The sequence below is a fragment of the Seriola aureovittata genome, chromosome 11, assembly GCF_021018895.1.
Source record: "Seriola aureovittata isolate HTS-2021-v1 ecotype China chromosome 11, ASM2101889v1, whole genome shotgun sequence".
NCBI lineage: Eukaryota > Metazoa > Chordata > Actinopteri > Carangiformes > Carangidae > Seriola > Seriola aureovittata.
In genome coordinates this window covers 261,635-333,723 of record NC_079374.1, presented here as the reverse complement: position 1 = coordinate 333,723, position 72,089 = coordinate 261,635, and the positions used below count along the sequence as shown (strand labels likewise).

The 72,089-nt window shown below is 44.3% G+C and overlaps 2 protein-coding genes and 1 long non-coding RNA gene across 6 annotated transcripts in view; 1 reads left to right on the top strand and 2 right to left on the bottom strand.

Moving 5' to 3' along the window:
- gtdc1 (glycosyltransferase-like domain containing 1) overlaps positions 1–10,876 on the bottom strand; it is a 33,312-nt gene extending 22,436 nt beyond the window's left edge. For both annotated transcript variants that reach the window (XR_008829076.1, XM_056389835.1), the window contains exons 1-4: positions 10,554–10,876; positions 4,407–4,597; positions 3,474–3,641; positions 1,859–2,032 (exon numbers count right to left, since the gene is read on the bottom strand). Coding sequence is in view for 1 of the 2 variants with exons in the window: in XM_056389835.1 (XP_056245810.1) it covers positions 1,859–2,032; positions 3,474–3,641; positions 4,407–4,597; positions 10,554–10,610 (590 nt within the window). In the remaining variant the exon portion in view is untranslated. The remainder of the gene's footprint in view (positions 1–1,858; positions 2,033–3,473; positions 3,642–4,406; positions 4,598–10,553) is intronic.
- Positions 10,877–13,138: 2,262 nt separating this feature from the next.
- On the bottom strand, positions 13,139–70,002 carry zeb2a (zinc finger E-box binding homeobox 2a). Of its 3 annotated transcripts, none has more exons than XM_056389832.1 (10): positions 69,745–70,002; positions 68,562–68,697; positions 32,209–32,505; positions 30,483–30,551; positions 29,738–29,932; positions 28,414–28,628; positions 26,463–26,571; positions 23,935–25,856; positions 21,151–21,331; positions 13,139–16,205 (listed from the first exon to the last, which is right to left on the bottom strand). In XM_056389832.1, the coding sequence occupies exons 2-10, from the start codon at positions 68,632–68,634 to the stop codon at positions 15,565–15,567; spliced, it is 3,702 nt and encodes a 1,233-aa protein (XP_056245807.1). In that variant the 5' UTR covers positions 68,635–68,697; positions 69,745–70,002; the 3' UTR covers positions 13,139–15,564. The 3 variants fall into 3 exon arrangements, with proteins under 3 accessions (XP_056245807.1, XP_056245808.1, XP_056245809.1); XM_056389833.1 differs by lacking the exon at positions 69,745–70,002 and adding an exon at positions 69,348–69,460; XM_056389834.1 differs by lacking the exon at positions 69,745–70,002 and having other exon boundaries at positions 21,229–21,331; positions 68,562–68,904.
- Positions 63,613–67,661, top strand: LOC130177852 (uncharacterized). The gene is made up of 3 exons (XR_008829077.1): positions 63,613–65,282; positions 65,496–65,643; positions 67,021–67,661. It is a non-coding gene; the product is annotated as an uncharacterized LOC130177852 (long non-coding RNA).
- Positions 70,003–72,089: the final 2,087 nt, after the last annotated feature.

The following is a 72,089-nucleotide window of genomic DNA, read 5'->3' as shown; positions in this document are numbered from 1 at the left end:
TTCATAAGGACGGAAAACTGTGACATCAGGAGGATTATTCTCAGACCAGAGAAGAAGAAGAGTCTGGTCCTGATCAGGATTAACAATGACCAATCAATAAAGATTTGAATCACATCTCTAAACTCCAGAGACACCAACACATGCAGCTCAGGAAACAGTCAGACAGACCCAGCAGCTGTCCAGAGGCTAACGTTAGCTTCTTCAGGCTAACAACATTAGCCTCTTTAGGCTAACATTGACTTGTTAGGCTAATGTTAGCTTGTTATGGCTAAAATAGCTTGTTAAGGCTTTTTTTTAAACAAGCTAGCTTAACAAGCTACCATTAGCTGGTCCCATATTAGCTTGTTAAGCTAATACCATGAATAACCAGTCTTCACAGAGACCCAAATAAGGGGCCCAAGACACTCTATGTCAGAACCAAGACCTGGTCCTACACAGACCCATGATGATAGGATGACCAGATCCTGACCAGTGGATAATTAGACCTGATCCTGAGGCGACCTGAAGAAACTTTAATGTCTAATCTACAGACTTAAGACCTGCTGCAACAGAGCTGGACCCACCTGGATCCAAAACACCCACGGAGACCTCAAACAAACAAAACCAGAATGGAGCAGACGGAGAGGAGATCCATCATCATCAGACTGGATCAGATCCCGGTCTACGGCAAACCAGCAGAGTCCGACAGCTGCACAAAGACCAAACAGCCTGAGCAGAAAAGAAGAAAAGGCTGAGTCTGACTCAGACACCTGCTGGTCACGTGAGTCCACATCGATGTGGTCTCGGACTGAAGTCAGCGTCGGCCTGATGGATGGGATGTCTTTGTGTCCCGCTGCAGGTCTCTGCCGGCTCGGGTCAATCACTATTAGATTACAAAAGTCCACCAGTCAAAGGCAGATTGATAGATGGAGACAACAAACACCCAGAACACAAAGAGAGGGGTGGGGGGGTTCAGCATTCACACACCAGACCCCCCCACAAAGACACCATTTTGTTCCATGTCTTTTCTTCTTCTGCTGAACATTTTTATTCACTTCACTGTGACTCACAGGACTGAACTGGAGGAGGTCCTCCTCAGACCTCCTCTGATGCAGATCCTTCAGTTTCCTCTTTACATTCAGTCCCTGGGATGAACTGTTTAGAACATGGCAACACTCAGTTACAGTCAGTGTAACATAGTAACTGTTACCATGACAGCATGGTGTACGTTACATGTTTAAATGTTCTACATGAGAGGGGCGTCAAGTGGCTCAGTGGTCTGAGCAGGCGCCCCATGTGTAGAGGCTACAGTCCTCGGTTCGAGTCCTGCATCAGAGAAGCCCTTTGCTGCATGTCATCCCCCCCCCCCCTGCCTCCCCGTCTCCTCTCTCTCTACTGTGCCGTCCAATAAAGGCACAAAAGGGGGGCGTCGTGTGGCTCAGTGGTCTGAGCAGGCGCCCCATGTGTAGAGGCTACAGTCGGCCTCGGCTCGAATCCCGCATCGGACGGCCTTTCGCTGCATGTCATTCCCCCTCTCTCTGCCTCCCCGTTTCCTGTCTCTCTCCACTACACTGTCCAATAAAGGCATAAAAAGCCCAAAAAAATATACTTAAAAAAAAATATGTTCTACATGAGAAGGAAGCTCTCTCACACTCATACAGACCTGGACCAGGTCTGCTGGTGGGCTCCCAGTCTAACCAGTGATCCCTGATCTGGGTCACTTTGATGTGAACCAACAGCTGCTGTTCATTTGAACTAACAGAGACCAGACCTGCAGATCAGGACCAGAACCAGGATCAAGGTCAGAACCACTGAGCTGATCTCAGACCTGCAGATCAGGATGTAATCACTGTCTGGGGAGGAGGAGCCTCACACTCACCTGCTGACATCAGGGAACTGGACTGGGTAGTTGAGGACCACACACTTAGGACGGATCAGCTGGTCCAGGCCTGAGGGTCTGTGGTCCGGGATCTTCTTGATGAAGGAGGAGATGGAGGACAGGAAGGAGTCCATGTTGAAGAGAGAGTTAAAGACCACCACATCTGACACCAGGCTGAGGACACAGAGACAGTCTGAGACATTCATGTTGTGTCTTATCTCTTAGCTAACGGCTAACAGCACTAGCACGCTCGCTACCTGTAGGAAAAAGTTTGTGTGCTTTAAAGAGAAAAGAGAAAGGAGTGGAGACGGTTCACAGACTTCCTCATGTCATGTCGGCCATTTTGTTTTCATGTTGTCCGTCTGTACATGAACACAACATGTCAGTAACTCCTTGAAGGAGCTTCCTCAAATTTTACAAAATCGTTCACCTGGACTTAATGAACTGATTAGATTTGGGTGGTCAAAGGTCAAAGGTCAAAATCAGTGTGACCTCACAAAGTACTTTTTAGCCATTACTAAAGACTTCACATTAAGTATGACAAACTTTCCGCAGATGGTTCATATTTAATATTTTCTATGACTCTGGATAAACAGGAAGTGACCTGGAACTTAAAGAACTCTCCTTCAGTATCACAGTCTGAACATCATGATACACACAGCTGATCACAGCTGTGATCAGCCACTGTTAATGGGACAGAGACCAAGACCTAGTACCTGTGGGACCTGGTCTAAAGTCCTTATTGTTTAGACCTGATCTGACAGGGACTGAGCGGTTCTGGTTCTCAACAGGATTTGATGATTGATCTGTTGAGATCAGAACAAATGAAACAGGGAACATGAGAGAACTGAAGTGTTAACATGTTATTATTTACACTGAAGCTCTCTGTATCAATACCTGTTTCATCTTTGTTTATATTTCTTCTTCTTTGGTTAGGGTTATGAACAAAAACAAATTCTCTGATTGGTCCACTTCTGTTTCTGTGTGAACCTCTCACCTCACAGAAGAAAATCTGATGTTTTGATTGTGAAGTAGTTTATCATAATTTTTCACTCGATCGACTAATTGATTATCTTGGTGGTTTGTTGTTACCCATCACTCCTCTGGTCGTCTGCAGGGCCGGGAATCAAACAGCAGCAGCTCAGGCCGAGTCTCTGAGCTTCATTATAATTCACATTAGTAAAGTAATCTGGCCTCAGTCCAGTCACAGTCTTAATGATCAGTCTTAACGAGGTTAGGGGGAGGGGGGGTTATTGACATGCTGCTGTGCAGATCAACAACAATCAGTATCTGTTAGAGCTGTGAGATCGCATGACTCACTGCAGCACGTCAGCTCGTTAACCAATCATGTCAGCCCAGCTCGTTAACCCATCCCCTGACAGGCTAATTGAAACAAACAGTTACGGTGACAATTTAATTTTTATTTTGTTGGTCTATTAAAAATCAACTCTTTATTAATACTAATTAATGACTGTAACCATGGAAACACACTGTGATGTTTGATGACATCACAGCTATGTCATCACTTCATGGTGATGTAGACCAGTACAGAGTCAGACCAGTACAGACCACCTGTAGTAAAGGACACAAAGAGGAGCAGGACTCTGGAGTTTACCATGACAGGATTTGGTTGTATCCATACTGGAAGTCTCGGTCCTGGTCTTTGCGGACCGGGTAAACCAACTGGTTCTCGTGGAAGTACAGGACCTTCTTCAGACGGGCCAGATCTGGTCTGAGAGCCACCAGCTCACACAGGTTCAGGACCGAGCTGCTGAACAGGACTCTGCAGAGAAAGACCAGTACAGATTCAGTGGACCCATCATAACTGGTGAGAGAGTCATGTTTCAGTACGATCCTGCTCCTAGACTCAGACCAGGACCAGGAGCTCAGAGCTGCAGTAAGAAACCAGAACTGAGGATCATGCTGATCCACTGGACACAGAAACAGCCTGTTAGACCACGAGTCCTGATCCACAGGAAGTCCTCTCTCCTCTGAGGACAGGACTCATCTGGTTTGAGTCAGACCTGTTCTACAGACCAGGTCCAGGACGCCAGTCTAATCCAGATCTGGGTGTCAGTGAGAGACCACATCAAAGTCCTACATCTCACACACACACTCACACACACACACACACACACACACACACACACACACACACACACACACACACACACACACACACACACACACACACACACACAATCTTCTCTGAGTGACTGAGTTATCAGACACAGCTAAAGCATCAGGGTCTGGTCTTTAGTCTCTGGTCTGTTCACACAGACCAGGACACCTTTGTTAAGGAGACCCTTTGTTGAGCCTGATCTCAGATATTTAGAGAACATGTGGATCAGGATCCAGGTCTGATCTGGATCAGTTTCTGTGTCTGTCCCTCCATGTCGCTCAAACCAGGTCCGGCTCTGTGACCACCTCCACTGATCCACAATGAGGCTGTGGAGAAGGGGGTCCACTAAGACCTGCAGCCAGACTCTCCTCACTGCTCCACATCCTGTGATGTCACTGACTCACCTGTGTGATGTCACTGACTCACCTGTATGACGTAGAGGCGGGGACGTTCTGGCTGAAGTACAGAGCCGAGGTTCTCGCCCTCCAGTGCCATTTCTTGGCGGGAAGAGTGAAGACCGAGCAGCCGTCGATGTTCTCCTTCAGCAGGTCAATCAGCTGTTTGTGAGATCCTCCGTAAAACGCTTCCAGCAGCAGGATGCTGGGGGAGGGGGGGGGCTAACAGAGAGGGGGGGGCATGTTATTGATTAACAAATTAATCAACAACTATTTTAGTAAATCAATGAGTTTAAACCAATAATCTTCTGGTTCATCGTCATGTGACCATTTCCTGGTTGTTGACACGTCACTGACTAAGACAAAGTCTCAGGATCAATAACAAACTCTTAACGAGCTAATGATTATTGATTTATCAGAACTGGAACTGCGTGATCTAATAAATAATCTCAAACAGGAAACAGATCTGGGTCCACTTCCTGTCAGAGACTCAGGACGATCCTGGTCGCTCATCAGGTGGATGATTAAATCTGTTCCACGTTGTTGCTGTAGAACTGATCACAGTTGATCAGGAAACTGATTGATCTATTTACTATACAATACACATATAATAATAATAATAATAATAAAAACAATAATAATAATAACAATAATAAGTTAAAACCCTGAGACAGGACACAGAGGTCGTGACCTCAGTGAGTCGACTCATTTCAATGTGAGACGAGCTGCAGCCTGATGGAGGCGACGTAGTCGTGAACCAGGAGCTGATCTCCCTGAACGTTCCCTCCTTTCAGCCACTAAATGAAAAACTATTGTTGCTGCACAAAGTGAACTGAGCAGTAACCAACCACAATGAGCAGGAAGACACTCTGTGTGCGACGTGTCCTGATAGAGCAGCTCCGGCTCCATTATGATGCCAGGAGGTTTACGCTGCCGGCAGCAGGAAGTGGAGGACTTACAGTCCCCGAGCTTTCTGTCCTTCCACTGAATCCCCTCCCAGTGATTTCCAGTCCGCCCTCCATTTAGCTGCCCACAATGGGAGCTAATGCAGCGGCAGCAGCACTCAGCTCGCCCACAGACTGCTCAATCAGTCCATATCTGCTCCTGTAGCTCGTAATGCCACTCATATCTGGAGAAGGAAATGAGCTGTGCAATCTGCTCTGCGCTCGTCTCTGTCTCCGTCTCCGTCAGTCCCCGGCTCAGCACAGGTTAAATGCAAATGCCTCAAAATAAGAATCTGATTGGAAACACTGGCGTAATGTCCTCTATTGTGCTGAAAGGGTCCAATCTATTTCCTGAATGCTGTCAAAATAATGTGAAATATGAAAATGTGAACGTGGCGGGGGTGGGGGTGGGGCACAGATGGTCTGATTAACACGGTGGATCGTGACCTTTTGAAAATGAAAAATGTGGACTGAGTTCAGGTTCAGGCCTCGGTCTGGACCAGATCAGCCACTTCTAGGGCTCAGTGTCTCACTGTGAAGATCCACACAGCACTGAAGAGTCCGTCACTACACAAAGACAAATCATTCATCATCATCATAATAATCATAATAATAATAATAATAATAATGAGTCTGTGACCCTCAGAGTCCTGAGTCTGGTCAAGACTGGAAAACAACAATTTAATTAAAAAAACTAAACAAAAAAGGAAAATAATCCAAAGTTGAAGTTTTTCTGTTGCATTATATTTCTATTTGTCAGTGATGTTGTTTTGATAGTCGACAGAAAAACATAATCTGTTTCCTAAAAAACATTTCTAATGAAGTTCAATGGAAAAATAAATGTTGGAACAATAACTACAAACAAATCAAATGACTGACAAAACAATTATCTCAACTAACAAAAATTAAAGTGGAAAAATTGAATAAAATGAAAAATGTCAATGGAAATAAAAAATGATACAGCATGATAAAAAAGGCAAATGGAACAAAGTCAGTCGACAAGTGAAGAAATGAAAGTTAGAGAAAAATAGATTCAAGTCTTTTAAACACTGACGCAAAAAACAAGAGTAAACAAAGACAAATTGAAAGGTCAAAAACAACAATGATAAAAAAACTATTAATTGATTAATTAAAAAATAAAGGTGAGAAAATGGACAGATGAAAATGAGGACAGAGGAGAGAAGGCTGTAAGGAGGGTAGGTAGGAAGGACAAAGGAATGAGGAAGAGAAGGAAGGGTAGAAACTGAGAAAGTAAATAAAAGCGTATGTGCCGCCCACGTCCAGCCTGACCGTCCTGACAGGAAGTTTGCTAGTAAATGTGAGAGATCTCCTCATTCCACCTTAAACAACAACAGTCCCCACAAACCACAGCGGGGGTGGGGGGGATTCCAGCTCGCAGACTCATCTCACCTAGACACCTTTCCTGCTCAGAGCTGCCGACACACATGAAACAAAGGGTTAATGTCATCCATTTCCCCCGGCGGGGACTCCCCCCCCCCCCCCCCAGCGAGCAGCGAAGGGTTAATAAGAGCCGAGACCCGAGGCTGAGTCAGAGGCGGGAAACTACAGTCAGTCAGTGGAACCAGGCTGGAAATGTTTCTGCTGATGTCTGTGATCAATCTGTGGGCTGCAGGACTGCTTCATCCTCATGACGTCATCATCATCATCATCATCATCCTCCTCAGTGACTCTGCAGCTCTCATTAGCTCTGATAAACCACCCACATGTGATCCAGCGTCAGACCTGATTCACCGGACTGAAACGTCACTCTGTTAATTATGATATAATCAATTTAATTAATGTGACCAGAGGCAGGTAGAGCTGTAGTACCAGACCACCTGAGAACCAGGTCTGAGTCTTCTTGTGGACTCTGGTGGACCCATCAGCTGATCCTCTGATGGATCAATGCCTGGATTGTTAGCACCAACACAGGCTGTGAAGACCAGTACGACACTTCAAACCCTGAGGAGGGAAACTGTCCCTGGTCTGTTGTACAGCTGGAAGAACACGTGTAACTTCCACATCACAGGTTTGATAAGAAGGTGAAATGTGTGACAACAGATCATAAAGGAAGCGTTGCTACAGAGACGACACGTCATGTCCTCCACACGTCTCTGGGACGACACCAACAAAAATCATCTTTTATCCAGTGAAAATCAAACAGACTCACCGCTCCCTCGATAATCATGACTCAGTGTTTGTGTACGGTGCAGCTGTAGTGTGACCACGTGTCTGAGTTACAACCTGCACTACAGTCAGTGCAGACCCATTCACTCCCACTGTGCTGACCACAGTCAAACTCCACCTATAACTGATCACTGTTCATACTCTCAGTGGACCAAGCATTAAAGGTTCATTCACTCCCACTGTATTTATAACAGCATCCACATCGGAATTTTATATTTATACACACAAACATTAAATAATCCAACAGATACAGATATGACACATTAAAACATTAAAGGCCCTTTGACTGTTTTTATATCTGTCAATATAGAAACATGTGAATATGAAAAAGCTCAGTATTACCCATCAGCCCCGTGTGAGCTCATGACGACGTATTGATCAGATCTATAATGAACTGAAGCCAATGGAGACTCACTCACTTTTATCAGACTGTCAATCAGTGTCAGACTCCGTTCAGGAAATACTTCTGTAGGTCTGATCAGTCTGGGACCTCAGCTCAGACCTGATCCACATCAGACCTGATCCACAGTGTTGGACAGTAAGTAAGACAGTAAGAGTTGTTGATGTTTATTCTCTCTCAGTAACAGATGGTAAGAGTTGGAGGTCTAACGGGGTCTCAGGGACATGAGACTGTTCTTCCTGGACAGTGTGACAATTATATATACATAAATATGTGTATGTGTGTATATACATATATACAATATCAAAATCCCTTTTTATATTTGTCTCGATTCTCCTCATCACTGCACTGAGAGACTCAGACCAGATCCAGATCCAGGACTGAGTCTGAGCAGCTTTGATCTGCCATCAGAGAACAGCTCCCTCTCTAACGATCACACACTTAATCAATAATGACAGTTGAAAGCTGCAGAACAAATAGTGATTGTTTTGCCACAGACCTGGAAACAGCTGCAGTGATTGGTTGATTTATCTATTAATCAGAAACCACTTTGATAATCAATCAATAGTTACAGAATCTTTTACAGCATAAATATCGAACATTTGATGTTCCAGGTTTTCAGATGCGAGTGTTATAGTTTGATAAATTAATTACACTAAACTGTATTTTGGATATTTTGAATTTTTAGCTGTTAACTAATGTTTAATCAATCAAACTGATCAATCAATAATGAAAATAATTATTAGTTTCAGCTTTAATATCCAAATAAAACAATAATGTTGCAATAATACAAAGTTTGTTGGTAATTTAATAAATAAATATATTTAGAGTAGTGTGACAAATTAATATTGATTATTTACTTTACGTTTATTCTTGACGTCTCTGGGACACAGAAACTCAGCTGTTGATCAATAAATGATCTTGAACCACACGCTTCATATTTCTAATTAAAATGAACTGAACTCTCAGGACATCATGGATCTGAGCTGCCGTGATTATGAGACATGAGCCATGGAAACCTTGAAATCTGCTTCATATTGTGTTTGAGTACTTTCAATTTAAAACATGAGTCATGTTCTGTGATCCTGTTCTGAATGTGGATTCTCAGCATCAGTGAGCTGCACACTCACCTCAGTCTCCGATCTGAGTATTAAACACTCACATTCAATTACTGAGCTTTAGTTTGACCAATTCTTTTCTTTATTTCATTGTAGTTAGTTTCATATTTGTTTGGTTTTTTGTATTTTGTTTCACATCTTTTGGTTTTTCACTTTATGGATTTTTTACCTTTGGGATAAAAAATAAAATAAAAAAACCCCAAAAAACTATGAATACATTCACTCAAATACTTTTCTTAAGTATTTATTAGTACCTTGAATATTTCTGTTACTTCATATTTCTACTTACTACTACTATACTTCTAAATATTTTACTTTTTACTGCTCTACATGTATCTGACAGCTGCAGTCACTGGTTACTTTACAGTTTTTTTTGTTTGTTTTTATGTATTTATTGTTACAGATTCTTCTTCATGACATAATGGTTAAATAGCACATTACCACCACCAACTAGTGTCAAATGTGGACTGGGATTATATTATTATATACTGATAATATAATAATTAATCATGATAAAGAAAACACAAATCTCACACCCTCCAAGTTAGAGCTGCACGATGTGCAAAAAATATAAACCATATTGTGATTTCAGTGTAAATGGTCGTTTCTTTCATTCTCACTGAATAAAATATAAAAATGATGAAACAAACATGTTCCTTTACGTCTGGAGAATTTTATTTATAGGCCGGGGCGTCTCTTTAGCTCCACTACACTGATGGTGCTAACAATGAACAATATCATCATCATGTTACACTGCAGCCTCTGTGATTTGGATTATACACTTGGCCATAGTGAAATTTAGATTATTAGCTCTAATATAAATCTCATTTGGACTGACATACTGAAAGAGTCTCCTGAACATCTCTGAAAATATCTCCCTTCAATTATGACCCATGTTCCTCAGCTATTAGTTGTTACTAGTAACAACTAACTGTTCGTCGTACTAGTTCGTAACTACTAGTTAGTCTTCACATCTGACAGATAACATGAAGTTAACTGGAGCCCTGACTGTTTTTGAAGTTACTGAATTAATGACTGACTGCAGTCACCTGCTGAGTGCTACAGTAAACGACAAAAAACTGCAGTAAATTAACTTAATTACTTTCCATCACTGAAGTTTTCTTCAGTTTGATGTCGTGTCTTTAACAACTATCAGATGATTTACGACATGTATTGATGTTCATTTTGAGGTGTCATCACAATAAACTGGGTTCAGTGTTGTAACGCTTCACGTGGCTCTGAAGAGACTCAAAGGTCTGCTGTGTGTTAGCTCCGTTAGCTCTGTAAGCAAAACACACCGCAGGACTCTGCTAGCAGCAAGCGGCTACCAGCTAACTAGCACTCCTCACGGTAAAAAAAAAACGTTCTTCCCCCTCCGCCGTCACCACAGGTAAAAGCCTGTCGGACTAACGGAGCATCGTCCCGGCTGTTTCCAGCGGGGACACGGTTATAAATCCCTCACACGAGCACCGACAACGACATGAGCTCATTCACACAGACGGTTCACTCAACGACAGCGGGACACTCACCTCTGACTGCATCTGCCCGGCGCCAACTGACAGCTCACGCACGGCCCGCAACGTCATCACGTCGTTTTTAAAGCCGAGCCTGCCGAGATACCCTATTCCCGCCTCCTTCTCTGTACCTTAAAAATAGAAGTATTAGCAATAGTATTAGCATGTAGCTGGAACCTTATTAGTATTAGTATGAACCTTAGGAGTAGCAGGAACATTAGCAGTAGCAGTATTAGAAGGAACATTAGCTGTAGCAGAACATTAGCAGTAGCAGTATTAATCGAGGTAGCAGGAACATTTGCTGTAGCAGAACATTAGCAGTAGCCGTATTAGTAGGAGCATTAGTAGTAGCAGCAATAGTCGTATTAGAAGGAACATTAGCTGTAGCAGAACATTAGCAGTAGCAGTATTAGTAGGAGCATTAGTAGTAGCAGCAATAGTCGTATTAGAAGGAACATTGGCTGTAACAGAACATTAGCAGTAGCAGTATTAGTAGGAACATTAGTAGTAGCAAAACAGCAGTAGCAGTATTAGCAGGAACATTAGCAGTAGCCGTATTAGCAGGAGATTAGTAGTAGCAGAGTAGTTGTATTAGAAGGAACATTAGCAGTTGCAGTATTAGCAGGAACATTAGTAGTAGCAGCAATAGTTGTATTAGCAGGAACATTAGCAGTAGCAGTAGTAGTTGTAATAGCAGGAACATTAGCAGTAGCAGTATTAGCTGTATTAGAAGTAACCTTAGCAGTAGCAGTAGTACGAACCATAGTAATAGCAGCAATAGTCATATTAGCAGGAACATTAGCAGTAGCAGTATTAGCAGGGACATTAGCAAGAACAGTATTAGCAGGAACATTAGCAGTAGCAGCAGTAGTTGTATTAGCAAGAAAATTAGCCGTAGCAGAACATTAGCAATAGCAGTATTAGCAGGAACATTAGCAGTAGCAGCGGTAGTTGTATTAGAAGGAACGTTAGCTGTAGCAGAACATTAGCAGTAGCAGTATTAGTAGGAACATTAGTAGTAGCAGTAATGGTCGTATTAGCAGGAACATTAGCAGTAGCAGTATTAGCAGGAGATTAGTAGTAGCAGCAGTAGTTGTATTAGCAGGAACATTAGCTGTAGCAGAACAGTAGCAGTATTAGCAGGAACATTAGTAGTAGCAGCAATAGTCATATTAGCAGGGACATTAGCAGTAGCAGTATTAGCAGGAACATTAGCAGTAGCAGCAGTAGTTGTATTAGCAGGAACATTAGCTGTAGCAGAACATTAGCAGTAGCAGTATTAGCAGGAACATTAGTAGTAGCCGCAATAGTCGTATTAGCAGGAACATTAGAAGTAGCAGCAGTAGGCGTATTAGCAGGAACATTAGCTGTAGCAGAACATTAGCAGTAGCAGTATTAGCAGAAACATTAGCAGTAGCAGCAGTAGTTGTATTAGCAGGAACATTAGCTGTAGCAGAACATTAGCAGTAGCAGTATTAGCAGGAACATTAGAAGTAGCAGCAGTAGGCGTATTAGCAGGAACATTTGCAGTAGCAGTAGTAGTTGTATTAGCAAGAACATTAGCAGTGGCAGGAGCATTAGCAGCACTAGCACTATTAGCAGGGACCTTATCAGTTGTATTTCTGTTGGTGAGACAAACACAGGGACATTGTGTCTATTGTTGGAATGATTTTCAGAGGAGTAAATACGAACTGTAAGTGTTATCCTGAGGGGTACTCTCAGGCGGAGTGGTAATTCAGCGAGCTGACTGTAAAGTCAGTGCGTTCAGGAGGATAATCTGTGAATACAGTGTATTTCTGTCCCTCTGTTTTTAAACTAGTGTAAACTTTTCACCTGTTTATATTAGCATTCATTAATGGAGTGAACAGAGAGAGGACACTGTTTCTCCAGTTCACCGACAGTTTGTGTCTCTGCTGCAGTTTTTATTTAATACTTCAAAGAGTTTTAAATGAATTAATCAATCCATGAGAGTGGCTCTGAGAGCAGAAACTACATCAGGTCACAAACACTCCAAGGACTGAGACTCTGCTGTGGAGCCAAGGTTTGTCCAAGAAGTCGCTAAATTTGTCGCTAGGTGATTTTCTTTTTTTTAAGGCGGTAAATGGGTCTCAAACTCTAAATTTAGCGTCAAAGTCCCTACGTCGGTGACGCTGGCTAAGATACTGAACTCATGTCTTGTCTGTCTGACACAGCAGAAACAAAAAAATAACCCAAATTACAACAGCCCACTCAAAAGAGTTTTTCCTCCATTAAAGTAAAAGTGAATCCTCCCATTCTGCCTACACTGGTTCCAGAATATCTGCTATATGACTGAGCCTTTTCCTTTCATCCCTGATGTTTCATATTTCAGAGCAGGTTTAATATCACTGAGTTACTAGAATACATTTTTAACATTAGAAATCAGGTGAAATCAGGTGTTTCATGTCTTCATATAAGAGTGTCTGTGCTCAGTGTTGTTGTGTTTGTCTTCGTCCTAATGTGATCAAACTGACTGATGATGTGAGTGAACAGAAATGTGACAGTAACATGAGGACGCTAAAAACAGACTTTGTCATCATCATCACGAAGCGTCGGCTCATGAATCAAACACAGCTGCAGAGTACAAGAAGAATAACACAGCTTTATTAAAATTTAATTTGGCTACATTTATTCGAGCATGGTCATTTCCAAGAGAAATTAAAAATTCAATAATAATACTTCAGACATTTCAGGAATTCCTTCATCATCATCATCATCATCATCAGTCCTCCATCACCTCTTCAGTGGGATGAATAAAGTGGATTTTTTTTCTTACTTCAAAAATACAGTGTTTTCACAATAATCATCGTATCAAAAGTTCCCCAAATTTAGAATTTCCAGTAGTTTAAAAGGAAATAAAACAAAAAATCAAATAACAAACAAAAAAAAACAATGAAAAATTGAAATTTTCCAAATACCATAAACGCTCTATTCATATTTTTGCTCCAAGTCAATGACAGAATCATCATTTTACTAAAATATATCTATTTGTGAGGAACTCTAATACTGTACACTACAGTATGAAATAAATAAAATTAGGTAATATAAAATGAGTCACATAAATAAAATGGTAAATTAAAAAAACAAACAAAAACAAATTTGTGTTGGAAAATTCAACAAAAACAAAAAAAGTAATACTGACAAAAATACTGTCATGGAACAAAAACAAACGAAAATACAGAAATTGCACAAACATATGTAAACTATCAAACTGCAGTCTATCTATGCTAATACTGACGAATCAAAAACAGGATGAAATATTTATTTAATACTGAAGCAGAGCAGGACACAGGTGATGTACACTGTACAGGGATGGCACTTTGCAGAAACGCACAGGTGAGAAGGTTTGCATATAAGGCTTTCTCTGGAGAAAAACACACTGAAAGGCTCTGTCCTTTTTTGTTCTCTTCTTTTAAACTGAGCCCTTCATATTCCCGCTTCTCTCTCCTTTTTAAGACTCACATTGACATTTTATTTTGAAAATCACACAGGTTTAAATGTTCCTTCATATATATAAAAAAAATCAGGAGGCCCAAAATCGTGTGGTTAGTTGGCAAAAGTAATAAAACAGGATAAAAATAAAAAAGTCACAGTAAATAAAACAAGACAAAATACAACAATAACACTGACAGGATGTGACCACGTATTCGAGGCTCTTTTCCCTCTTTTTTTTTTCTTTTTTTTTTTCATGAATTTTTTTATTTTGTAGTGATTCGGGGAGTTGAGTGCAATTTCCTGAAGTGGGGTTTCGAACACAACAAGACACAGGAAGTTAAGAACATTATAGCACCACACAGCTTTTAGGCCTTTATAATACTGTACATTAAAACAGCTTCACTTCATTTTAATGATCATCATTATTACTTCTTCTTCTTCTTCTTTTAATTTATTTCATTTATTTTTTTGCATAATGTGGATTTTTAAACAATCCCACCCAGCTTCATGACGTGGACATTGGCGGTCATCATCTCTGGCTAGAGACTGAACAAAAATCACTGAGGGCTCAGAGCCTCCCCCCGCAGTGGTATTAGTATTCTCTTAGGATCGCCCCCTTTTTACGAGACTGTAGGAAACAGAACTGATCCTGTTTGTGACGTAAACACAGTGTAATGTCACAGATCAGTAGAACAGTGATGTTGAACATCTGTGACCTTTGAACTCTTAGGTTCAGTCTGTGATCTCTAAGGTTTTCAGATATCGAGCATCAACATTTTCACATCCTACAGAGAAACACTGACATAATAAAGTACAGCTGCAGTGATTATTGTTTAATTAAATAAACAGAAAGGAAATCATTTTTAATCAAAAATTCAAAGATTTGTTGAAAGAGTTTCACATTGGTGCAACTGAAAACTCTGTTCTGTCCGAGACTTTGATCAGACTGTTTAATGACAGAATCTGTGAATTAATAACTGAAGGTAAAAGTTTAGTTTCATCCCACAGACACTGGACGTTAACGGTCGTTAAATTATGGTTGGAAATTAAAAAACTAACTGACACTGTGACGTTTAGTAGAAGTTGGGTTTTACTCATGACCAGAAAGTCTGAATTTTATATGTTTATATGTCGTTACTTCAGACACTTTTTCATTTCTGAGTTATTAATTACAGTAATTTTCACCAGCTCATGTTAGCATCAGCTGTGACTAGCATGTTAGCTAACGTTAAAATCAGCTTTTCACTTTAAATGATATTTTAAAAAGATTTTTTTTTTTAAACGTGACATTGAGCGACATGAGTTTGAACTTTCTCCACGAAAGAATGAACATTAATGTTGATGTGAACATGAAACCTGATGAGGTCAAAGGTCACAGATTCTTCACAGTTTTCTGTTGACTAACTGAGTAAATTAATAATGTATAAAACTGGGGTAAGATAAGTTAACCCCCCCCCGATAATTTCTGTCCAGCCCCTTCAAAATAAAAGCTCTTCCCTGTGAACCAGGAGAAGCTGAATCGCGCCAACAGGACAAATGTTCAAAGCGTTTTTTTTGTTTTTTTTGTACATGATCAGTCCTTCTGGTCCGACTTGCCGTCTGTCTTCCCTTCTCGTGAACTCTCGTCCATCAGCTGCGTTGTGTCTTTGCCCTCTTTGTCCCTCACCGCGTCCATCTGGCTCCTGCTGTCGCCTTCCTCCTCTTCCTCTTCCTCCTCTCCTTCCCTGAAACTTGCCTCCTGTCTGTCTGTCACCTCCTCGTACGTCTTGTTATCCACTTCTCTCTCCTCCCGTCCTCCTCCTCCCTCGCTGACGTCCCTCAGGATCGTACCACCGCCGCCGCCGTCCTCCTGCTGGTCCTCAGGGTCTGAGTATCCGAGCGGCCCCAGCCCCTGCAGGTAGGCCCTCCTCATCAACAGCTCGGTGGGCTCCAGACCTCCCATCACCACGCCTCCTCCTCCTCCTCCTCCTCCTCCTCCTCCTCCTCCCTTGTCCCGGGCCTCCCTCTCGGCCGCCTCCCGCTCCTCGGCCTCCCTCTTGCAGTAGGAGTAGCGGTGGTTCATGTGCTGTGAGTACGAGCCCGAGTGCGAGAAGCGTTTGCCGCACTTGTCGCACTGGTACGGCTTCTCTCCGGAGTGGAGGCGGGAGTGTTCGATCAGGTGGTGTTTGTGTTTGAAGGCCTTCTTACAGATCTGACACTGGTGAGGACGTTTACCTGCATGGGTGGGGGTGGGGGTGGGGGTGGGGGTGGGGGGGCACAGAGCTTCAGTTAAAACAAAGTCAGAGCTTCATCTGTTTGTCTTCTCATGCTTCACTTCCTGTATTGATGAGCAGAGATTCATGCAACCTCTCACAGAGGAGCATTTATCAGTTATATTTACCAAGCTATTGATCCGTTGATCAATCAATAGGATTTAAATTCTTCTCTTTCCCTGTAAGTTTCTTCAAATTAAAAGACGCTTGTACTTTTATTTCTCATCATTAGAAGATTTCTGTTTCACATCTCATTAATTATGAGTAATTACAACATCTGGTTTGTTATAATCACATTATCATGTTACATTTACAACGTCTGTCAGTCAAAATCATGAGAGGTGATGTCATCGATGTCACTTAGACTGTAATATATAATAGTTATGTATGGTGGCCCTGAGGCTCAAACACTGTAACTTCACAAACATCCTCATCAGTTTGACACGATCTGCAGAAACTCACAACACAACAGACGTGTTTCCAGGGGACACTAAAAAGTGACGGACCCGGCTTGGGCTCCTTGTTACCTTTGTTGGAAAGAGCTAAAGGTGAGTTACTTTTTGTTTATTATAACGTCAACATCACATGATTCAGATATTATTGCAAAAATGTGCTGCTAGCTGTTAGCTTAGCCTTCAGGTCCGTCACTTTTTAGTGTCCCCTGGAAACACTTGTGTTGTGAGTATCTGCAGGTCATGTGTCAAACTGATGGTGCTTCTTCAGTTGTTTGTGTTTTGAGCTTCAGGGCCACCGTAGTTGTGACTTCTCTTCATGACAATAACTGTTTCATCGATCAATGGAAACACATATTCACACTCACTGCTAACAGCTGACAGGTGAGTGTCATCACAGACTGACTGTGAACGACTCTGAACTTTCAACAGGTAAAGTTTCTACAGACAAACACCTGTAGACTCCGCCCCCACATCAGCATCAGGTCACACACAGTTCCTGTCTGTATCTGATGAGTTTAGTTCTTCATCTGTCTGTGATGGATGATAGCTCTCCTGATGCACATCATCTCTGTGTGTACTGATATGTGACTGTATATATGTTTATATCAATGTATTATTCATGTATTATTATTATCTATATTATATATGTTTTATCTACTATATATTTTATATGTATTATATATATTGTATACCGTATGAGTGTTATGTTGTTTGGTGAAATACAATAGTACAAATCTAAACTTTTTAAACCTGTCGTCTTAGAGAGAATGTTATCTCCAAAATAAGACTCCTGGTTGCTCTGTGTGTCCGTCTGTTACCGTGACGACAGTGAAGTGAGACAAGATGCCTGAGACGCTGCAAGGCAATGTCAACCTGCGACAGGCTGCGATGACATCACAGTACCAGATTTAAACCTGAGGAGGAGCAGGAATCCTTCACAGTCGTAACACCCCCCCCCCCCCCCCCCCCCCCCCCCCCCCACCACCACCACCACCACACACACACACACACACACACACACACTAACACACACACACACACTGCTGGATTTACTACGACTCCGTACGAGCAGAAATTTCTTCCATCTGACTGAACAGGATGCTTCAGTCTGCTGCCAACCGACAGGCTGAATACCATCCAAACACACGTCCTACGCACACATGGACCAGAAACACAGCTCCACCACAACCATGCCAACACACACACACACACACACACACACACACACACACACACACACCTCCTCACAGACACACATGCAGGCAGATCACAGCCACAAATAGACCTGGAACGCCTGTGACATCCACCATAGCTGGCATAGTTCACTGTAACACACACACACACACACACACACAAACACACACACAGTTCAGCAAAAATAACCAAGACGGCGGATTCCTGCTTGGGGGGGGGGGGGGGGGGTGATGATGCAACAGAGTGAAAGAGAGGGAGGTGGAGCAGGTCCTGTGGAGAGGACGGTCCTCAGGTGAGATCAGCAGGTTGTTTTATGTCCTGATGAAGTTTCAGTCTGTTTTATTTAATGAGGCTGTTTCACATCATGTTTCTATGAAGCACTGGATGTAACATCTGATGTTCTGAAGAACAGGACTGTGGTTTGTGATTTACACTTAACGTCATAGAAAAACACAGTCTTTAGTTTGTGCCTCTTGTTTCAGTGTGGAGATGGAGCAGAACAGAAAATTGACGTTGACTCGAAACCACAACTTTATTCAATGTTTTGATTCATCCTCAGATTAAATTTGAATTCTACTTTCTGAAATGTTTGTTCACTCTGGATCTCTGTGGTTCAGATGCCGACTGCACATTATGAATATACAGTGCATCCGGAAAGTATTCACACCCCTTGTCTTTCCCCACATTTTGTTATGTTACAGCCTTATTCCAAAATGGATTAAATTCCTTTTTTCTCATCAATCTACACACAATTAACCCATAACGACAAAGCAAAGAAGGTTTTTTAGAAATTCTTGCAAATTTATTAAAAATAAAAAACTGAAATATCGCATGTACATAAGTATTCACACCCTTTGCTGTGACACTCAAAAGGGAGCTCAGGTGCATCCCGTTTCCACTGATCATCCTTGAGATGTTTCTACAACTTGATTGGAGTCTACCTGTAGTAAATTCAACTGATTGGACATGATTTGGAAACACACACCTGTCTATATAAGGTCCCACTGTTGACAGTGCATGTCAGAGCAGAAACCAAGCCATGAAGTCAAAGGAATTGTCTGTAGACCTCAGAGACAGGATTGTATCGAGGCACAGATCTGGGGAAGGGTACAAAAACATTTCTGCAGCATTGAAGGTCCCGAAGAGCACAGTGGTCTCCATCATTCGTAAATGAAAGAAGTTTGGAACCACCTGGACTCTTCCTAGAGCTGGTCGCCCAGCCAAACTGAGTAATCAGGGGAGAAGGACTTTGGTCAGGGAGGTGACCAAGAACCAGATGGTCACTTTGACAGAGCTCCAGCGTTCCTCTGTGGAGATGGGAGAAACTTCCAGAAGGACAACCGTCTCTGCAGCACTCCACCAATCAAGCCTTTATGGTCGAGTGGCCAGACGGAAGCCTCTACTCAGTAAAAGGCACATGACACCCCGCTTGGAGTTTACCAGAAGGCACCTAAAGGACTCTCAGACCATGAGAAACAAGATTCTCTGGTCTGATGAAACCAAGATTGAACTCTTTGTCCTGAATGCCAAGCGTCACATCTGCAGGAAACCAGGCACCTCCCATCACCTGGCTAATACCATCTCTACGGTGAAGCATGGTGGTGGCAACATCATGCTGTTGGGATGTTTTTCAGCAGCAGGAACTGGGAGACTAGTCAGGATCGAGGGAAAGATGAACGGAGCAAAGTACAGAGATATCCTTGATGCCCCAGAGCGCTCATTAGTCCCCAGTATGAGGACCTCAGACTGGGGCAAAGGTTTATCTTCCAACAGAACAACAACCCTAAGCACTCAGCCAAGACAACGAAGGAGTGGCTTCGGGACAAGTCTGTGAATGTCCTTCAGTGGCCCGGCCAGAACCCAGACTTGAACCTGTTTGAACATCTCTGGAAAGACCTGAAAATAACTGTGCAGTGACGCTCCCCATCCAACCTGACAGAGCTTGAGAGGATCTGCAGAGGAGAAAGGGAAAAATACCCCAAATACAGATGTGCCAAGCTTGTAGCTTCATATCCAAGAAGACTTGAGGCTGTAATCGCTGCCAAAGGTGCCTCAACAAAGTACTGAGTAAAGGGTGTGAATACTTATGTACATGCGATATTTCAGTTTTTTATTTTTAATAAATTTGCAAAAATTTCTAAAAAACCTTTATTGCTTTGTCGTTATGGGGTATTGTGTGTAGATTGATGAGAAAAAAAAGGAATTTAATCCATTTTGGAATAAGGCTGTAACATAACAAAATGTGGGGAAAGACAAGGGGTGTGAATACTTTCCGGATGCACTGTATGTATATATATATAATAGAATTGGGTCAAACCGCACAACCTTAATTTTTTATTTTTATATTGCACATGTACAGAACTGCCTAAATTGCATTGTATATTATTATTGTAAATAGTGTTTTTATTTTAATTTATTTATATTAGATTCTGTTTCTATTCTTATTTATTTCTTATTAAAATTTTCCGCTCGTGCTGCTGTGTCAAATTTACATTTCCTCTCCAGGGAACAAAAAAGATTCATCTCATCTTATATGAACATGGAGACATCAGAGGGTTTAAATGTAGATAGACAGATAGTTGGATAGTTGGCTGCTCATCACACTCATACAGAAACATAAATATCAGACATGGTGTCTTCGGTCGACACCTAAAGTTAGAATATAAACGTATAGGTTGTCCATCAGCTGTCTGTTAGTGCGTGTGATGTGTTGATGTGTGTGTGCTGCAGATGGAGGCTGACAGGCGCTTCACCTCTCAGTATTTACTCCTGTGTTTGTATCACAAACTGTTTGTTTCCAGTTTAAAAATGGAAGAAATGGACCATCTCTCTGCTGTAATTAATATTTCCTTTTGATCTTCCGTACAGTCAGAGTACACACACATGCACAAACAGCATCACATGCAAACATGCACACCTCCTCCCCCTCCTCCATCTCTCTCTACACAAACACATCACAGTATGAATGAGATGCCGGAGAAAATGTTGCTTATATTTGGGGCGCTGAATGTTTATGTAATCCTCTCCATATTAAATGATCCCTACCCCCTGCTGAAAAGAAAGGAACATGTTAAAGGCCATGGTTTACAGAGAACAAAACAGAAAGAACAGAAGAGAAAGAAAAACTACGAGTGGGGAGCCGTGTGACTAAAAAAACAAAGAGAATGAAAGAAAATCTGAAGACATAAGATATGAAGGGTAGGGGCACAAAAGCATCGGGGGTGGGGTAAAAAAGAAGTGTGCAAATGTGATATATACCTGTGTGCTCATATTTGTGTCTTAGGAGGGAACTGGTCTTCTGGAATGTTTTGTCGCACAAGTCACACGCGTACATACCACTTTCAGTCTTCTTAATCTTCTTCCTGGAGAGCAGCGAATCGCTGTCTGTCAGGTCGTCCAGGCCTGACAGATAGTCCGCCGTCCCGTCCAGCAGCTCCCCCTGAGACACAAACACACTGTTTCAATACGACTGATAATCCCACACCTGTCGGCTTCACACCCAGAGACACCTTCTGCTGCGACCCCCCCACTGCCTCCATGATCCCACGTCTGGACAGAGCTTAAAGGCCCAACCTGGGTAAGTCCCTTTCATCCAGGAGACACTTAAAAAGGGGGAAACATATGGGACAGGGAGGTTTTGAACTAGATGTTCAGATTGTGTTTCCAGATAAAAACATACATACAACAGGTGAACAAAACTGCTTTTTCATACTGAATTCTGACCATTTCTCCAAGAACAGGATGGAAAAGTGCCATCACCAGAGAAACTACCTGAATTCGCTAAAAACAACCTGACAACAAGATGCAGTGTTTCCTCTACATTCATTTAGCAGTGGCGGCCCGCCACTGCTAAATCATAGCCGCCACGCCTCCAAATTTCTTTTATTTTTTTTTTTATTTTTTTTTTATTGTCGCAAATGCACCACCGCCACATCTCTCCACCTTCACAGCCTGTGTGATGATGAGCGCAACAGCGGGGGGAGGGGAGGGAGTGGGGGGGTGGTTGGAGGATCCTATTGGAGTTAATTACTCGCGAGAGCGCGGCCTTGAAAGTGACGTCACGTCAGGCACCAGGTGAGAGTCAGAGAAGTGTAGTCGTGAGGAATAAGGCAGCGAATTACCGGAGAAAAGGTAGATTTATTAGCCAACTCAGTGACGCTAACTTGGGTAAACTAATTGATAGCATTAAGCTAATATCTACACGTCATTATGTTTTACCTGCTGACTGCATTTTCAGATGAGCTTGTTCAGATACTTCTCTAAGAAGAGGAAGACAACAGATGAAGAAGACGCTAGTCAGGTAGCCTATCATAAGCCTTTTACTGACTCGTAAATGATGATGGTTAGGTAAGAAATAGTATTTTAATGTTCACACTTGTAATCAGATGTGATGTGAGTGTAAACTATATAACGCTGTTATCGTTACGTTACTCACACTTTTAATGTAATCTTATTAGACAAGTAACATTAGACAGGGAGGAGTTGTTAAACAAAGTGGAGGAGAGCAGAGCACAGCAGCGGAGAGATGAGCCTGGGTGCAGACTTTGCCACTGACTCTACCCCCCCCCCCCCCCCCCACTTTGCTTTGCCACTGACTCTTACCCCCCCCCATAGCATGCCCCCACTAGTGAAAAAAATCCTAGAGGAAACACTGAGATGCATCAGTTTCTATCTATTCAATCTACTGTCTATCAACCATCGTGTTTCAATTGTCGTCTATCAATCGTAGTTTATCATCTATGAACCGTCTTCAATCTACTGTCGTCTATGAACCGTCATCTATCGTCTATCAACTGTTGTATATCAAATGTCGTTTATCTATTGTTGTCAATCTACAGTCGTCTATCAATCATTGTTGATCAATCATTGTCTATCGAGCATCGTCTATCTACTGTTGTCAATCTACTGTCGTCTATCAACCGTCGTCTATCTACTGTTGTCAATCTACTGTCGTCTATCAATCATTGTCTATTGTCTGTCAACCGTTGTCTATCAACCGTCGTATATCAACTATCGTCTATCAATCGTTGTCTATCAATCATTGTCTATCATCTATCAACTGTTGTCTATCGTCTATCAACAATCGTCTATCAACTGTCGTCTATCTACTGTCGTCTATCAATCGTTGTCTATCGTCTATCAACCATCGTCTATCAACTGTCGTCTATCAACTGTCGTCTATCGTCTATCAACCGTTGTCTATCTACTGTCATCTATCAACCGTCGTATATCAACTGTCATCCATCTGCTGACATCTATCAACCATAATTTTTCATCTATAAACCGTCGTCTATCTACTGACATCTATCAACTGTCGTTTATCGTCTATCAACCGTCATCTATCTACTGACATCTATCGCCTGTCGTCTATCTACTGACATCTATCACTCAAATGTGTGATATAACCAATCAATTAAAAGTTACAGAACAGCTACAAATGGACGACGTGGTCAGATTGTTTCATCTACCTACAGTAATATTTTCCTGGTGAATGACTTCATGTTCTGTCCTCTTGCAGAGGTAAAGCACGAAATAGCATGACATTGACTTAGTACCCCAAATCACACATGTCTATTGGTTTTATTGCCTCCACATCAGTGGCATCATGATCCCCAAGTCAAGATAAAACACTGCCCACTTCCCAACACTGACACATCAGGTATCCATAAAACATCCATGGGCACATTGTGGCTATTGTGTCCTGACTACTTCCTCTGTGTTTCTGATGTGCGCAACAAATGTTGAGAGGAACCAGGTCAGGGTGAATTCCCGAACTTACAAAGTTTGCAACTTTACTCACAGATCAATGTTGACTCCGACCAAAACTCTTCACTGATTTCTTTTAACTGTGAAGGCAAACATTCCTGAGCCTTGACCAAGAGGCTTTAACTGCCAAAACTAGGGGTGTCAACCATGAGCCATGAAGGGACAAAAGGGCTTTACTCCAAACAAAGAGAGGAAGAACTCATCAGTGGTTGGTTAGAATAATAACCTACTGACCATTGATAGTTACAAATTACTTACAAAAAAACGTAGTTTTACCTGGAAACCTGGTTTCCGCTGGTACTTCCTCCTCTGCTGCATTTCAGCAAATGTGGCTGCCCCAGTGGCATAGGTGTAGGCCATGTGAGGCAGGAAGCTCATGGGGTCGAGGCCGGCGTAGGGCCTGAGGCCTGGGATGGTGGCCTGAGCAGGAGACATGAAGGTGGGAGGAGGAAACGCTCCGTGAGGTGGCAGGGAGGTGTAGACAGGAGCACCAGCGAAGGGATTAATCCCAAAGATAGGACTAGTGCTTTTCTCCAGCTGGTGGATAGAATTCCCTCCACCATCAGAGCCCAGGACCTCCTTCTTGATGTTGATCAGATCTAAAGGCCCGGACCCCTGCTCTCGTCCATGCACCTCTCCTTTGTGCTCGACGATGAAACCATTGGGTCTGGATCGCTTCTCCCCGACAGTGATGAGCCTCTGTGCCATATGTTTCGGCAGCGACAGATCCAGTGGTATGTCCCCATGGGTGTCCTCAGAAGCCAGGCTGTTTGGAGTGTAAGAGCTACTCTGAGAGTTTTTGGAGGAAGTAGAGGAAAGGTTGAGGGGTGATGGAGTGTTGCTCCTCAGGTGGTCCAAGGGGTCTAGTGGTTTGTCCCCTGTTGTCTGCCTGTTGGCTGTAAACTGGTTGGCTTTTGTGAGTCTGTGGGAGGCGTCACCGTTAGTGAAGCCTCCGTGTAAATCTAGGGCAGGGAGCAACATCGGAGACCGGCTCAAACTGTGCTTGAGGTCTGGTCCGCTCTGGTCGGGAGGGGGCGACTTTTTCCTCAGACTGCCTCCATGGTGGTTTTTGCTCTTCCACTGGGCAAACCACTCCTTCACAAACTCTTGAGGAAGGCCGACAGCAATTGAAATATTGAGCAGTTCCTCTGAGTTGGGCTCAGTGTTCATGGCAAAGTAAGTCTTGAGCACTGACACGTGGTCCTTGAACGGGTTGATGGGACTGGTGGCCCGGTCGTTACTCGGCAGGTCAGAGGCCATCGCCCCACTCCGGCCAGCAGGACTAGTCTCCAGCTGCAGGACTGCTTTGATCTCCTCATTCATTTTGCAAAGGTAGCGCTCATGTTGATGCAGTGGGATAGGCCCAGGGAAAGTCTCCTTGCAGTACTGGCAGGAGAATGGCAGGAACTGGTTCTGGCCATCATGGGATTTCTCCTCCCCGCTAAGATCCACTAAGTGGGTCGGTTTCTCCTTCTTGATGTCCAATTGCCTCTTAGAGTCATCGATCAGACTTTTGGCCTCATTGACCTTCTCCAGTGTGTAGTCGATTATGCTTTTTGTGGGGCTGCTGTGGCCCATCGCCTGGAAACTGGCCTGGACCAGCTTCTGTTCCTCCATCTGGGCACCGAGCTCCTTCATGTAGGCCCTGAGCTTAGATATCTCTTCTGGATTCCCGTCCATCTTCTGCCTGCATACCGTGTTGTCCACGATCTGAAGCACTTTCTGGACTTCGCTCAAGTTGTTCCCAAGATGCCCAGTGTAGCCCAGCAGGGGGAGGTCCAGCCCCATGCCTCCCAGGTGTTGAAGAGGGCTCTGGGAAGAGCTATGGATTGCCAGGGGGCTCCCACCACGGCCGTTCAGGTAAACCCCGGGTCCCCCAAACCCGTGCTGAGAGGCCATCAGCAGCCGGTACTCATTGAAGTCCATCGGCTCCGCTTTGATGTCAAGCTGACCCTGCTGGTCTGGAGGGCCAAGCGGGCGCCCATTTTCCAGTTTGTGTCGGAGCTGGGCGAGGGCGGGGCTCCCTGGCGATGAGGTTGTGGAGTTGGGGGAAGAGCCGGGTTTGCCATTGTTTCCGTTACGCACTCGTCCGTTGACGGCAATCAGGCCGATGCATTTCTTGCTGCTGATGTGGGAGCTGTAGGATCCAGAGTGGGAGAACCGCTTCTTACAGTTGGAACACTCGTACGGTTTCTCACCTGCAACATGACATAAGACATGATTATTGTTTCTTTTCAGACTACACGTTTCATCTTGTAGAACGTGTGACAGTCAGAGTTTGTTTCTTGTTAGCTCTGGTGGGTAAAAGTAGTTCTGGGCAGCTCATGATAACTAGACAAGTTAGATGCTAACGAAGCAGCTCCTCTAATCAGTCTGATTGACATGTACAGGGCACCAATAGGTTCAAATACTCTTCTGGACTCTCTGTACATGTACGTGTATATATTTACTCTGACATTTCCTTCTTCAACTGATTCAGCAGGTTGGAGGCTCTGAGTCAAACCTGCCCCGACATTCAATGTTTTAGTGAATTATAGAAGAATGACTTGACATAAATGTGTAAATATGAATCATTCATGTAGCTGCAGAGGATCAGTGTCACTGCTGCAAAGGAAATGTGTTCAAATTCATTGCTCATTAAAATTCATTGTTAATGCTATTCAAAGAAAAGCTGTCACTAGTTTCCACTTTGATCTGATTCACTCAGAGAACCAGGTCTAAGTTCAGAGAATGAGGTGAGTCATTCAGAGCTGAGGAGGAACACTATGAAGAGGAAGATATGGATCAGCAGTGAAACGACTCACCGCTGTGAATACGAAGATGCTCCTTCAGGTGATGTTTGTATTTGAAGGCTTTTCCACACTCGCTGCATTTGAACTTGCGGTTTCCAGCATCTTCGTTGAGCAGCGGCGGCTGCAGAGAAAACACAGAGTGAGATGTGATGGAGTCAGAGTGGGAGTGTGAGCAGATTACAGCTGTGGAACAGAAGCTGACGGGGGAATTTAATAGTATTTAGTGAAGCAGATCTGATGGAGAAGAGATTCTTCAACTGTTTTTATCTTCAACACGTTCTGAGAAACAGTGTGGGCTGACTTTGTTCAGAGGTAACTGTCTCTCGTGTAGGTGCATTCCCGCCATTTGAAATGCAAATCAGGAGATAAACAAACACAAACGGGGGTGGGGGGGTGGGGGGCTGCAGTGAGAAGTTGATGCTGGGAGTGGGAGCTCTGCGTTCAATGAAATCCTTTGGTTTCAGACAGTTGGAAGGAGGAAGATTCCAGACTGAGCAGAGACGATGATGTAAACGTCTTTTACCTCAGTTCAGTTTAAATTATATTATTATTATTATATTAAAACAAACGGATGATTAATAACTTCACCCAAATCATTTACATATACGTTGTAACGAGTCTGAATGTGCTGATCAATGATCCCTGGATCAGTGTCATGTGTCAATTATTTATTGGCCTTTATCAGACTGGACCTGAACAATTCATCTTCAGATGAATCACAATGTGACCAGCAGCAAACATCAGACAATGAAGGAAGTGTGGCGAGCTGACGAGACGCTCCGCTCCAGATGTTAGAGCAACATGTGTGTTTGGTACAGGACCATCAACAATCACTTCATCATCATCATCTTTATTTTTTATTACTATAATCATGACTCATGTCACAATACACAAATATACAGTATCTGCACACCAGACGCTGTCTGTACATATATATACTGATGATGTGACTCTTTATGTATAAATCATCACCTGCAGTTTAAAAGTGCCTGAGACCCAGTGGATGAACCGACAGTAACAGTAACTGTCTGACCTCATGACGATGTTGTTGTTCTTGTTGTTGCATTTGAAACAGTGCGCCAGAGTCGGTGTTTAACAGTTTAACTCGAGGACATAAACAAATAAACAGACACTTAAAGTCCTGTGAGGATTATTGTAACGCAGCAGGGAAAAGACCATCTGGTGCGTGTGGGTGGGGGGGTGGGGGGGTCGGGGATGGGAGGGGGTCAGGTACACTCAAAGGGAGGCTGACGGCTTATCTCATTAAATCTCATTATGATCAGTGTAATTGGAAAATGGAATGATTCACTGCTCAGTTAGTCTGAGGAAACATTTCACAGCTGCTCATTATTAGATTATTACCTCACAGTCTAAGCTGTGTTTATAACTGTACATACACAGAGTTAGGCGTTCACTGTCACAGAGAAAACATACACCTTTCTTAAATACTGATCATTTCTAATCTGGTCAGTTCCAGTAGCAGCTGATGTATTGATCTGATTGGTTTATTAGTCGAGTTTCGCCAATCAGGTTCGGGGGGGGGCGGGGGCACACTAACACTCCAGGACTGACTGACACTTTTTGTTACATGGTGATAAACAGTTTAATTAGAGCTGTAGTTATTCATCATTTTCATTATCAATCAATCTGTAATCGATCAGTGCAGTTAGTTAACACCATTTTTTTTCTCCCTGATTTAAACTGTGACACTGAGCTGAAGACTGATGGTCAAACACCAAACAATCAATGGATCGATTTAGAGTTAAATCATCATTGAATGATTTGATATTAAATTAAACTATAATTATTAATTAATTAAATTTAATGATCATTGAATTCATCGATGGTTAAAATGATCTGCAGCTCTTCCGATGAAACCTGACTGTTCTGCTTTCTTATTGTCTGACGTGGCTTTTGATGGAGTGAAGTGAAAAGGTGGCGTTCTGGTGCAGGTGTGTCTCACCTGGTCTCTGGCGGGTTTGTGCGTGGTCATGTGACGCTCCAGCTGAGTGCGGTGGCTGAAGGTGTCAGCGCACAGCGGGCAGGTGAAGCTCTCCTCGTTCTTCTCGTGACGATACTTGATGTGTTCCTTCAGGGACGTCAGGCGCTTGTAGCCGCGGTCGCAGTACGGACAGGTGAGCAGCTGGGCGAAGTCATCAGGTGTGCCAGGCGGCAGGTCTGCAGCCACACAGACACAGGTCAGAGGTCAAGTAACTTTCAACTTTAAAGTCACAACAAAGAGAAAAACTAAAACACAACTTTGCTCCACAGTCAAAATAATCTGCATTATACTCATTGATTCATTTTTTATGGATTTCTATGATTTTATGAAGTTTTTTGTTTGTCTGATCTTCTTGTCAATAAAGATTCATTCAAATTCAAAATGTTTTACTGAGAAACACGAGGCACCATGTTATTATTTTCTCTTTATCCATGAAGTGGTGACGTCTTCAGATTCCTTCACATCACAGCTGCTGTTTACCTGTCCTCGACACCATAAAGGTCACAGATTCACAGATTCATGAGACTTTGAAACTAACATTTAAAAGAATGTTAGTTTATCTGCATAAAAACACACCTCCCGTAGTGGAGGTTGTATTGTGTGTGTTCAGTGAACACTGTGACTCTTTCACTGTAAAACATTTAAAAACAATCAAACAGTCACTCGAACAGTTTGATCATTAACATCATTGACTCACAGGAAGCTCCATGAGTTTGACAGACACTCATTTTCAACTGTTTTCTTTTTCTATTAAATTAACACAATTTTGATCATATGATTTATTTAGCTGTCCCTGCTTCCTTTTTTAATAGAACTTTTTAAAAAAAATTTAATTCACCTATGTTCATTTGAAAATATTATTTTGCATTAGTTTTGCAGATTTTCATGATTTTATAAAACATTTTTTGGTTGTAATATTTTATTTTTATTTGCTATATCATGTCATTGATGTTTTTTACACACAAGGTTCCACGTCTTTGTAACTTTATCAATTATATATAATTAACTAGAAAATTAAAAGATTTAATTTCAGAATTTTCAGGTTTAATTTCCTTTACATTCAGAATTCACTTTAAACTCATTTCAATAGATTTTTTATTATTATTTTATAAAAATGTTTTGATCATATGATATTTATACTTGTTTCCTTTAATTACACTTAAATTAAGTTAATTATATTTCCTCAGTGTTTCAGTGAACACATCATCTGGTCCCAGCGTGACCTTCATGTTCTTCCTTCATTAGTTTTACATGGACTTCAGTATTCTGACGTTTCCTCTCTCACCGTGTTCATTCTCGTCCTGACCGACGGCCTCGGGTGTGCCCAGCCTCGTCACCTCCTCCGGGGCTTCTGGGTAAATGATGGCGGTGTCACTGCGTTGCAGGTACTCTGCGATGGTTGTGGGGTGACCATCGCCCTCGTCCAGTTTACGTTTCAGGAAGTACTCGTCCAACTCAGAGACACCATCCAGCCGCCTCACTGAGCAGGAAGCAGACAGGGGGTTAGCTCATTGTGGTAGCATTTAGCATGAAAACAGCTAACACTAACACATCAGCCTGTGACATATTTATTCATGAATTTAGTTATATATTTATGTATTTATTTAGATCCCCATTGGCCACTGTATTCTAACAGTGGCTAAAACAAATAAAACATAATCGTCTGCATAGAAACAAACATTTGTCTGTGGAGTTTACATTACGTTAACAGAGCTAACATCATAAACACAGAGAACCAGATGGAGCTAACCCCCTAAGGACGTTCAGACTTTAACTTCTTTCTGCTACAGAACTTTTCAACAACCTGTAACTGAACCTGTTTTTTGTCACACGTTCTACTTTTGTAGTAAAAAAATATATTTTAAACAGGAATGAAAAAATATAATATAATAATATATAATAATAAAAGCACTCATTGTATTGTCTGTACTGTAAAATGTAGGTTGATACAAAATACAGGGAAAATACAGTGAATGTTTTAATGTTTGACATATGATTATTACATATTGATTATTACATATTGATCTCACCTGTCCCGTTTCCCACAGTGTGCAGTGACACCTCTGGACCCAGAGGCTGGTACTCGTCCTTCCTGTCATCTGTTCAAGAAAACAGACACAGATGTTTAGTCCTCTCCCCCCCTCAGGCCGGTCAGCTGGACTCCTCCCTGACACAATCACAATTTGAAGGTATTTCCACATAATGACTGAAACTACAACTGAGCTCTATTGTGTTTGTTCCTCCTGGGCCTCCTCATGTGACTCCTCAACAGGAGTCACAAGTATCATAAGCTTCATTCAGCCCTTCAAAGGAGGTCCCCCCCCCCCCACACACAGAGAGGGAGGGGGCACTGCCTCCCCCATCATCCCATAGCCCAGAGGGGAAAAGGAAGAATAAATGAATATGAAATTCTATGATGAAGTGTGTGTGTGTATACAATATATGAATATATATATATATATATATTCATATACACATACATCCATGTATATTTATTTATATAGCCCACTGAAGTGACATAAATACTAATATAAAGTAAATAAATATAATAAAGAATGAGAGAATGTCTCATGACATGATGAGATTTATCCACTGACAGTTTGAATTGAATCATTAATATAAAGATTATTGATCCGTTTAATAACGTTTCTAACTTAATTATTACTTTATTAATATTATTTCATTACAATAAAGTTATTATTTTATTACAACTGTATTTATCTACAGCAGCTGTTGAGTCACACACAGATCTGATCAATACAGATCAATAAAGAGGAGGTTGAAGTGTGATGGAAACAGCAGAGGTGAGGAGCAGCCCCCCCCCCCCCCCCCCCCCCCTGTTGTTGTTGTAAAATGGAGGCTCTTTGACTCTTTGTGTTTTCATTCCTCTTTTTTCTGTCCTCAGGGACAAGATGGAGGTGACGGCAGAATAAAGATCTTTTCACTTCTGTTTCTGAGTCGACAGCTGCTGCTTCTCTCTCTCTCTCTCCATCCTTCACTTCTTCATCCCTCTCTTTCCCACCATCCACATTATTTCATTAGTTTCTCCTTCCTTCTCTCTTTCCTTCTTTCCTCTCCTAACTTCTTTTGTTCTTTCTTTGTCATGTTGCCTTTCCTGTGCTCAGCCCCATGAAGGATCCTGACCTGGTCTGCAGGTGCATTGTGGGAAATGTAGGATCCAGTGTTTATAGAGTTCCCCTGTACGTGCAGTGGACTCTGTCCTACAAAGTCTTGATCCTGGTCCATTTTGTGTTATCAGCATCGTTTCTATGGTAACTGGAGGTATCATGGTTAACGTGGTTCCAGGTTAACTTCCTGTCTCAGATCAGATCAGAGATCCCTGTGGGATTCTGGGTAATTGACAACAACCCTGAGGTTAAATTAGGTCATTGTGGTTCATCAGCAGACTAGGACACACAGACAGGTGCCGCTCACCACACTGACCCACCTGAGGATCAGGTTCACAACTAATCAATTAATCAACTAATCCATGAATCCATGAGATCACTGACAGGAAATCAATCAGCTGATTCATCCTTTCATTCTTCAGATGGAGGATGTGTCTTTTTGTTCTGGAGCTTTTTCATCCATAACAACAAGCCCCTCAGCTGCTGAGGAAGACCATGTGATATGACAGAAAGCTCCAGAACACTCACTCTGATCTGTGGTTTGATCATCTATAAATAACATAATATATAATACATATAATATAAGATATAAATAACATAGTATGGTATGGTGCGTTCAGGGTCTCACCGCTGCCGTTCAGGTGTGTGTTGGTGTCGTCTCCCAGTCTCCAGCCGTGGTGGTTCTGATGGTTCTGGTGGTTCTGGACTCCCTCTCGGCCCTCTGAGCCCTCCTGGCCCCGGTATGACAGCAGGGCGTGGGCGACCCGGGGCGAGGCCTCCAGGGTGGGCACACCAGCCGGACTTCCCACCTCCTCCTCCTCCCCTCCCCCTCTTCCATCAGCGAGGCCTCCGTCCTCAGAGACCAGGGTCCTGTCGTCCTCGTCCGTCTCTGATCCAGTCTCCACCACATTCTCATAGTTCAGCACTGAAACACACAACAGACCTGTATCAACAACTACATCTGGACCAGGACCAGGATCAGGACCAGGACCGGGACCAGGATCAGGACCAGGACCAGGACCAGGAAGAGGACCAGGACACAGTCCTGGACTGTCCAGTTCAGACTCTCAGGGGACTGAAGGCTGTAAACATGGTTCAGACCTGGTTCAGACGGGGGACAGAGCAAGTCCTCTGATCCTGAACTGAGGTTAAAGAAACAGTCAGTCAGAATGAATAAACAGTCAGTCAGAATGAAGGAACAGTCAGTCAGAATGAAATACAGTCAGACAGAAGAAACAGTCAGTCAGACAGAAGAAACAGTCAGTCAGAATGAAGGAACAGTCAGTCAGAATGAAATACAGTCAGACAGAAGAAACAGTCACTCAGACAGAAGAAACAGTCAGTCAGAAAGAAGAAACAGTCAGTCAGAATGAAGGAATAGTCAGTCAGAATGAAGGAATAGTCAGTCAGAATGAAGAAGCAGTCAGTCAGAAGGAACAGTCAGTCAGAATGAAATACAGTCAGACAGAAGAAACAGTCACTCAGACAGAAGAAACAGTCAGTCAGAAAGAAGAAACAGTCAGTCAGAATGAAGGAACAGTCAGTCAGAATGAAATACAGTCAGACAGAAGAAACAGTCACTCAGACAGAAGAAACAGTCAGTCAGAAAGAAGAAACAGTCAGTCAGAATGAAGGAATAGTCAGTCAGAATGAAATACAGTCAGACAGAAGAAACAGTCAGTCAGACAGAAGAAACAGTCAGTCAGAATGAAGGAACAGTCAGTCAGAATGAAATACAGTCAGACAGAAGAAACAGTCACTCAGACAGAAGAAACAGTCAGTCAGAAAGAAGAAACAGTCAGTCAGAATGAAGGAATAGTCAGTCAGAATGAAGAAGCAGTCAGTCAGAAGGAACAGTCAGTCAGAATGAAATACAGTCAGACAGAAGAAACAGTCACTCAGACAGAAGAAACAGTCAGTCAGAAAGAAGAAACAGTCAGTCAGAATGAAGGAATAGTCAGTCAGAATGAAGGAATAGTCAGTCAGAATGAAATACAGTCAGACAGAAGAAACAGTCAGTCAGAATGAAGGAACAGTCGGTCAGAATGAAGGAACAGTCAGTCAGAATGAAATAAGGTCAGACAGAAGAAACAGTCAGTCAGAATGAAGAAACAGTCAGTCAGAATGAAGGAACAGTCAGTCAGAATGAAATACAGTCAGACAGAAGAAACAGTCACTCAGACAGAAGAAACAGTCAGTCAGAATGAAGGAATAGTCAGTCAGAATGAAGAAGCAGTCAGTCAGAAGGAACAGTCAGTCAGAATGAAATACAGTCAGACAGAAGAAACAGTCACTCAGACAGAAGAAACAGTCAGTCAGAAAGAAGAAACAGTCAGTCAGAATGAAGGAATAGTCAGTCAGAATGAAATACAGTCAGACAGAAGAAACAGTCAGTCAGAATGAAGGAACAGTCGGTCAGAATGAAATACAGTCAGTCAGAATGAAGAAGCAGTCAGTCAGAATGAAGGAACAGTCAGTCAGAATGAAATACAGTCAGACAGAAGAAACAGTCAGTCAGACAGAAGAAACAGTCGGTCAGAATGAAATACAGTCAGAAAGAAAAAAAGTCAGTCAGAATGAAGGAACAGTCAGACAGAAGAAACAGTCAGTCAGAAAGAAGAAACAGTCAGTCAGAATGAAGGAATATTCAGTCAGAATGAAATACAGTCAGACAGAAGAAACAGTCAGTCAGAATGAAGGAACAGTTGGTCAGAATGAAGGAACAGTCAGTCAGAATGAAATACAGTCAGACAGAAGAAACAGTCAGTCAGAATGAAGGAACAGTCGGTCAGAATGAAGGAACAGTCAGAAAGAAGAAACAGTCAGTCAGAATGAAATACAGTCAGACAGAAGAAACAGTCAGTCAGAATGAAGAAACAGTCATTCAGACAGAAGAAACAGTCAGTCAGAATGAAGGAACAGTCAGTCAGAATGAAGGAACAGTCGGTCAGAATGAAGGAACAGTCAGACAGAAGGAACAGTCAGTCAGAAAGAAGAAACAGTCAGTCGGAATGAAGGAACAGTTGGTCAGAATGAAATACAGTCAGACAGAAGAAACAGTCAGTCAGAATGAAGAAACAGTCATTCAGACAGAAGAAACAGTCAGTCAGAATGAAATACAGTCAGTCAGAATGAAGAAGCAGTCAGTCAGAATGAAGGAACAGTCAGACAGAAGGAACAGTCAGTCAGAAAGAAGAAACAGTCAGTCGGAATGAAGGAACAGTTGGTCAGAATGAAATACAGTCAGACAGAAGAAACAGTCAGTCAGAATGAAGAAACAGTCATTCAGACAGAAGAAACAGTCAGTCAGAATGAAATACAGTCAGTCAGAATGAAGAAGCAGTCAGTCAGAATGAAGGAACAGTCAGACAGAAGGAACAGTCAGTCAGAAAGAAGAAACAGTCAGTCGGAATGAAGGAACAGTTGGTCAGAATGAAATACAGTCAGACAGAAGAAACAGTCAGTCAGAATGAAGAAACAGTCATTCAGACAGAAGAAACAGTCAGTCAGAATGAAATACAGTCAGACAGAAGAAACAGTGTCAGAATGAAGGAACAGTCAGTCAGAATGAAGGAACAGTCACTCAGAGAGTATTTTATGTGTTGACGTCTTTTTAAACAGACGTGTTTGAACCATGTGACACATGAAGTGGTCTGTGGTGACCCTGCCTTCACAGTGTGGAGGTGGGGGGTGGGGGGTGGGTTTACAAACTGACAGTACAGCACCATGACATCATGAGAACCAGTCAGCGAGGCCTGTACAGTTTTCAGCCTGATTTTCAGCTCAGTTGTAAACCCAGACCTCGACAGCGTCTCTGGTCTTATCTCAGACCAGGACCCAGACCAGGACTGAGGGGAGCTCTCCGTCCTCCAGGGATTTTATCTGCTGCCAGCCTGTGTAAACCTTGCCGTGGAGAGGCGTTCAGGTTCCCAGGGAGGGGAAGTAAAAGCAGCTTCCCTTCGGTAACATGGAGATTAGTGTGTGCAGATCTGTTCATAATATGATCTTTGTCTGCTGGAGCCGCCGCTCGCTCCCGGACAACTGCACAACAGGTGCAAATTAAAAAGGGGAGCCACGGTGGGCCGGGCCGAAATCTGCTGACCTGGGCTGAATACCAAGAGCGGGGGCGGGGGTGGAGGGCGTGGGACAGGCCGGGCTTTAATAAGAGGTGTGACCGGCAGGATTTAGGGGGAGTTCAGACAGGGTAATGCCCTCTGTGATCAGAACCACAGAAGAAGAAAGAAAAGAAAGAGCTGAAAAGTGAGACGTGGAGGCTCGTTGTGTGGTCTAAGGTATATGTTGGGATATAATATGATCTCACTCAGCGACTTAACCCCCTCACACAGACCCACAACCCCTCCCTCTACACCCCCCTCTACAACCCCTCCCTCTACACCCCCCTCTACAACCCCTCCCTCTACACCCACTGCTATTGTGCTTTTGCCTTTTGGCTGCAAGAATGTGTGACCTGCTGCAGCAGCAAGAGAAGAAGAAGAAAAAGAAGAAGAAGAAGAAGAAGGAGGAGGAGGAGGAGGAAAAGGAAAAGGAGAAGAGGAAGAAGAAGAAGGAACAACACACGTGGAACTACACTGAGAACCAACACCTGGTGACATCTTAACAATCCTTCCTCTCAGCACACTAAAGATCAACCAATCAGCTCGCAGCACCTGAGCAATCACCAATATCTGTCTCGAGTGTCACTAACTGACAATCGATCACTGCTGTGAATGTGACACAGCCTGTTTCACTGTGAACATCTTCATTATTTCATGTTTATTTAATGTTTATATTAAAATCATGTTTGTTGTTTTTATCTTGAACACGTTAGACTATAGATTATATAACTACACATACATGACAATATAAACATGTCTACATTTACTGTGTCGTCTCTTCAGTCACATGTGAACGTCATGTAAAGAGCTCAGTGTATGACATGTAGGACTGTTAATAACAGCTGATCAGTGTTTGTGACAGTGACACAGGTTTGATTTTATTACGTCTCTGTTGCACACACACACACACACACACACACACACACACACACACACACACAGGTTCAGCCAAACGTTCAGGGATCATTTCACCTTAAATCTGCAGCTTGCTTCCTCAGACTCATGCAGCAGGGTGAGGCTGCGCCGTGATTGGTCGGTGGATGCTAGTGGCAGCAGTGACCTCCCAAACAAAAGCCATTCACAGAGCTGTTTGCCTGGAGGGTCACATGACTGAGGCAGAGTGGCAGATGTCACCGGGGGCAACGCAGCCGGCTCACATCTCTGAACACACTGCTGTCCACCATTTTGTCCCTCATATGAACACATGAACACATGAACACAGTTTGATGGAGCGTTTCCTCGTCGTGCCCCCCCCATCTCGCAGCTCCATTGTGAGCAGCCGTCACCTCTGCAGTCGTCCACTCTTTGTGTCCATTCAGGGAGTCGAGGACAAAGCAGCGACAACACATCGCAGGGCATTACCCCCCCGACCCCCCTCCCCCTACAACCAGGGCATTTTACAAAGACACATTAATCTTCCCCCCTCCCCCTCCTCCTCAGTTTCGTCATCCTATGCTCAGACATTTCTCCGACTCTGGAGGGAAGAACACACTCTGGGTTTTTAACACAAACAAATGCCTCCAGCTGTTTCTGAGGGGGGAGGAGGAGGGGGGAGTTTCCGGGCAGGTGGTCATGGGAAGGTATGTTACATGGATCAGACTGAACACTGGGCTGTGTGTCCTGATCTGAGGCTGGAGTGCAGGTGCTGCTCGTCTTTTCTCTATGCTTTTCATCCTGTCATCATCATCATCATCATCATCCTCATTGCACACTGACAGACACAGGAGAGCAGCTGGGGGGGGGGGGTGATTAATCTTCTGATGAACAGAAATCAATGATTCATTTTCTAACTTCTATATCACACCAGAAAATAAAACATACAACCAGCATCAAACCTTAAAGCGAGCAGCCAATCACAGCCCTCCATTTGATGAGACTCGATGAAGCGAGGCGGGCGGGGCTTCAGGGTGGATCCAGTCGGTAACAGACTGTCAGTCCTTCAGAATAAATGAAAGCTCCACTGATCGTCACCTGACGGAGGTGATCTACATCCTCAGATAAAACATTTAATCCTCTGATCATCATCCAGGTGTCCTCTAACACACACCAATCAGCTGTTCGTCCACACACTGATGACATCACACACACACACTGGTCTCTGTCTCTGTCCAGGTGCTGCGTCCACATCCTGCCGCTCACTGCAAGGTAATGAGAGATGAAACCAGCTCACTCTATCTTTTCCCTCTCTCTTTCTCTCTCTCTCTCTCTCTCTCGCCTGAGAGCACATCACCTGAGCAAACCACTAGAGGGGGAGGGGAGGGGAGGTGAGTAGGTAAGACAGACGCTGCTGTGGAGAATGAGGTCGCTGCCTAGCGGCTGTGAGCTGGAAGTGATTCATCACAGAGGGAAAACACAGGCAGGTAACAGACAGCAGGACAAAAGTATGTGGACAGCAGAACAACACACACATACACTTAATACGGAGCTTGTGCCAGAGCTTGTCCACATATTATTGGCCACATATTATATCTGTACCACACCTGGTTTAGTTTTAACTTATTTTAACACTTTCTGCTGAACATTAGACCCACCTGAGATTAATGTGGAGTAAGGTCACCTGACACACCTGTGCTGCTATCAGCCAATAATATCTAATAAATAATAAATAAAATAAAAAGTTTCAAAACCACCAGGAGCTTTCCTAGAGACAGTTTGGATTTGTGCTAAGCTAGGCTAACAGTTCCCCCTGCCTCCAGCCTTTCTGCTAAGCTAGGCTAACTGTATTCCTTTACTCTGGCTCTTATAGCTGAACACGTGTTGTTGTTGTTGCTGGGTGTGTCTTTGTTACAGGAAGGGGGGCGGGGCCCTGCCATGAGGCGTTGTCAGAGTCCGGCCCCTAATTGAATTAAAGTCCCATTTATCAGCGGGGGCCGGTTCAACAGGCTGGAAACTAGAGAGAGGAGAGAGCAGCCAATGCCCCCCCCCCCCCCCCCCCCCCATCACAGCCCTTTCCTCCCCTCCCCCTCCTCTGATATGAAGACACCATCTGTGCCCGGCCTGCGCACATGTTATTGCTCTCAACAAATGTTCAGGGCCCCCCCCCCCCAACATCAACACACCCACTCACACACAGAGAGCAGCAGAGTCTGCAGACCCTGACCCCCCCGATCCAGCTCAGCCTAACCCCACAGACATGTGCAGATCAACAACTATCTGTACGTTCATGGTTTAATGTGCGAGGACTGATCAGCTGATCAAACCTCTCATCTGATTGGACGACGTCTCTGCTCCAACAGTGACATCACAGCAGATCAATTAGCAGCTTTCTGTTTCTCTGACCTGATTCACTCTGATGGATTTTAGCTTCAGGCTCAAACCAGGAAGCAGAAGTGGAGGTGTTCAACACGACTATTGATCGATTGATCGATCGATGGCTGTGTTATTGTTACGGTTTGTCCAGTGAAGCCGTCTATAACAGCTCCGTCAGTCTGATGACTGTGATCCAGTCCAGTTGAACCGGTCCAGACTGGAATCAAAACCAGGACAGAGACCTTGAATCTATTATAATAACATACATTTCTACACCATGTTCAGAGTCTGACAGAGTGACGTGAGCTCGACACCTCTCATTATCAATCATCAATCACTTGAAAATGTTCTAATTAACGATGTTGTGATTTCTGCAGCTGATGAACTCATATTCAGTTTGTTTTAATGAGAAAATCAGAAAACTGATCTCGAGTCTGAATCTCTACCACTGAGGGAAGGGCTCATACTGAGCAGTTTTGTGTTACTGCAGCATCAGACACTGACCTGAGACCAGCTCAGAGATCTGGACCTCAGGTTGGGTCTGGTCCAGACTCAGGTCACAGGTTCTAACGCCGTCGTCTACATGATGATCACCACCTGAGATCACATGATCACAGTCTCACCTAAAGATGTGTGTATGGAGGCCACTGTCTTCAACTGTGTCCTCCTTTCCTTTCCTAACTCCTCTCTTCCTTCACCGCCTGTTTGAATCCTTTCCTACCGTCCTGTTTCCTCCCTCTTTGTTTCCTTCTTTCCTTCCTCTCTCCTCCCGTTCCTACTGTTGTACAGCAACTTTTATTCTGAAAGTATTGTGACTTCTACATAAACAGGAAGCTCTACCAAATAAAACTGTCTAATAATTACTCAAAGTAAAGAGAGAGTGAGCTGATGATAAAGAGGAGAATCTCTCTCTCTCTCTCCGCTCATAAATCTTCCTCAGTTCCATGATGAGCTGAGCCACAGTAAATATTTGAGTCTCTATTGTTTCTAATGTTTCCTCTGAGACCTCGCCGGCTCCTCAGGGACGCCCGCCATCCCCGATCACATGACGCCCCCCCCCCCCCCCCCCAACAGGAAGGAGGCTGAGGCCGTTACAGTGTAACTGAGACAACACAGAATGAGGGATCTAATGAGAACAGAGAGTTAATATTTCTACTCTTATTTATGAGTTTGATGTTTAGATGTAAAATTTGAATCAAAACTAACGACTTAAGATCAAAAGATTTATCTCTGAGTTGCAGCTGCTGAAATATTTGACTATTCAGTTAAATTCACTTTTTGCACTAAAGAAAATTTAAGAAAAGTTCATTGTCATTCTTTGGGCAGAGTTTCCATCTTTTCCGTTTCCAGTTCCTCTAGATGATCAGACTGGACTGTTCTATCACAGTGAACTGAATGTGTTCAGGTTTACTGTCCAGTGTCCGACAGAGTTTCATGCTAACAAAGGTATTTAGTGTTTCTGTGGCTAACCGACAACACCCACCATGAAACGTCTCAAAGTTAAAATGAAGGAAGGATCAGATGAAGTGGATCGGACTGAACAAACTGCTGATTCTCCTCAGTCTGAGTCTGACACAGTTCGACCTTTACACCAAGTCCTGGCACCAGGAACCTGATCATTTCTGAGGTATGTACTGTAGACGAACGATCTAAGAATGGAGAGAAAAATCCCTCAAAGACAGTGGTGACGGGGGGGTGGGGTGGGGGTGGGGGGGGTGTGTGGGCGGGGCTGAGTGAGAGTTTCCATGGCCGACCTGTTGGCAGGCTGCTGCGTAATTACAGTCACCACATCCCAGCCTTTTCCCCCATGTGGTCGACCATTTAGAAAACAAAAAAAGGAGAGTCGCTCTGTAATTCACCCCTCGCTGGGTGGGAGCACGGGGAGAGATGTCTCTGCCTAAAAACAACTCCAACCACAGAGAGAGAGTTTCAGGACGCTTTACTCTGAAACACTCCAAGAAAAATGTTTCTGCAAAACAACGAGAGAGAAGAGTGTGATTAATCTGAGTGTCTCTCGCCCATTAAAGACAAACAGAGGAATAGGGCAACAACCTACTCAGACTATACGAACCTACTCAGACTATACGAACCTACTCAGACTATACGAACCTACTCAGACTATACGAACCTACTCAGACCATACGAACCTACTCAGACTATACGAACGTACTCAGACTATACGAACGTACTCAGACTATACGAACCTACTCAGACCATACGAACCTACTCAGACCATACGAACGTACTCAGACTATACGAACCTACTCAGACTATACGAACCTACTCAGACTATACGAACCTACTCAGACCATACGAACCTACTCAGACCATACGAACGTACTCAGACTATACGAACCTACTCAGACCATACGAACCTACTCAGACCATACGAACCTACTCAGACCATACGAACGTACTCAGACCATACGAACCTACTCAGACTATACGAACGTACTCAGACTACGAACCTACTCAGACTATACGAACGTACTCAGACTATACGAACGTACTCAGACTATACGAACGTACTCAGACTATACGAACCTACTCAGACTATACGAACGTACTCAGACTATACGAACCTACTCAGACTATACTAACGTACTCAGACCATACGAACGTACTCAGACTATACGAACGTACTCAGACTATACGAACCTACTCAGACTATACGAACGTACTCAGACCATACGAACCTACTCAGACCATACGAACCTACTCAGACTATACGAACCTACTCAGACTATACGAACGTACTCAGACTATACGAACCTACTCAGACTATACGAACCTACTCAGACCATACGAACCTACTCAGACTATACGAACCTACTCAGACTATACGAACGTACTCAGACTATACGAACCTACTCAGACTATACGAACGTACTCAGACCATACGAACCTACTCAGACCATACGAACCTACTCAGACTATACGAACCTACTCAGACCATACGAACGTACTCAGACCATACGAACGTACTCAGACTATACGAACGTACTCAGACCATACAAACATAGACGATACAAAGTGTTCAATCATAAAATATGTTTAATGCATATAAAAAAAAAACATCTGAATGTATATAAACTGTCTTCACCTCTGGAAACTGTCCAAATGTATAGAAACTGTTCTGGTGTACAAGAACCATCAGAACCAGCACAAAATAAACCATATTAAATATTCTATATTATACAACAGTCAGTCCCAACCAAGGAATCTGATTGGACGAGAGTCATTCCATGTGGTGATGTACAGAACAGCAGCACTGGGACTTTAACTCCACGTATCACTCCTCTTCACAGCTGTTCTATCAACCGTTAATCAGCGTCACATTAACATCGTTACCGATCTCAGACTGTAATAAACAAAGATGAAAATATTTCAGAAATATCTTTTGAATGAAACGATGTCGTCAGGAGAGGGTGGTGTTTCCTTCAGAAACACCAGAGGGAACGTGTAGAGAAAGTAGCAGCTAGTGTCACTGTGCAGGTCAGGAACATGTTTATGTGTTGCTTAGCAACAGTCCAGTACCTGTCCAGTTGGAGCTATTTGTGGTGATGTAGACAAATAAATTATGAAATAAACAAACTAATCATAATCTGTTGTTGCTTATTGAACTAATATGGCGCTCGTAGAACTGTTGTATCAAAGCAATATGACACTGAGGTTGTGAAGTTGTTCTGAATATCTGTGCTTGTCCTCGTGAACGAATCACAGCTGTGCTGATATTCAGCAACATCACGACCTCAGCGTGATATTTGTAAGATAAACTCAAAGGCCTCATCAAAACCTGAAAATACTAGGATGTACCTTTAATCTTAAAATACAGAGAAAAAGCTGAACTGACCAGGTGAGACTGAGACGTTTTCTGTACAGTTAATAGAAAATGTACCAACAGTAAAACTGTGTGTGTGTGTGTGTGTGTGTGTGTGTGGTGTGTGTTCTTATCAGTAAAGGTTTGACAGTACAGGAAGGCTGAGCAGCAGAGTTCCTCTTTGAACGAGTCGAGTCACACCAAACACTCTGCAGGACTTTAATCAGGTTTTAACACCTTGAGCTCTGCAGGTCGGTTAAAAACAGAACGTTAACACCCCCCATAAAAAATACACTCACACCCTCCTCTGCCACCTATACCCTCCCAAACACCCCTTGGTATGAAGCATCAGAGAAGAGGAGCACCAGAGAACTTCAGGTCCACACCAGACACCAGATTTGAAACCCTTTCACTGTATTTACATGTCCCGTGTCCACACTGACTCGTGTCTTCAACACTACAAACACTGTCTGAGACGACTGAGCTCCAGCCGACAGAGATCCACATCAACACTGACTGTCAGCTCAGATTACCTTTACATTAACCTGAAGCTCTAGGAAACTTTTTACAATTTTTTTACATTTTACAAAGCAATTAATTGAGAACCTGAAGAGAACATGGGTCAGAACATTAAAGGAAAGCTGTGAAGAAGAAGACGACCATGATGAGGGTGAAGTGAGTTGACAAAAAGCACGAAAATCTGTAAAGATTCATCAAAGATTTGAGACTGTTGAACGTGTCTTACAACAGGAGACAAATGAAGAATTAACACTGAATTAAAACTGGAACATGTACCTTCATTTTAACGTTAACCCTATCAGCAGCTCAGTGTGTCAGTTGAAGCCCCGCCCCTCTCACCTCGGCCTCGGTGTGTTGCCTGATTACAGAAAAACTACAGAGAACACTGCTGCTACTCCCTGATAAGACCTGACACTGATACCAACAACACTGTGTGTGTGTGTGTGTGTGCGTGTGTGTGTGTGGGAGGGGAGAATGTGTCTGAACCAAAGAAGAAGAAGAAGGTCAGAGGTGTGAACAACTCTTTTCTTTTCTTGTGTTTTTGCTGCAAAATACAATCAGTCAACCATGAAGCTGCTGCAGCAGCTCGGTGTGTGTGTGTGTTTGTGTGTGTGTGTGTGTGTGTGTGTGTGTGTGTGTGTTTGTGTGTGTGTGTGTGTTGAAGGTGTGAACACACAGAACTAGTCATATATAAATAAGTGAACGGAGCAGCAGAAGGTGGAGAAATGAAAGAATAAAGATTCTGGTTTGAAGTCTGGATCTTGTTCTACATGCGTTTTGAAGCCCATCAAACTCGATCTCTGTGTAAGCTTCAATTAATCATCAGTCTCTGTGGCTGGGGGGGGGGGGCTTGTTGAGGCTGCGCTCCCCATATGAAAATGTAGGTTGCCTTAAGAGAAGTCTTCCTCAGTGAATAATGGATACAGTTGTTCAGACTGGTGCTGGCAGTGATGAGGCGGTTAGAGGGTTTACAGCCCACCAGCCTCTCTGGAGGGTGAGGGAGGATCCAAAATGTCTGAATTATTCATCTTCCCAGGTGGAAGAAGAGTCTTTACAAAAGCCGAAGAGGAGGAAGAAGAGTTATTAAATCTCTCCGATGAAAACCTTCATCCTGTGAGCAGCGGCAGAGGAAAACTTTTCCCTCCAATAATTGATGACTGCAGGTGTTTTAACTTCCTGCTTCAACACATCAGGCCGACGCCCCCTTCCTCTTGCTCTGAGTGACGCTTCACTCGGTCTGGTCTCTGCTGGATCAGGATCAGGGCTTCAGATAAAGTGAAACCTGATCCGGTTTATGAACTTTGGCTGCTGTCTCATGACCTTCAGACTCACACTCAACGGCGACACTGAGCCAGAGTCTGCCCAACTGTTACAAGCTGAACCCCCACATTCTGCTCCTCCACAACTGAAACCAGCCTGGCAGCCACGACACAACCAGAACACAGCCAGAACACAGCCGAGACACAGCAAGAACACAGCCAGGACACAGCCAGGACACAGCCGGGACACAGACAGAACACAACCAGGACACAGCTATAACACAACCAGGACACAGCCGGGACACAGACAGAACACAACCAGGACACAGCCAGAACACAGCCGAGACACAGCAAGAACACAGCCAGGACACAGCCAGGACACAGCCGGGACACAGCCGGGACACAACCATAACACAGCCAGAACACAGCCGGGACACAGCCAGAACACAACCATAACACAGCCAGAACACAGCCGGGACACAGCCAGAACACAACCAGGACACAGCCATAACACAACCAGGACACAGCCGGGACACAGACAGAACACAACCAGGACACAGCCAGAACACAGCCGAGACACAGCAAGAACACAGCCAGGACACAGCCGGGACACAGCCGGGACACAACCATAGCACAGCCAGAACACAGCCGGGACACAGCCAGAACACAACCATAACACAGCCAGAACACAGCCGGGACACAGCCAGAACACAGCCGGGACACAGCCGGGACACAGCCGGGACACAGCCGGGACACAGACAGAACACAGCCGGGACACAGCCGGGACACAGACAGAACACAGCCGGGACACAGCCGGGACACAGCCGGAACACAGCCGGAACACAGCCGGAACACAGCCGGGACACAGACAGAACACAGCCAGTTGTACGACATTCAGCCGCAATCTGCCCAAATCAGCAAATCCGAGATCACAAACATGTCTTTGTACTGATGTGACACAACAATAACCTTATATGTAACCTGATGTAACATAAAGAAATGAACCCCCCCCCCCCCCCCCCACACACACACCACACACACACCACACACACACACACAACACACACACACACACACACACACACACACACACACACACACACACACACACTCTCTGTCTCTCTCTCTCAGGTATTGCCTCACTCTGACTGACTGGTCTTCAGAGGGATCGTGGATCTGTTCCTGGAACAGTTTGCAGAAGTGAAACTGCTGACTGAGACTCTTCAGCTGGTCACAAGACCTCGTCCACCAAAACCTGCATCTGGACTCAAGAGGGAAACTACAGCCGTCATCAGTTTCTCCTCACACACACACACACACACACACACACACACACACAAACACACACACACACACACACAAACACACACACACACTTCATGGTAAGTTGCCAGAGTTTGCCCCCTTTTATTTACGGACAGTGACAGAAACAACCGGAGAGTCCTCCCCCTCAGACACTGATGAAAACTGTGTAAGCGGCCCTTGAGTTGCGACTATTCTGTCATGGACTTCAGGCTGTGAGGTCTCAGAGGTTGGGAAAGACAGATTTCACAGAGAAGACACATAGCAACAGAAACATAAACTGTCACTTCCTTAGCAACCGCCAACATCACCTTGACGACCACCTGTCTCACGTCTCTCAGGGACGGACTCATCTTTATACATTCAATCTGAATCAGCAGCGTTTCCCAGCATGCACTCTGTCTGAGTGAACCCCTGGTTCATGCACTCTGTCTGGATTACTTCAAAATAAAAGTCTTTTTACATACCTGATCCAGGACTAACACAGATCCAGGACTAACACTGATCCAGGACTAAAGCCAGGACTAACACTGATCCAGGACCAATATTGATCCAGGACTAATACTGATCCAGGACTAACACTGATCCAGGACCAATATTGATCCAGGACTAATACTGATCCAGGACTAACACTGATCCAGGACCAATATTGATCCAGGACTAATACTGATCCAGGACTAACACTGATCCAGGACTGGCTGCTCATCAGGGGTGAAGGACAAACTTGAAGTGAGGTGTCGTTGGAGCTGGCCATCGCCCGGGGCCACACCTTTGGACTGACAGATGTGTCATGTGACCTGGGAACAACCTTCCTGCCCCCTTTTCCAGGGTGGGTGATTACCTCCCCCCCCCCCCCCCCCCCCATTTCCCACCATCCATGGCCATGAGCTGAGGTGACGTGAACTGACAGGCGTTCAGGCTCCGGGGCCGAACTCTCCAGTGGTCCACTTGGTCCCTGAACGCCTCACTTTCGTCCCCTGATCAGCTGATCAGACATGTGATGTCACCAACAGTGACAATGTAATAAACTGTGATGTCATAATGTCGCAAGATGTATCAGGAAGTGAGGTGACACTAACCCAGACCAGAAAATTAATGTAACGATTTAAAAAGTAACAAAACAAAACATGTTATCATGATTTAATCTCCCATAATGCACTGCAGTGTGATGTAATGTAACATTCAGCTTCTCTTCCTCTCTGCAAACTTTAATCAAAATACATCCAAATCCCAGGTGGAACCAGACCAGGTCCAGCAACAAACCCAGAGCCACCTGCTGCCTCTGCAGCAACAACAGACCATCTGTTCATCCAATCAGGAACCGGCGCCTTTGGCTTCCTCCAATCACAGAAACAAGCAGAAATGTAAAGATGAAGACAGTGAGTCTGTCATAGACACAGGGACCAGTCTGGATCTGGTCTTCAGAGTCTCTGAGGTCTGATTGTGATGCTGCTGCTGTCCTGAACAGAGCAGCATCTCCCTGCTGACAATAAGAGCTGAGGGGAGTCGGGGGGGAGTCAGGGGGGGAAGGGGTGGAGAGGTGGGAGGAGGATGTCGGTACAATGAGCCCAGTGTTACCGCGATGTGGTCTCCATTGTACCTCTGAGCTGAGAGGTGTCTCCACTTCCTGCTGCCGGCTTCACAGAAAAACCACCAACCCCTTTGAGTCTGAAACCAGCTCAGCTCCCAGAGACCCTGCTGGTCTCCACTCAGACCTGTGTCCAGGTGCTGGACCACCTCAGGTCACCTGGACACGGGACGTCTCAGAGCTTTAGAGTGAGTCCCGGTCCAGAGCTCAGGCTCAGACCTGTGACCAGGACTTCAGGTGGTGGACTGACTGATGCAGGTTCATCAACAGAAACTGGATCAACAGTCTGAACTACATTTAAGACTGACCCTGCAGTCAGCTGACAGGAAGTGAGTCATCAAAACTTCTCTGGTTCTTAACCGATGAACAGGTGAACTGATGAAGTGATGAACAAATAAAGTAGTGAACCGATGAAGTGATGGACTGATGAACTGATGAACAGATGAACAGATGAAGTGATGAACAGATGATGAGATGAACAGATGATGAGATGAACAGATGAAGTGATGAACAGATGATGAGATGAACAGAGGAAATGATGAACAGATGAAGTGATGAAGTGATGAACAGATGAAGTGATGAACAGATGAACAGATGAAGTGATGAACAGATGAAGTGATGAACAGATGAATAGATGAAGTGATGAACTGATGAACTGATGAATTGATGAAGTGATGAACAGATGAACTGATGAAGTGATGAACAGATGAAGTGATGAAGAGATGAACTGATGAAGTGATGGACAGATGAACTGATGAATTGATGAAGTGATGAACAGATGAAGAGATGAAGTGATGAAGAGATGAAGTGATGAACAGATGAAGAGATGAACTGATGAATAGATGAAGTGATGAACAGATGAACTGATGAATTGATGAAGTGATGAACAGATGAACTGATGAATTGATGAAGTGATGAACAGATGAAGAGATGAAGTGATGAAGAGATGAAGTGATGAACAGATGAAGAGATGAAGTGATGAAGTGATGAACAAATTAAGTGATGAATAGATGAACTGATGAATTGATGAAGAGATGACCAGATGACGTGATGAACAAATTAATTGATAAACAGATGAACAGATGAAGTGATGAACAGATAAAGTGATGGACAGATGAACAGATGAAGTGATGAACAGATGAACAGATGAAGTGATGAACAGATGAACTGATGAATTGATGAAGTGATGAACAGATAAAGTGATGGACAGATGAACAGATGAAGTGATGAACAGATGAAGAGATGAACAGATGAACTGATGAATTGATGAAGAGATGACCAGATGACGTGATGAACAAATTAATTGATAAACAGATGAACAGATGAAGTGATGAACAGATAAAGTGATGGACAGATGAACAGATGAAGTGATGAACAGATGAACAGATGAAGTGATGAACAGATGAACTGATGAATTGATGAAGTGATGAACAGATAAAGTGATGGACAGATGAACAGATGAAGTGATGAACAGATGAAGAGATGAACAGATGAAGTGATGAATTGATGAAGTGATGAACAAATGAATTGATGAAGTGATGAAGAGATGAAGTGATGAACAGATGAATTGATGAAGTGATGAACAGATGAAGTGATGAACAGATGAACAGATGAAGTGATGAACAGATAAAGTGGTGGACAGATGAACAGATGAAGTGATGAACAGATGAACAGATGAAGTGATGAACAGATGAACAGATGAAGTGATGAACAGATGAACAGATGAATTGATGAAGTGATGAACAGATGAAGTGATGAACAGATGAACAGATGAAGTGATGGACAGATGAACAGATGAAGTGATGAACAGATGAACAGATGAAGTGATGAACAGATGAAGTGATGAACAGATGAAGTGATGAATTGATGAACAGATGAAGTGATGGACAGATGAACAGATGAAGTGATGAACAGATGAACAGATGAAGAGATGAACAGATGAACTGATGAATTGATGAAGTGATGAACAGATGAATTGATGAAGTGATGAAGAGATGAAGTGATGAGGAGATGAACAGATGAAGTGATGAAGTGATATATAATCAATAATAACCAGTCAGCTCTCTTCACTCTGTAACAAACTGTTTCTGACTTCCAGTAAAACCGTCGCCACTTTCTTCTTCTTCACCCTCCTGACCGCAGGCTGCTCCTTTAACATCATCATCATCATCATCATCATCAGACCCTGGAGGAAGTTAAAGGCTCTTAGCGCCGGGCGGCGGCTCCACCAGCCATTTGTGGTTTTCAAGAAACGTGTAACATGAAATATGAATGTGATGGATGAGAGAGTGAAACAGGCCGAGGAGCAGAGACAGCGAGGTGATGACCAGGCACCTGTATGACATCACCTTCATCTTCATCATCCTCCTCTGCAGCAGGTTCACAGTGATCTGAACTGAACTCAGAATCTGATGCAGAATTAAACAAAAACTATTAAAAAATAAAAAGAAATTAACTAAAAATGTAAAAAAGTGTTTTCAGAAGAATCTGAAAATCACGTCTTTGTGCAGAAATAAAAGCTTTTCTTTAAATTGTCTGTTTGTCACTGAACGACAGAGACTGAGTGAAAGTGAAGAATTCACACGTTCATCAGAGACTGTTCTTGTCTCTTTAAAACCAACAACTCTCATTCTGATTCTTAAACCTGAACCTTCCTACAGTTGGTTTGTTGTGTTCCCTTGACAACGAGCAGCAGAGGAGACACTGCAACTTCCTGAAACATCACATTACTCAACGACTTCATTACCTGATCAGAGCTAAAAAACCACTTCTGTTCTCTGACTAAATCATGGAGGGGGGGGGGGGGGGGGGGGGGGGGGGTTCCTGGGCTTCCTTCAGCCCAGCAGGCCTCGGTCATAAACGCTGGTTCTTTTGTTCACACACAGTTGGCAGCAGGAGCATGAACAATACGAAGCCCCATAATGCACTGTGCTCTGAGGCTGCTGTCTGAACCACAGACATTAACCCTCTCATCTGTCAGCTACATGAACACATTAACCCTCTCATCTGCTGCGGCAGCCCTGATGATTAAAGTATCTGATCAATGATCAATAAGATCAAAGTTATATAAAGAGAACTGGACCAGTTTGTGACGGTCTGTGTTGTGGACTAATGTGAACCTGGTCCTGGACGTCACATGGGGATCAGGTCACCAGGTGAACAGCTGATCACAGAGTGAATCCAGGAATGTTCCAGATCATCAGTGTGAACAGGAAGTGATCAGTGTGACTCCTTCTTCTCTCTGATTGGTCGGTTTCCTCATGACCGACCTGCTGACACACTCTCTGTGATGACCGTGGAAGATTTGACACCTCCACGCCATTCACCACTGTCGTCACGGCGATAACCACAACACGCCGCCTCCTGACCGCGTGCTTCGTGTTCTCCACGCTGCAAAGCGTTGACTCCAGGGGGCGCGGTCTACTGACCTGAACTGGTCAACTCCATGTCTCTGGATCACTGTGACACTGAAGGTTCTGTTTCTCTGGAGCTTTATTCTGGAGGGACATCTCAGGAAGAAACATGTGGTTCAGGTCTGACTCAGGACTCTAAGGACCAGTTGTCTTCATCCACCTGCTGACAAACCACACTCACTGACTTCAACACCTGGACACACCTGGACACACCTGTCCCTTTCACCTCACTGCATCATTGAACCCCCCCATCAACTCTCCCCTCTCACAGTTTACTTCAGTTAAGGGTCTGAACACGAGGGTCTCCAAGTGTTGTTGCAGCTGTGTCAGGTGTGTGTGTCAGGTGTGTGTGTGTGTGTGTGTGTGTGTGTGTGTGTGTGTGTGTGCGTGCGTGCGTGTGTCACATTGTCATTGATGGACTAAAAAAAGACGTTGGTTTTTGTTCATTCCTGAATCATGTTGCCACTTCTCCTGCTTTAAACTCCACACCCCAAACACACACACACACTCACTCACACACACACACACACACACTCACACACACACACACACACACACACACACACACACACACACACACACACACAGAGGAGCCCCTCCTTGTAGAAACCTGGTAGGAATGTAACCAGAGGGTCACTGAACTATTTGGGTAAGGCTGCCTGTGTGTGTGTGTGTGTGTGTGTGTGTGTGTGTGTGTGTGTGTGTGTGTGTGTGTGTGTGTGCGTGTGTGTGTGTGTGTGAGCGTGTGTGTGTGTGTGTGTGTGTGTGCGTGCGTGTGTGCATGTGCGTGTATGTGCGTGCGTGTGCATGTGTGTGTGCGTGCGTGCGTGCGCGTGTGTGTGTGTGTGCGTGTGCGTGTTTAGGTTCACATCAGAGTCTTGGATCTGATCTCATTCAAGATTTGGTGTTTACGTGAAAACCCTAGTCATTCAGATCTCTGGTTCTGATCCTGATCCAGATTCTACCACAGCAGGTTCAAGGTTCTGTCTGAGTTCTCCAGACCCCACATCCAACCAAAAACCAGGATCTGGTTTTTGAAATCTGATCCTGAGCACAGAGAGGTCCAGGGTGACGTCTTCACATGAGATTCACTTTAATTTGACTAAGTTTAATTACCTGTAATTACCTGTTATTAACGTTGTGGAGTGTAAAAGTTAAAACACTGTTGGAGGTCAATAAACCAATAAACAGGCAGATAACATGTCACACTCCTTCTGTGTTCACTGCCCTTCAGACCGGGGGGGGGGGGGGGGGGGGCATTTTTAATCCTCTCCAACCACACTCTCACTGCTCTTCAAAATAATAGCTCTTTATTCTCCGTCCTCTCAGCCAATTAAAACATTTAAGCAGCAACTCCTTTGTTGAACAGCGTCAACCACTCGGAGGGAGAAGACCACGGAGAAGAAGGAGAGAAGAGGGTGTGACAGTTTGTTTTCTTTTGTTTGATAAACAACATGTTTATATATTTCAGGATGTTTGATTCACTAACTCTCTGATAACATATCAATACTAATATCAGATGTTTTACATCCTCACTGACAATTCAGTCTTTATCTGGAAACATATCAGAGACGTAAATTAAGATGTTCCTCAGGAGTTCCTCATGGTTCTGCTGAAGAACCTCTCTTGTTCTTCATCAACACTCAGCTGTACGAGCCAATCACAGCCTGAGACAAATGGTCACATGGTTTCATTAGCAGCACAACAGCAACAACAGGACACAGTGTCAGTCACAGGCCATGCCTCCATGTGAAAACTCAGATTTAAACTCCACACTGAGGCTCCTGGTGTCAGTCCACAGACCCTGAACCTGCTGCAGGGATTTGACCCTGTTCAGACACCGGGTCAGACCCTGACACTGGTGATCAGGTCTGGGTCGTGTTGGGGGGACTGGAGGTCTGGGCTCTGAGCCAGTCCAGATCTTCCAAACCAAACTCGGAGAAGCTTTTCTCTGAGGTCACGGTTAAACAGGAAGAGACAAACACAAACTGTTGATACAGAGCTGGAGGACTCCATTGTCTGAGAGTCATTGTGTGACCAGGGACCACAGACCCAGACACAGACCCAGACCCACTGCTCCGAGGTCTGAGGTCTGAGTTACATCAGTGTGACAATGAAGGGATCAGTGAAATATAAAAGCTTTGATCAAACTGTTCTGTGTATGTGATTTTTACAGTGTAGTGACATAAACTGGAACCAGAGACCAGATCAGAAACCTGGACCTGGGTCACGTTTCAGGACTCTACAAACTATTATATTCATTAATGATTATGCTGCTGAATTTATTTTCATCAATCGTTTACTAAACGTCAGAAAACGTCAGAAACTGTCTCACAGGCCGAGGAGATGGACTCAGCAAACGTTTGTGTTGTTGATCAACTGATGGATGAATGGACTGATCATGGCGGAGCCTGTTACACACTGTTTCCACAGTAAAGACGACGTGAGAACGAGCAGAGCTGTGGCTGCTGTTGAAACACTCAGATCTCCGCTGGCACAGAGTCTGACACGAGGATCCAGAGGATTCACAGAAGAAGGTAACAACGTTAGAGAAGTGGGAAGTGTGAAAGAAGAAAAGGAAATAAAAGAGTGTGAGGGCATAACAGGAAGGTGTGTGTGTGTGTTTAAAGTGTGTGTTCTCAGAAATGGAAGAAGAAGCAGCCGTGTGGTGACAAGGTCAACAAACCCCATGAAACAGAGAGTCAGCAGATTACAGCAGAGGGAAGTCAAGGACACTTCAGTGTCGACAGAGAAAAGAGGAAACTCTGAGTGTGACGGTTTTCATCAGGCGTGGTTCTTACCTGCTTTTCACACCACCAGTCGTTTCAGGTCGAGGAGAAGCAGAGCCGCACCACAAAAAGAGGAAAGAAGAAGAAGAGTTAGTGTCAATAAAATTACAGCACAGTGATTTAAATGTCAAAAAAGTCTGTTCATTCACCTGGAAACACAAAACAAGTTCATTAACGCGTTTTACTACTGGAGGTAAGAAAATATGAGACAGGGAGCAAACAGCTGATCAATCCATCGGCTGATCAACAGATAATTAATCAATCAATATGTTTTTGTCTGTTTTTCTTGCTCTGAAATTGTCATGAACTGAACATCTGGATCACTGGTCATGAACAGCTGTTTGAGGCTGCAGGTTCTGTGAGGAGCATTTCTATGAGTTTATCAACCAAACGATTGACTGATTCACGGAGACAATAATCAGCAGATAATCAATAATCACTCACAGCCTTGAGAACAGATCAGAGCTGTGCAGACACGATGAACCACAAGCAATACGCAGACTTTCATAAAGAAAGCAGAAGCTCTGCAGCCGAGACTTCTTCACTGCTTTAAAACAGGTTCCACTTCCACCAGGGTCTGGTCTCAGCCGAACCAGACCCGAACCAGACCCGAACCAGACTGAAACCCAGTTTGAACTTAAAGATGTGGCGGTGTCAAAATAAAAGTCTTCCACAAAACGGGACTTTAGACGTGAAGATCAAGAGTCATTTCTCACCAAACAAACTCTGCACAGTTTTCAGACAATTCACATCCTGTAACAGAATCTGTTTATTCAGGTTTAGTCCTCAGCGCTCTGACCCTGAGTCTGTAACAGTCTTCACATTAACTTCTAATAAATATAGAAATTCAGACGGAGGCAGTGTGGATGAAGATGAAGGTTTAACACCGTCGTTTTAACAGAGAAGTTTTACAGTGCAGATCAACTCCACTTCGGTGGAGCAGCTTTGTGTTGTTGTCGTAGTGACTGCTGTCCATTGACTTGAATGGGCTACAGTGCAGATACATCCAGGTTTGACTGAATTCTCTTCTGGTCTGTTGCACGGACACATAAGTCGGATGGTAATTATTGTCTGGTAGCGCTTGGATCGATTTGCATTTAACCCAGATTTCAGGACCAAAGAGGATTGTGGCGCGTCACTCCGACAGAAATGGGGACAGGAAGTCGTCTTATCGTCTTCGCTCTGTTATGAAATAAACATGTCTGCTGTTTCCCTCTGTCGTTCAGCTCAGACACAAATCGCTGTCTCCACTTTTCACTTCAGCTAACGGGCCAGACGTCCAGGACAAAGGAGGATCCTGAGACGTGGAGACCCCACTTCACCCCACCCCATCGCTACTGACACCCCAGGGCAGGCTGTGTCCACTGGGTCACCTAGTTCTGCCCCAGAGGGGGGGCTTCTTTTCCCAGGCTCATTAGAAGTCTGGAGGAGGGACGGGGGGTGGGGTGAGGTCAGGCCTGGTGGGACCATTAGTTTCAGGTGAACTGGTTTACACAAGGACTGGACAGACTCCCAGTACAACACTTAGCTTTACTCCTCAGTATAGCCTGTTAGCAAAGTTTATTATGATGTTAACTGATGTGTTAGCATGAAGCTAACATGCTATCACTGATTGTAGCCTGTTAGCAAAGTTTATGTTTGTTCACTGACATGTTAGCATGGAGCCTTCCATTAATAAACACTAAAGTTTATCTTATTAAGTTATTAGCATTAAGCATGTGCTAGGTTGTTAGCGCGTCACCCAGTGTTTGCTCCTCCTACTGGGAGCACTGGCATCACAGTGTTTTCTGTCCAGTGTGAACAAAAACACATGAAAATGTTTTAACCTACATCTCTGGCGGCGTCTGACCGGATTGGGGTGTTAGGTATCGATTGACCCGTTTCCGCCTGTTTTCCTGTCACATCATCATCATCTTCATCATCATCACTGTGGCTGAGTGAAGTGATCCAGACAAACAGGCTTCATGTGTGTCACATCGATCGCTCCCACCGACTGAAAACTGATCACACACACACTCACAGAGGAGAGGGAACCACACACACATCAATGACTTCCATTGAATCTGGTCCCTTTGAGCGAGGCACAAAGCCGGCCTTTCAAGTTCATCTGGACTGATGTAATAAAATTGACACATGGAGTCGGCTGAATTCTGGGGCGCCTGTTACCTAAACTCTCATTTCCAAAGCACTGTCACCTCCCCTCACTGCAAATGAATCAATTACAGAGCAGTATAATCCTGTTAGGGGGGAGATGAATGCATACCTCCCCGTTGGCAGGTGCTGGCAGGCTGAAGGGGCTTATTGGAGCAGGCGATATCAAAGCTGGGGGTTTTATCTGCCACATTAGAACCACTGCAAACCGGCGAGTACAAGCCGCTGTGCCTGCTCTCGCTGTCTTAGCCTACACAATGAAATACTATTCAAAATGGAGATGATAGAAACAAACATCACGCTGTGGGTCGGAGCTGCTGCTTTATTTACTCTGAATCTCTCTGGTTCCTTTAACTCTCCATCATCACCGTGTCCCTACTTCATTAACATGTGCTTCATTTATTATTTCACACCTGTGGAAACTCACTTTTACAATAAAATTCATTATAGTTTGAAAATTAAACTTATTTTAGATCTAAAAAAACATTAATTGACTCTGAGAGTCCAGGTTTTCAGGTTGTGGAACTAAAATCATAATTCTCTGTGATCCTCTACAGTTTTACTTTTAATGACAATTATAAAATCTACATCTACAGATTGTGTGATGGAGTCATCTGATCTTATGTAACTCCGCCCACTTCTCTAACAGTTTATTATCATGTCAGGCGTTTCAGGTAGATGAGGTCAGAGGTGACGCACCTCCCTCCTTTTTCTTTAAAATCAGCTGTTTGCGTTTGATTGTTGAAGCTCAGTGAAACTAAAAGTTTCTGTTCACTGATGTGAGTGTGAAGCTTCCTGCGGCAGAGACACCAGGTGACCTTCAGGTAACCTCAGCTGAGGACGAGCAGTCAAACTGCAGGTCTGTCGTCAGGTACAACTGTTGCTGTTGGAGGATACAGGGCAGCAGAGTGGGGGGGGGGGGGGGGGGGGGGGCGACCAACAATCCACCTCATTGTTTTGGCGGTGGCGGCGCTCCTGGGCGCGCTCAGCTCCGACACATTCACAAGGTCCAATCTGTCTGGCAGCGGCGGCCGACATTCTGAAGCACCTTGTCAGATAACTGCCCCACAGAGGAGGAGCCGGGGGGCAAATAATGAACCAACAATGACAGGGGGGGAGGAAGGGGGAGGCAGAGACAACAAGATGGAAGGAGAGAAAGAGATAGTGGGAGAAACATGAGGGAAGGGGGGACAACTAAAGCCCCTGCTCCTACCCACCCTGCCTCCCCCGTTCACCCCCCACCCCCCACTGTCGGCCCCCGGCTCACCCAGACCATTGTGCACCCGGGGGGGTTCAGGAGATAAATGGCCGCATGTTAACCACGTTTGACAGGCTGCACAAAAGGGGACACCTCGGGTCCCATGACGCAACCTGTACCCCCCCCCCCCCCAACACCAACATCACCCAAACACAGGAGGTGCAGGAGGACAGACCCAGAGTGGGATGGGGTTGAGTCTGCAGAACCACAGGAAGTGGATTTAAGGCAGTTAACACTTCATTGTTTCAGAATAAAAGCATCGGTCACAGTTAAGTTTGTCATGTAGAAACTTGTCACAGTGAAGCATCTCTCTGAGGATCTCTGATCTCACAATAAACATCCGATCCTTCATCGTCATTAACCATCAGCTGTTAGCATACTTCCCAGCATGCATTGTGTTTGGTTTATTTTCTGTGTGAACTCAAGGCTCTGAATCTGTCGTCTGAGATCATGACAACTGGTCTCTGGTCTCTGGTCTTTGGTCTTTGGTCTCTGGTCTCTGGTCTTTGGTCTCTGGTCTCTGCTCTTTGGTCTCTGGTCTCTGGTCTCTGGTCTTTGGTCTCTGGTCTCTCTGGTCTCTGGTCTCTCTGGTCTCTGGTCTCTGGTCTCTCTGGTCTCTGGTCTCTGGTCTTTGGTCTCTCTGGTCTCTGCTCTTTGGTCTCTGGTCTCTCTGGTCTCTGGTCTCTAGTCTCTGGTCTCTGGACTCTGGTCTCTGGTCTCTGGTCTCTGCTCTTTGGTCTATGCTCTTTGGTCTCTGGTCTATGCTCTTTGGTCTCTGGTCTCTGGACTCTGGTCTCTGGTCTCTGGTCTCTGGTCTCTGCTCTTTGGTCTCTGGTCTCTCTGGTCTCTGCTCTCTGCTCTTTGGTCTCTGCTCTTTGGTCTCTGGTTTCTGGATTCTGGTCTCTGGTCTCTGGACTCTGGTCTCTGCTCTTTGGTCTCTGGTCTCTCTGGTCTCTGCTCTCTGCTCTTTGGTCTCTGCTCTTTGGTCTCTGGTTTCTGGATTCTGGTCTCTGGTCTCTGGACTCTGGTCTCTGGTCTCTGCTCTTTGGTCTCTGGTCTCTGCTCTTTGGTCTCTGGTCTCTGGACTCTGGTCTCTGCTCTTTGGTCTCTGGTCTCTGGTCTCTGCTCTTTGGTCTCTGGTCTCTGCTCTTTGGTCTCTGGTCTCTGGACTCTGGTCTCTGCTCTTTGGTCTCTGGTCTCTGGTCTCTGCTCTTTGGTCTCTGGTCTCTGGTCTCTGGTCTCTCTGGTCTCTGCTCTTTGGTCTCTGGTCTCTGCTCTTTGGTCTCTGGATTCTGGTCTCTGCTCTTTGGTCTCTGGATTCTGGTCTCTGGTCTCTGGTCTCTGGACTCTGGTCTCTGGTCTCTGGTCTCTGGCTCTTTGGTCTCTGGTCTCTGGACTCTGGTCTCTGCTCTTTGGTCTCTGGTCTCTGGTCTCTGCTCTTTGGTCTCTGGTCTCTGCTCTTTGGTCTCTCTGGTCTCTGGACTCTGGTCTCTGCTCTTTGGTCTCTGGTCTCTGGTCTCTGCTCTTTGGTCTCTGGTCTCTGGTCTCTGGTCTCTCTGGTCTCTGCTCTTTGGTCTCTGGTCTCTGCTCTTTGGTCTCTGGATTCTGGTCTCTGCTCTTTGGTCTCTGGATTCTGGTCTCTGGTCTCTGGTCTCTGGACTCTGGTCTCTGGTCTCTGGTCTCTGCTCTTTGGTCTATGCTCTTTGGTCTCTGGTCTCTGGTCTCTGGACTCTGGACTCTGGTCTCTGGTCTCTGGTCTCTGGTCTCTGGTCTCTGGTCTCTGGTCTCTGGTCTCTGGTCTCTGCTCTTTGGTCTCTGGTCTCTCTGGTCTCTGCTCTCTGCTCTTTGGTCTCTGCTCTTTGGTCTCTGGTTTCTGGATTCTGGTCTCTGGTCTCTGGACTCTGGTCTCTGCTCTTTGGTCTCTGGTCTCTCTGGTCTCTGCTCTCTGCTCTTTGGTCTCTGCTCTTTGGTCTCTGGTTTCTGGATTCTGGTCTCTGGTCTCTGGACTCTGGTCTCTGGTCTCTGCTCTTTGGTCTCTGGTCTCTGCTCTTTGGTCTCTGGTCTCTGGTCTCTTGGTCTCTGCTCTTTGGTCTCTGGTCTCTGGTCTCTGCTCTTTGGTCTCTGGTCTCTGCTCTTTGGTCTCTGGTCTCTGGACTCTGGTCTCTGCTCTTTGGTCTCTGGTCTCTGGTCTCTGCTCTTTGGTCTCTGGTCTCTGGTCTCTGGTCTCTCTGGTCTCTGCTCTTTGGTCTCTGGTCTCTGCTCTTTGGTCTCTGGATTCTGGTCTCTGCTCTTTGGTCTCTGGATTCTGGTCTCTGGTCTCTGGTCTCTGGACTCTGGTCTCTGGTCTCTGGACTCTGCTCTTTGGTCTCTGCTCTTTGGTCTCTGGTCTCTGGACTCTGGACTCTGGACTCTGGTCTCTGGTCTCTGCTCTTTGGTCTCTGGTCTCTGGACTCTGGTCTCTGGTCTCTGGTCTCTGGACTCTAGACTCTGGTCTCTGGTCTCTGGTCTCTGGACTCTGGTCTCTGGTCTCTGGACTCTGCTCTTTGGTCTCTGCTCTTTGGTCTCTGGATTCTGGTCTCTGACTCCAGCAGAAAGTCCAGGATCAGAGGCGTCGGTCGGCCTCAGCTCAGAAGATGTTTGGGGCTGGGGGGTTGGTTCTGGTTTTGGTTGGGGGGTCTAACCTTTTCACTGCTGCTTCTTTGATGGCTGACAGGACTCACAAAGGCACCTGCCCCATCCCCGAGTGCCCCCCCCCCCCCCCTGACCTGACCAGCATTCCTGGCCTACAGGGGGTCCTCCCCATGGCTACCTTTACACTGCCACCCCCCCCCCCAAACCAAAGTCTGGTAATCTCACTGCAAACACGGCTGTTGCGGCTCACGAGACTTCTCACAGTTGCTCGCTCCGAGTTGACGACTGATGAAGCCCGTCACCGTGGGAACCAACAGGGAAGAAAATCATTAAAATGCATCATGGGACTGGAGGAGTGGGAGGGGCTCTTAGAGCAGAGAGGAGGCGGAGCCGGATGTCAGCAACAAATCAGAGGACTAGTAATCAGTTTTAATCTTCGTCATCATCATCATCATCATCTTCATCTTCATCTGAGTCTGTGATGAAGATGAGGGTCACTGACTGAGATGATGAAGATGATGCCGTTTTTATTTTATTATATTTTTTTATCTTTTATATTAATTTGAGAATTTCACACGACATGTTAAACCTACGGCGGCTGCGTTAAGGATTGAGCCTCAGTGGTAGGTGCTCTTCAGACTCATGTCTGAACTAACGTGTCGTCAACGGTTTCATTAAAGGTCAAAGGTCAAATAAACGACTCTTCTCCTCTGACTCAGGTCATTGTGATGTTGGTGTTTCACAAAGTTTATGGACATAAATATTTTCACTGAACAAAATGTTGTTATGAATATTTCAGCACTGTGGTAAAGACGAGTGAACACACACACACACACACACCGTCACGCTCGTTTCTCTGGATGAAAGACGTCGACCTCCAGCTGTCACCACAACAATGAGACGCTCTCAAAGAGAAGGAGTGACATCACCAAGGCCCCGCCCAGCCCACCTTCCCTGCCCCCTGACATTAACCAATCAGTCCTGTTTGGAATCATTGCTGCGGTGGTTGATTTTAAGATCTCAGGTCATGTGATCATCGTCCAGAAAATGGATAATGATGAGAACTGTAAAGACTCAAGACTTCCACGTGTTTCTCAGTCTTTCTCAACTTAATATAAATAAATAAGTCTGAGTTTAATAAACTTCATCTTTAAGATTTATTACATTATATTTTTTATCATTTAGAATTTTCAATGTTTTTACTATGATGTCATTTTATTTATTTTGTATTATTTTATTTATTTTTTAATTTTTAAGTTTATTACATATTCATACATATTTAGATTTTTAATGATAATAATTCATATTTTTCTTATTTCATTTTATTTTTATTCATATTCTTATTTGGTAATTACAATTTTATTTTGAGAAAAATATTCTTAAATCAAGAGTCACTTACTTAGCTTTTCCCCATGGCCCTCTTCCCCAGAGAAGAAAAGTGTGCTCCAAGTGAACCTGCAGATATTTATTGATATTTACAGTGTTACTGTTTATTGATATAACCCCTCCTCACCCCCACCCTCAGATCATGAGTCTTCCTCTCCAGTGAACCTGGGTCAGTGTTTTCTGACGGCTCTACACTCGCTCGTGGTTCAGGACTCGTCAGCGTCGTCTCTGAAGCTGGCGATGATGCGATGATGCGTTGGTGGTAGCTGCGGCTCTGGACTCACCGAGGCTGCGGAGGTGGAGAAGTTTCCTTCAGACCGGACTCTGAGGAGCGGCTTTGACAGGAGTGTCAGCTCAGATACCTCAGACCAGAGGTCAGTCCAGCAGGACTCCCCCCGAGGCGACCAGCCTCACCGAGCAGCGCTCCTCTGCCTCATCACTTTAATTGGTGGATCTGTGACCAGGAAGTGGTGTCCGCTCATGGCGGCCTGAAACCCTGCTGAACTGATCTGGCCTGAGGAGGTTTTCATGAGAGTCCGAGAGGAGGAAGGTGAAAGAATTTGAAACTGTCCACAAGACACAAACTCTGACAGACAGGAAGTTAGACTGAGACCACTTCAGACCCAGTTCAGACCCGGTTCAGACCAGGTTTTTGTCTGGAAAAAGAAAATGGACCAAAGTGAGCCAGTTTCTTTAATACATGACAACATCGTTCATCTTGAATCTTTGTTTTATGGTGAAGATGATGATGATGAAGATGAACTTCACCTCCTTGTTGACACGTTTTAGAAACATGAGTCAACAACCTCAAGTGACCCCTCAGAAACCACTGAATACCCATGATCCTTTTCACCACATCCTCATTCACCTGTTATTAAGAGACACAGCTGCTGAAACTGAAAGCTCAGATGTCTGAGCCTCCTCGAATGCAACATCAGGTCACTCACACCTGCTCCACACCTGTACCTGTGCACTGCTGCCATGAGACGTTCAGTGTTCACCGGGAAACAAAGTCTTCATGACAACAGGCAGCAACAAAACTAGATCAAACTGACTTCAAACAGATGCACAGGGGTGGGCGGGGCCTGCAGCCGTGGACAGAGGTGTGTGTGTGTGTGTGTGTGGGGGGGGGGTGTTCTGGGAGGGTTGACTCATTCGGCCGTACGCTGGCGGTCTGGACACACAGATGTCATGACACCTTAATCCAGCCATCCGTTATTGATTGTTCCATGTGTGGTGACCTTGCCGCAGGAGCTCGGCCAATCAAACGAACCATTTCTGTGAGGGAGGGGCCAAAGAGAACAAGTGTGACAGTAGAAACTCACAGTGAACTGAACAGGTCTACTCTTCTGATGGACCCGGTTCTGGACTAACGTCAGGTGAATAACTGAACACATCACAAAGACAATCCTGACAAACTAACTGCTTTCATTCATTTCATTCGTTTTTAACTCACTGAACGTCTTAGGTCCAATCGAACCTGAACGCATCATGGACTGAAAACACAACAAATAATAATTATTTTATATTTTCATACGGATAAAGTGAAATTAATAATTAATAATCAGACATTTGATGCTTTTTAACTTTTTTAGGTCACAGCTGGAAACTCATCTGTTCCTACTTGTATTCATTCATCAGTATAGTTGTAGTTGTAGTAACAGTGCCCCCCCCCCCCCCCCCCCTGTTGTCTCTGCAGTGACGTACCTCGGCTCTGACCTTGATGAATCTCTGTGTTTAGGCTAACGGCGACAAAATGTCACCGGGCGGCTCAGAGCTCACTCATGAAGAAAATGTGCACATGGCACCATGGGGGGTGGGGGGGGGGGGTCGACAATACACGCATGTCAGTCACCTTGAAACATCACAAACACTAGAGGAGTTTTACACCAACACCATTCCACTGCACAGAAGCATCATGGGAGGCGTAGGAGACGTCTGAGGAGTTTTTGTTGTTGGTGGCACAGAGACGAGCTTTGTGTCAGCAGAAGAGACCGAGGAAGAGGAAGGAGAAGAAGACGAAGAATAAGAAGAGCAAAAAGAAGACGAGAACAAGGAAGAGGAAGGAGAAGATGATGAAGAAGAAGAGTGTGACTCCCCTCCCTCAGTGACAGATGTTAGAGGAGGAGTAAATCTGTGGAGGAGGCTGACGGACTGGTTGGGGGGGGGCTGTTATGACTTAATGAGCGAGCTTAAAGAGGGGGGACTGGGGGGGTCAGGTTTGGGGGGGGGTCTGTAGATGTAAACAGAAGTAAGTGTTGAGCTCATCACAAACAACTGGAAACTGAAGAATCTGAAGATTCAATATGAAAAATAATAAAATTCAAAAACAAGAACCAGAATGAAGGAAAAATCTGAAAATGTCCAGAAAATAAAAAAAGAAACAAGCTGGAATCAATAAAAATGAAAAACAGAGAAAGAAAACACCTAGTGAAAAACTGATAACTAAAAAGGAAATACAAACATCCTCATTACGTCGGAACCAGAGAAGAAGAAGAATCTGAAACGACGAGAAAATAATTAGATAAAAACATCAAGAGAAAAATGTATAAAAAGTCTAAAACATTAAACGATAAATCTGGAACGACATTTACTCATAATACTTATATGTGACTGTGATGTCACCATCACATTATGTGTGTTTTATTTTGGAGGGGTGGAGTGGTGGTGGGGGTATTAACCAGACCACTTCCTGTTGTTAAGATAATATGTCTGAACAAAGGGCCCCTTCTTCCGAGAGTGGGGCCCCGGCTCCTCCTCCACTGTCCAACCAGAGGTGTTTGGTGAAGTAAATCTGCCTAAATCCTGGGGGGCGAGTGAGGAGGAGGGAGGGGGGTGAAGGTGAATAAAGATAATCTGCTTTTCTTCACAATAAAACGTCTCTGAGAGGAGGAGGAGGGAAATTAGGAATTCATATCACATGGTGCATTTTCTACTTGATTCCTGACCTGTTTCACGAGCAGCTGAGTCCAACACAAAGCTGCAGCAGTAAGGGGCCTGGGGGCCCTTGGGGGCCACCGAGGGCCCCCTACAGGCCCAACATGGAACAATGCTATGTGGAAGCTGGTTTTACTTTTACACTGAAAACATAGAGAGAACTTTTATTTTTGACGTCAACAAACGGGAAAATTCTCAAAACCACTCAGAAAAATGTAGAAACCAGCTGATTGATGAAACCAGAAAACAGCGATTCTCAAAAACTTTTTTTTATAAAAATCATCATATTATAGAAATGATCTGGAAACAACAAGAAATCTGTGAAACCACGAAAGAAAACTAACTAGAAAAACTCAAGAAAACGGAGATTTGTAAAATCCAGAAAATGGAAAAATAAAATTCCTGAAATCAGGAAACACCTGATTCATTAAAAAATAATGTCTCACTTCTATCAACAGTTATTCTGGAAATGACAAGAAATCTGTGAAACCATGAGAGAAAACAAACCAAAATCTCAAGAAACGGAAAAAAAAAATCCTGAAACCAGAAAACAGACAAAAACCAGCTGATTCAACCAAGAAAATGAACCTTCACTTCTTCCTACAACGATTATTCTGGAAACCACAAGAGAAAACAAACTGAAATCCAGAAAACGCAAAACTAAAATTCCTGAAAATGGAGAACAAACGAAGAAAAAAATTACGAAACTGTGAGAGTGAAAATAACAGAAAGAAATCCTAGAGAAAGATTTCATGGTGTAAAAATAAAAAATGTGAAACCATTGACCTGAATTAACGATCAGGGTGAGACGCCGCTCTGAATGAGGATGACTGACAGAAAACCGAAACAGGTTTTAGTTTAAATGTGAAACACTGAAGACGTTCATCAGTCTGAACAGATTCACTTCATCATCTCTCTTTCTCTCTAAGTCTTTCTTAGTGTCTCTCGTCCGTCAACTATCTCTGTCCGTCCATTAGTGTGGGGGTGGGGGTCATGGTGGTGGTGGGAGGGTTTATATAGGGCACATAGACAACACACACCTTCCCTCCACCTTCCATCCTCCTCTCTTTCTTTCTTCATCTCCTCCCCTCTCTCTTTTCTTTCTTTTCATGTGGGACGCGGCAGCGAGCGAGCGAGCGAGCGAGCGAGCGGCCCCGGCGGCGGTGAGAGGGTCTGAATGGTGATTAAGACGGAGGAGAGAGGAGCTGCTTTTCTTTGTTCTGCCCTGAGGGAGGTGTTTACTGAGGGGGGGCAACATGGCGGAGCAGATATGAAAGGCATTCAGGTCAGAGAGAATGACAGCGACAGAGACACACACACACACACACACACACACACACAGTTAAACGTTACAGTCAAACTTTATTAACACAAACATCAAATGTGACACAGATCGGCGTCTTCAGTTGACACTGAATTTAAGCCTGAAACGAAGCAGAACTTGAACGGCAGGTCATGATGACATCACGGCGTTCACTCTTTTTATTTAAACCTGCAGAAGACGACAGAGTGGGACACACACCAGCTCCACACGAGGAAAACACACCACCATCAGAGAGGAACACAACCGGGCTTCGTCTTACAAGCCGCTCGTTTCAGTCAGGACAGAAAATCAACGACAAACAAAATGATTTCTGTTGAACCAGGTGAGAAAATCTCAGGTTTCATCTCTGGGATTTTTGTCAGAGTGAGATCTCCGTCTCTGGATCTTGAAACCAGCTGATTCAGTTAAGAAAATCATTTGACACTTCTTCTTCTTCTGTCAACGATTATTCTGCACATGACAAGAAATCTGTGAAACCAGCAAAAATACAAATGCAGAAAACCTCCAAACCACCACATCTTCATCAACAACATGACGCAGTCTGCTCCACATCACTCTGTCACTGGTCATGTGACCTCAATGTTCCTTCTACAGGTGAACAGATGCGGATCGTCACACAGACCCAGACCAGGTCTCTGGTTCAGGTCCAACTGTCAAACACAGTCTGAGAAAGACTCAAGTCTCTGAGACTTCAGACCCTCATCATGTATCCTGTCTGAGACCATCTGACCACACACACACACACACACACACTATATATATACAATCCTCGTCCACTTTATTAGGGACAATCTACAATCTAATCCAGATTATAAATCCAGAACCCTTCAGGCAGAGACCTAGTTCAGCGGACTGACGTAGAGTCCTGATCAGAGGCTCACGTATCAGTTTGACTGAAGGTTCAGACCCGGACTCTGTGGTCCAGTATCGTGGGTCTGAGTCCAGCTGCAGCTCAGACCGTAGACCTGGTCCTGGGTGGAGACAGTAAACAGCAGCAGAGCGTCGTCTCGCTGGACAATGACACGGCTGTGAGACATGTGGCATGAATGGTACAGCAGGAGCCTGACACGGCTGCAGGAGACCAGACTCCTCCTCCAAAACCAAGACCTCCTCCTGCAACACCACTAACACCACCACGGCTGCTGCTGGAGGAATCAAACCTGTGACGCTGCACAGAAACACCTTCACTGCAGTGAGTCTGACAGTGTGTGACTCTCAGCTGGTTGGTCTTAAACACAGTGACCAGAACCAGGAGTGGAAGAGAGTCCTGGTCCTGGTCTCCTCCTCTGGTTTTTATTATAATAAAATCAACTTCAGTCAAAACGACATAAAACTAAAATTTATATTAAAAAAATATTTTTTTTTTTTCAGTGTGAAGCAGCAACTGAATTTAAACGTGTCCAAGTTTCTCCACCGTCACATTACAATATATATTTTATATATGTATATATATATATATATATATATAATATATACACACACACACTATAATACTAACCACTGTAACAGACCTTGTATTTCACTCAAACTGATCATTTCATTTACACACAACCTTCGACTCTGAGTCTGAAATAAACCTGGACAAACCTCAGAGAAACAAACGCACTCAATTTAATAGTTCACACTTTCCCTAGAAGTCATCTGGACTCTGCTGGACTCTACCGCACTTTAAAATGAACTGCTTCTTCTTAAACTTCAGATGAACACGGAGCTTCCACCCAACTTCCCGCAGTGAACGGAGGATTTTAGAAACAGCTGGATGTGACGGACAGACGTCCAGAGGTGGAGGAGGCCAGCCGGTCCTCAGAGATCCTGTTACACCAGGCCCTAATCTGACCCCCCTCACCCCACTCCCTCCCTCCTGCTTCACCCTCCTTCAACAACCCCCCTGGGACCCCTGAGAGGAGGAGACGGAGCCGCATCCCGGGACGAGGAGAAACCACAACGACGTCACAGAGAAACATTTAAATTCACATGTAATCCAGAGATTTAACATGTAACTGACAGGAAGTTCAACACTGATCAACCGTAAATGTATCCCCCTTAAATTCATTCACATTTAATTCATTTATGTTTGTGATTTATTTTATTTGCTGAAATAAATATCAGTGATTTTAAACTGTAGAACGTTAATTATTTTCATCATCAGAAAGATTCAGTTACCTGTTTTAAATTCTTTAGTTTGTATTTAAATGACGGACTGAGTCTTTACATTTACTGAGGCCTTTAAACGTCTCCATGGTGTATTTACAGACACACAAATAAAAACGTCGAGAGAAACTGCCGCGGCTTCATGATGAAGCAGCAGCTGCAAGACTCGATCCTGCGACACAGACTTTAAATGATCTGAGCTCAGCTCATTTAATGACGCAATTCATTAATAAAATTGATTCAAATTAAATTCTTTTTGTCGCTGAACTAATAAATAAAAAGAGGATGTTTGAGGTTAGTGAGTTTGTGATCTTCCTCCTCTTCCTCCTCCCGTGGAAACAAACAGGAAAATAAAACAACATGAAAATGTTTCTGTCATTTTCATTTCTCACAATTAAACTGAATATTATTATTAATATTAATATTAATAATGATATTAATAATAATAATAATAAGAAGAAGAAGATTTAATACAAATTAAACTAGAATTTGATCTAATTTTTAATGAATAAAAGAAGCTGTTTCTGGACTGTTTGTTGTTCGCGGCTCTCCGTGACAGTTCTGAGTCAACACACACGCACATACACACACGCACACACACACACTCACACTCACCAAACACACACACACACACACACACACACACACACGGAGGGTCTCAGGGACACAAAGTGACCGTCGTGCTAAAGTGTTTTCCCGCGGGAAACAGCAGCTTGAGGTCAGACGTTTAGACTCACGAGCCGCGGATCCACAAGTCTGCACGCGGAGTCCGGATCTAACGGTTTTTCCTGTTTGAGTCTGAACTCAGACCTCCTCCTCCGCCCGGCGGGTCCCGGCGGGTCCCGCGGGGTCCCGGCTCCGCTCCATCACACACCGACCCCCGCAGGCTCCACACTCTCACCCCCACCCCCACCCCCCTCCCTGCAAGCTCCACACCGTCCCGTTAGAAAACTTTCTGAGTGTTTTGTCGCCGACAGACGGGGACCTCCCGGGCCGGGCCGGGCGGGGACAGCCCAGTGCGGCGGAGTTTGCGGGAGTTGTTGCGGGGCTGTGTGTCGGTGTGTGTCGGTGTGTGTCGGTGTGTCTTACCGTTCTTCCTCCGAGGGTTGGCCTGTTTGCGCCTCTTGCAGCGGGGACCCTCCGCCATGATCTCCTGCTTCATTGATAAGTCAGTCCAGTCCGCATGGGCTCCTCGATCCGGCTCCGCTCCGCTGCTCCCCGCTCCCTGACAACCAGCACACACAAAGTAAATCCCAGACCCAGACCCCGGACCCAGATCCCGGACCTGACTGTACTCAGCACTTTGAGAAAGTTAAAATCCAATTAAGTCAAAGTCTCCGAGTTTCTTTGTTTTTAGTTTGTTTGTTTTGTTGGAGACCGTGCACCGAGCGCACCGCCGCCCCGCGTCCCCGTCCGCCTGATCTCTGATGAGAGGAGCGTCTCTGCTGGTCTGACAGAGGAGGAGGAGGAGGAGGAGGAGGAGGAGGAGGAGGGCGGACACACACACACACACACACACACACACACACACACACACACACACACACACACACACACACTCCTCCTCTTCCACTTTTTGACATTAAACTTGTTGATTTTTGACGCGTCTGTTTTCCGCACGCGGTCTGCGCCTCTGCGTTTTTCTGCGCGTTAAAATGTGTCAAAGTTCACCTGAGCGGCCTGACCGCTCCTGGACCACTCATCGATACGTCTATCAGCAATATATTGGTGACGGGCTCGTGCGTGTGGCGGGAATGTGTGCTTATATAAGCTGTGGTGAAATTTAGGCCTGTTGTTGTGTAACCATGAAACCGCATCAAATATGAAGAAGATGAGACCAGGTGACCCCCCACCCCCCACCTGCTGTCTCCTCACATGTTCAAGTGTCTCATGTCTACACCCGGACCCGCTCCCGGACCCACACACCCCGCTTCATTCCCCGTCAGCTGTGGATGTGTGAGCGGGGAGCGGCAGCAGCGGGACGCGGGGACAGACGTTTCCTCTCCGGCCTGCCTGCCTCCCTCCACCCGCCGTCATCTCTGGAGAAAATCACCCCTCCCCGCCCCCTCCCGCCCGGTCCAGAGAGATAAAACACTCTCTTCTCTCTCCATCCAAGCAACACCTAGGGCTGCGGTGAGCAAGCGGGAGCGCGCACCTCTCCTCTCCTCACCTGGCGGCAGGTAAAGCAGCACAGGTGAACCGCGCTTTGATTGGCTCCTGAAAGAAAACAAGCAGAGGGGGGACGGGGGGAGCAGAGGGAGCGGGTACCTACCGGAGACAGTCCGTGTCCTCCCGCTGAAGAGAGAAGCAACGACGAAGAGGAAAGTGCTGCTGCGGCGCGTGCACCCCCTCCCTAAAAAATAAAAAACCTGGACGGGGTCTCGGAGGGTCCCGGTGAGTCCCGGAGAGTCCCGGTGTAGGAGCAGCGCCGCGGCCGGGAGGGGAGGCTCGGTCCGGGCGACAGGTCGGGACTGATCCGGTGTGTGTGTGACGCCTCCCGCCGGAGCCTGTCACACAAACAGGCGCGAGACCTTCTAGCACCACGCGCCACCTATCTTCACGCGGAGGGATAATTGAGGAGTGTTTCCCGCCTCCTCCTCCTCCTCCTCCTCCTCCTCCTCCTCCTGCTCCTCTGATCTGGATCTCTTTGTCTCTCATGAACCGAACGGTTCTGGTCTAAATGAGCAGCTCGTGTCGGAACACATCGATCTGCTCAGACCAAAACAAACGGGAGCGCCTAGCTCCTGATTGGCTGACACAGGTAGATTACCTCACACAGGTAGTTTACCTGAGCAGGTGAAGCCTCTTATCTTCCCGCGCTCTGTCCTTCTCTCTCCGCAGGGAGAAGAGAGTCAGGAGCATGCGCAGACTGCTCGACCGAGCAGATGTGGGTTTTCTGTGTGAACAGGTGTAACACGGACTGACGTTTGTTCTGTCCAAATACATACACATCCGGAGTTTGATTGACAGATGAAATGACCTCAGGTCAGATTTGAATAAATACTAAATAATATATTTTATTTAATTCAAAAAATGAAAATATATTTACAAAATATTTTTAAAAATATTTATTAAAAAATACATGTAAATAAAAACGGTTTATTAAAATATATACATTAATGACAATCGTTAAAAAAAACTATAAAAAATAACCTCAACAAAATTAGTTTCCAAAAATAGAAAAGAAAAAAAACAATAAACCAAAACAGAGAAATAAAATGTAAATGACAAATGAAATTAACTGTAAAACAATATTTATTTTACATTATAACATATATAATTCTAAATACCACACCCATAATTATTTAAATATAATAGAATGTTAAAAAAATAAAACCTAAAATGATTAGATAGATAGATAGATAGATAGATAGATAGATAGATAGATAGATATACTTACTACTAAAAAAAATTAAAATGATTAAAATTAAAATGAAGTCAATTAAATACATTTATAATAAATACAACGTATCAATTTAAAAATGATAAAATATATTTTGAAAATTGAAAATGTCAGTCATTTAAATAAATAATAAATATAGAAAAAATTTTGCTTGACAAACTTTTCAATAAGTCAAATATATTTTGAATATTATGAATAAAATTTATTTAAAAGGTAAAAAAACACTTTAATAACGGCAGTTTATAAATAGATAAAACATTTTAAAAAACCCACTGAGTGTTGTGGTCGTACCTGCAGGGAGATTATTACACCTGAGTTTAAATATTATTTACAAACACATGTAAATATGATCAGGCAGGTAGACTGTCATCCTGTTCAAACCTACACCTTCAAATTAAAGATTTTCTGTCAAAATAAAAGTCCTGCATCAGGCCTCACAGAGCAGTTCTGATGGTGAAATTTCAAAATAAAGTTCCCAGATCAGTTTGAGTGTTTGTTCACCTCTGAGGGAAAAACAAAGAGGAAGTGAGAAACCTGCTAAAGGTTTGTCATCCACTCATCATGTGACCACACACACACACACACACACACACACACATACACACACACACACACAGTGTGTTGTTGCCTCAGCTGTGTTACAACATGACGAGTTGAACAAACAGAAACATTAAAGGTGACAGATGAAGTTCACGAGAGGCCGACAGAAAGCTGCTGAGTCACTGTCCTGACTCACCAGGCAACAACAACAACAACACAATTCAAAACTACACTATACACAACTACAGTAGATCACACTGATAAATGATAAAGAAACAACTGAACATGTTCTTTCGTGACCTAACAACAAACGTCAGAGGTCAAAGGTCAGAGCTTTAACTCCATCTCATGGTCTTCATCTGTAAGTGGATCATGTGACCATATGATGAAAACCTGAACTGGAACCAATCACTGCTCAACAAGACGTGTCAGACATGTCACAGATGAGATAATAATAATAATAATGATAATGATAATGATAATATTAATAATAATAATAGTAAAAATAATGAAGCAGATTATTCATTATCCTGCTAATGACTATAATTCCTTTATATACGATTTTATTTCAGGCTGTACGGTGGTGCAGTGGTTAGCGCTGTCGCCTCACAGCAAGAAGGTTCCGGGTTTGAGTCCCGGCTCGGCCGTGGGATCTTTCTGTGTGGAGTTTGCAT

Bases quoted from the DNA above. Each gene is read 5' to 3' on its own strand.
- zeb2a (XM_056389832.1), bottom strand. From the start codon at position 68,634: ATGAAGCAGGAGATCATGGCGGAGGGTCCCCGCTGCAAGAGGCGCAAA. The intron at 25,857-26,462 runs GTGAGTCGTTTC...GTCATGTTGCAG, and splicing joins GCATCTTCGTATTCACAGCG to GTGAGAAACCGTACGAGTGT. The intron at 16,206-21,150 runs GTATATATCACA...CCACCCATGCAG, and splicing joins ACACAAATATGAGCACACAG to GTAAACGTCCTCACCAGTGT.